Raw genomic sequence first — 63,349 nt, forward strand, 5'->3', positions numbered from 1 at the left:
GTGGGGGCTGCCAGAGGTGGACCTGTTCGCCTCAAAAGAGAATGCCTTAGTTCCGCAATTATTTTCCCTAAACAATCACGACGGGTCACTAGGAACAGATGCCTTGGCGTATCCATGGAGATTCCATCTTTGCTACGCTTTCCCCCCATTCCAGTTAATTCCCTTAGTACTAAGGAAAATTCAAAAGGAAATGGTACCGGTTATCCTAATCACGCCCTTTTGGCCAAGAAGGGCCTGGTTTTCAACCGTTCTGAGAATGGCGGTCAGGACTTATTGGCATCTGCCCCTCAGGCACGATTTACTATTTCAGGGTCCAGTAAATCACCCAGAGGTAGCCACTTTGGCGCTCACAGCCTGGTATCTGAAGAGCAGCTTTTAAGAAGCAAGGGTTTTTCCAACCGATTAATCTCAACACTATTATCAAGTAGGAAAAGGGTGACTAGGAATATCTATTCCAAGGTCTGGAAGATTTATAACACATGGTGTAATTCATCTGCCCAAGACCCAGGGAGTCTTGTTACCATCCTGGAATTTTTACAAGTTGGTGCTGACAAGGGACTAGCAGTTAGTACCTTGAAGGTGCAGGTGGCTGCGCTAGCAGTGTTCCTAGAAAGATCTGTGGCCTCAGATCCATTGGTAACCAGATTTTTCAGATCCCTTACGAGATCCAGACCAGCACCACTTAAGTTGTTTCCCAAATGGCATCTGTCGATAGTCCTTCAGTCTCTAACAAAGAGTCCCTTTGAACCCTTGGAAGAAGCGCCACTCAGATATCTCACTTTTAAGTCTGTGTTTCTGATTGCCATGGTCTCTGCACGCAGGATCAGTGAGCTTAATGCTTTATCAATTAAGGAACCCTATTTGTCTATCTTCCCAGACAGGGTTATACTTAGAACAGATCAGAAATTCTTACCAAAGGTAGCTTCAGTGCAGAATCGTGTTCAGGACATTGTGCTTCCGACCTTCTGCCCCAACCCAGCAGGGGAGAAAGAGACTTGTTTTCACATGTTAGATGTTAGAAGAGCTTTGTTATGTTACTTGGAAAGGACAAAGCTCTTTAGACGTTCAGATTCTCTGTTTGTGCTATTTTCGGGCAACAGGAAAGATTGCCAGGCTTCTAAAATTTCTTTAGCAAGGTGGCTGAAACTAGCCATTTCAGAGGCGTATTCGCATGCAGGTGTGTCTCCTCCAGCAGGAATTTCTGCACACTCAACAAGAGCATTAGCGGCCACTTGGGCAGAGAGAGCTGGTGCTACCCCTGAACAAATCTGCAAGGCGGCAACATGGTCGAGTTTTCACACATTCGTGAAACATTACAGGCTGGACCTCACATCTGCTAATGATCAGGCGTTTGGCAGAAAGGTCCTGCAAGCTGTTGTCCCGCCCTAAGGGGGTAAGTCTCTGTTATCCTCTCAGGTGCTGTCCTGAAAGACGCCTTGGGAAAAACCAAGTTAGACTTACCGGTAACTTGTTTTCCAGAAGTCTTTCAGGACAGCAACATCCCGCCCTATTGTATTGTATATACTATGCTGTGACTAACGTATGTGTTTATGTGTTCCAGCCGGGGCAGGAGGTCTTCTCTATTACAACTGAGGTATGGTAGGGAGGCGCCTCCCTTTAAAGTTTGGAGGAAGAAGGTGTTTCCTGTTTCTGGTGGGTGGAGTCGCTATCTCTCAGGTGCTGTCCTGAAAGACTTCTGGAAAACAAGTTACCGGTAAGTCTAACTTGTTTTTTTTTTATTTTTCTTTAACTTAAATACATTGCTAATAGCACTAGATATGTGTTTATAGTTCAAATATTGATATTCGCACTGTTTAGCACTAAAAACAATCATTTTAGGTATTTTTTTGCAGTGCCAGTAAAGAATGTGGATCCGCCAGTAAATTTCATGAAATTTTTTGCCAGTAAAAAATTGGTGCCGTTTGTAAATGTTGGCGTTGCCAGTAAATTTCACTTCGGGGGGGGGATTGGCAACACTGCTCCACCCCAAACTCGCTCATCCATGTCTTTATGGACCTTGCTTTGTGCACTGGTCCAAATCATTTGGTGGAGGGGGATTATGGTGTGGGGGTTGTTTTTCAGGGGTTGGGCTTGGCCCCTTGATTCCAGTGAAGGGAACTCTTAAGGCGTCAGCATACCAAGACATTTTGGACAATTTCATGCTCTTTGCACTTTGTGGGAACAGTTTGGGGATGGCCCCTTCCTGTTTCAACATAACTGCGCACCAGTGCACAAAGCAAGGTCCATAAAGACATGGATGAGCGAGTTTGGGGTGGAGGAACTTGACTGGCCTGCACAGAGTCCTGACCTCAACCCAATAAAACACCTTTGGGATGAATTAGAACAGAGACTGCGAGCTAGGCCTTCTCATCCAACATCAGTGCCTGACCTCACAAATGCGCTTCTGGAAGAATGGTCTAACATTCCCATAGACACACACTCCTAAACCTTGTGGACAGCCTTCCCAGAACAGGTGAAGCTGTTACAGCTGCAACTCAATATTGAACCCTATGGACTAAGACTGGGATGCCATTAAAGTTCATGTGCGTGTAAAGGCAGACGACCCAATACTTTTGAATATATATATATATATATATATATATATATATATATATATATATATATATATATATATATATACTGTATATTTATATAGTAGAACAGATAAAAGAAACTTAATAAAATTATCCCAAAGCCATTAGTTTCCCTTTTAAGAAAACCTGTACCAAGGATGTAAGAATGCTGCAATTATTAATCGCTATTTCTAAAAAATGTCGGTCCAGGGTCTGCTGATCACTACGTTCTAAATCAATGACTCAGAACAAATATGCAGAGGCTCTGACATCACTCTGAATTTGCTTAATAAATGCTTGTTCTGGGTCAGAGACCCCGAGAATACTGATGCCAGAGAGAGACAGGAGAGACAGAAGGAGATCAACCATTGCAGCCTCTGCAAAGATTTCCTTCGAAGTAACCCTGTCACCTAAACAAAGCCCACTCTACTGTATGAAAGATTGTGTATATTTGTTTCCAGCAGCCCTTTTCTGCAAACTCCAGCATTTCGCTGATTCACAGCCCCTACAGGTATTTAGATGGGCCTAATATATCCCCCCCCCCCCCCCACCGCACACTATGGTTCCTCCTGCCTTTACACGGTGGTACAAGCTGGTGGAAGGTGCCACTGCATGCGGCAGGTGGAACAGAAATACAACACACCTGGAAGTAGGGATAAGTTCACCTTTTGTAACATGTCACACCCATATTCAGGGTGTAGCATGTAACATGTTACTGTAGCACCGGCCCCCACACCCCCCCGATCCCCTGTTGTGACAGCAAGCAGGGGATCTTCTCCCCCCCCGCTCACTGTCACAATTTTAAACAAAAATGCCACCTTGCCAAGTTGTTCATTCACAGAGGTCTGTGAATGTGAAAAGAACAAGTACTGACAGCCTTTGCAGCTGTGGGCTTGTAGTTCTCAATGAACTACCAGGGAACTGTTAAGCGCTCTGGTAGTTCATTAATTCTTCCTGTCAGAGTGAGACTGCCTGCCCGTATGATGTACAATGTACAATGCATGATGTATGATGTACAATGTATGATGTACAATGCATGATGTATGATGTACAATGTATGGGGCAAACAGCTTAAACTGACAGTCTGTAGGAGTCCTGCATGGCACCCTCACTCTGCTGATCGCTGGTGCAATGCTTTCGGGGCTCCTACAAACAAAAATAGTAAATGCACATTTTTTTACCTGCAAAAAAATGTGCATTTATTTTTTAACAAGTGAACTTATCCTTTAAGGATGTGGTATGCCAGAAAGGTAAGTATACATGATCTTCTTTTACCGTATGGGCTTTGTTTACTTTGGGCCTTGTGAAGACAGCACCACTTTATCCTGTTTTCTACCTAGGTAGTGTAGCAATAACTCTCGGTGGAGCTGCTGGTTTATAGCGGGCTGTTACCGTCGCCTTTGTTACCTCAATTTCACCAGAACCAGGTCTAGGGTCCCGTTGAGTTAATCTCAGACAATGTAGGCACCGGACACTTGAGTATCTTTTCCAATGCTTTAATAAACGTGATTAAAGGAAGTAGCAGGAAAGAGGCAGAAGAAGAGTTGCAGGGAAGTTCAAATACTTTTCTTACTGGATTATTAGAAATTGGAATCTTGTAGTCGAATGTACTCTCCTTTTAGAGTTGAATCTTTGCCCGCCCGGATAGGTTTCTCTCACTAACCTAGCAGCCAGTACGTAGCACGAATAGCAAACACAGTACTAGAACCTTTAAGCCGACCCGGCAGTACTATGCGCTAGGTTAACTTTAGGATACGTCCTCCAACTGAGTCACCAGGCCCCTCTCTAGACCAGCACTCTGCATGATCCTTCCATGACGGGTCCTCCCCTGGGATCTTCTCAGTTGTCCAGCTTCTTCCCGTAGGACAGACAGCCCAGGACCATTCCCTTGCCGCTGTGGTAGGCCCCAGACAGGCTTCAGGGCCCACCCACACGCTGCAGCAACGTGGGGCTCCCGGTCAGAGGACCACGAGGCAGTACTCCTAACACATACCTGTCGGCCAGGAGGGCCAGCAGGTGGAACGAAAGACCCCTAAAACATGGCATCTGTCCCATAAATACCCTCTCCCAGAATGCAACTCGGAGGACCACCTCCACCGAGTTATCTCCGGGACAGAGGAGCATCTATACACTTCAACGTGTTGCCTTTCCAACACCGGCCCATAGTGACAACGACACCCACAGGCACAGTGCAAAACTACATGCAACTCAGCTGAGCTGGAAAAGAGGCAAATCTGACTATGTATGAACAGATAACCCACTAAATTTACCTATCAGCAGTAGATTAAAAATCTACCAGCGCTACATACTCCCCCCACTACAATAGACGTTGTCCTCAACGTTTGTCAAAATAACTCCCAAGCCTGAGAGTAGGTATTTGAACTTAAAAAAAACTTGGATGAAGAGGAAGAAAGCACAGTATAGAAATATTACAGTTTTAAAATTTATAGAACAACATATTCACATCCGTGAAAGAAATCACATTTAGAACTGTTACAAGCCCCACTATCTATCTAGCTGAAAAGCCTAACAGCTTGATAGGAGGTCCAGTTGTTCCTGACAAAAAACAAAGTTAGACACATGCTAAATATGTACAATATCCTCACTAAACAGTTTAGGAGCAAAGCCTCATTCCAAAAAAAGAATGACACTCTCTTCCCGTAGATTTTCCTTTTAATAGAAACAAACTAGAGTAACTTGAGAAGTCCATCCCTATCTTTGGAAACGCTAGGATGAATATCATTTCTTGACCACGAAGATCTCTATATACTGACACTCTCTAACTATTTACCCCAAAGTTCTTTTTCATAATCACCAATAAAACCGAGGATCTGGCAATTTCAGTTTCTCTCCCAGTTTATCCACTGTAGTGATAAAGTACACAACATCATCTTTTCCAGGTCTGCAAATGACCACTTTGTCAGCATAGATGTGCCGACCATAGTTCCAATGTAGGAAACATCCACTGAAACGTTCATCCATGGCAACAGAATACCCAATTCTCCGGAAAGGTTTCGGCACAGACAAACAGTCCCAAACAGCCCCACTGTACCACTGCTCCCGGTTGCCCCAATTTCCTGCATAATTTTCTGAGCAACATAGGGAAATTCCAGACCATATTCTGTAGCAACTCGTTTAGTGAGCATTCTCTGCAAACGGGCAAGTTTAGGCAAAGGTCTATTTTTCCCCAAACCAGGAGGCATACAAGAGTTCGGTGATTTACTCACCATGGACCCGACGGGTGTCGGAAACAAACTAGCAACTTTAGGCAATGTCTCTTTGGTAGTACTGTGCGGCTCCACACAAGGTGATGTCTTCCCAGAATCCAGGGCTGTCCACTCTGAGAAAGTTAAGGCAGAAGCAACATCTTCACCCTGGGCCCACAATAGTTCCTGTGACATTGTCTCAAACAAATCATCATCACCAGAGAGATCCGACATGGAATCTATCTCCGAGTCTCTCAACTCTTCTGCTGACAAATATTTACAAAGAGTCCCAGATACGTTTCCCTTTGATCTCTCACCCGTTCCTGACGTGGACTTCTCTGGATTCATATATTTCTCTGGCTCCGGTTTGGGTAGTCTCTGGGGTAGGCCTCGGCCACGGCCGCGGGAAGCCTTCACATATCCCACCTTCCTCTGGACAGGTGCAACGGAGATAGGTGTAGTAGACGTGGAAATCAAGGTAATGTCCGCTGATGAATCGGTAACAGCGACATCTTCCTCGGAAGCACTCACGGTAGCAGGCGAGATCACGGCCTGTTGCTCTCCAGCAGCGATGGCAGTAGTTTCCACTGTGGCAATTCCTGTAGCCCAATCCACACGATAAGCATGGGGCGACATGGTAGGTTGCTCCACTGTGAACAAATATTCTCCGCACTGCAAACTTCGGACAAATGGACGGAGATGTATGGCCAGTCCTTCACACTTGTGGCAAAGCATGCACAGTCCTTCAATATCTCCAACTGTGTATAGCACAAACCGCCCCTGAGGCTTCAAACGAATGCTGGTATCCGTCAGCAGGGTTCCGGTCAGCATAGCACCCACAGCGGTACTTGTAGGGAACATCTTATGTCCCATAATTGGCGGTACCAACAGAAAAGAAGACATGGCTGTACTCTGATCTTCTCAGCACGATCACGAGGCTTCTCACATGCATCCCACGCGGTAACAAGTAGGTTATGCTCCTCCCACTTGTTCCTCTGATCACATAGCTCCCGGGCTTTTACTTCTCACCCGCAGCCTACGCAGTCAGAAATAAAGTCCTGCAATTTAACCCCTTCTTCTCCTGGAAAAATGACAAAGTCCAGAAACTTCTTCTAACGTAAACTCCCGGTGAAATACTTCTCAGGGTTGCGGAAGGTTGACGGTTAACAATCCCGGACGACGCCCCCACATGTAGCAATAACTCTCGGTGGAGCTGCTGGTTTATAGCGGGCTGTTCCCATCACCTTCGTTACCTCAATTTCACCAGAACCGGGTCTAGGGTCCCGTTGAGTTTAATCCCAGACAATGTAGGCACCGGACACTTGAGTATCTTTCCCAATGCTTTAATAAACGTGATTAAAGGAAGTAGCAGGAAAGAGGCAGAAGAAGAGTTGCAGGGAAGTTCAAATACCTTTTCTTAGTGGATTATTAGAAATTGGAATCTTGTAGTCGAATGTACTCTCCTTTTAGAGTTGAATCTTTGCCCGCCCGGATAGGTTTCTCTCACTAACCTAGCAGCCAGTACGCAGCACGAACAAAAGTCTCTGCCACAGACTTGAATGGAATAGAAACCCGTACGATCCTCTGCCACAGGATGTAATGGTTTACGATGAATAGCAAACACAGTACTAAAACCTTTAAGCCGACCCGGCAGTACTATGTGGTAGGTTAACTTTAGGATGCGTCCTCCAACTGAGTCACCAGGCCCCTCTCCAGACCAGCACTCTGCATGATCCTTCCATGATGGGTCCTCCCCTGGGATCTTCTCAGTTGTCCAGCTTCTTCCCGTAGGACAGACAGCCCAGGACCATTCCCTTGCCACTGTGGTAGGCCCCAGACAGGCTTCTGGGCCCACCCACACGCTGCAGCAACGTGGGCCTCCCGGTCGGAGGACCACAAGGTAGTACTCCTAACACATACCTGTCGGCCAGGAGGGCCAGCAGGTGGAACGAAAGACCCCTAAAATATGGCGTCTGTCCCATAAATACCCTCTCCCAGAATGCAACTCGGAGGACCACCTCCACCGAGTTATCTCTGGGACAGAGGAGCACTCATACACTTCAACGTGTTGCCTTTCCAACACCGGGCCCATAGTGACAACGACACCCACAGGCACAGTGCGAAACTACATGCAACTCAGCTGAGCTGGAACAGAGGCAAATCTGACTATGTATGAACAGATAACACACTAAATTTACCTATCAGCAGTAGATGAAAAATCTACCAGCGCTGCAGTAGTCTTTAGTTTTTTCACACACATGTTAACATTTTACCATGCTTTGCTACAAATATACTTTTTTTTTTAAAGGTGCTACAAATATACTTAACCCCCCCCCAAACATGATATATTTTCCCAAAGCAGGGGCTCAGTATAATAAATTAGCAGCGGTTGCAATTTTGTTCATGTTGTACGGTATTTGCGTGACTGTTTATTTTATTGGTATAAAGTTGGAGTTGCATCGGGAAACCCTTGATTTCCCTTGCAAAAGTCACGTGACCTATGACGCAACGTGTCGGGAGGAGCCGGTGATGACACCTCTGGTGTCTCGTTACCCTGGGTGTGTAGTGAGGAGAAGAGCTGTCCCAATGCCAAAATTGGTTGATTGTTCAAATGCGGTTTTATTTCTGCTCAAATGTGAGTGCATATGATGTTATTAATTAAAAGCAAGTATTTTTTAAGAAATCTTGCACAATGATGATGTTTTATTTGCTTTGAGAAATTGAATTTGGAGGAAGATACTTCTTATGGAGAAGTCGTGGTAATCTTGGAGCCATTAGCTGAAAACCCGTGTACGATCAAGCTGATCTTTGTGTGGATTATTGTTGAAAGTGCCAATAGACCCAAGGGGGGGTCTTTATTTGAGGTGAGCAGGCATTGCACACGGAGGTGGTGGTGATTATCTGTCAGCGCTTATTCCTTGCAGAGACTGTCACGGAGCACGGATTGAGTTTATTCACGTCTCTTCAGCATTCAAGAGTTTTATATTTATTTTTTATTATTGTGCATGTGCATTATTATTTTTACATATATTTTTTAAGATCCCGGTGTGTGTCACTTATTCATTGGAGTTTATTATGAAGCATATATTTGAAATCTAGCGCACTACTAGTTGTAAACAAGCAAAAGCTTCCCCTTTTGGGTGGAGCTCCGCTTTAAGCTTTGGCATACCTGCAAAATGGCAAAAAAAAAAAAAAAAAAAGTGGTCCTCAAAATTGTCCAAAAGGGATGCTTCAAAAGCCTTTATGGGTTATCACTTCAGAGTTACCGTGAATGATTGCCCAAAAATTATTGCTCTCACTCCAACGTTCGTGGCAATAACTAACATACAGGCATGATGCAACGTAAATTGTAAAACATGATTGTATGTTTTTCTTCATTTTTTTTTTAAGATGCAAATCATGAACCTAAACTTCTACTGCCGGAGAAAACAACAAGCCTAAGTGGAGACCACAGATGGAACAAAAAAACCCTCCTACGAGGCAGATCTCTGCATGCATTTCCCAAGGCGTCGGTGACAATGGCCCCTTTCAGTGAACTCCGTACACCTTCCTGCTGTCGAGCTTTTGTCTAGGAAAAGTTCTTAGGTTTCAGGCCTGTTAGGAAAACCTGACTTGGCCAGGGCACCGGTATTTGAGATGGACGAGCGAGGCACATGCATGGGAGCACCTGAATAGGGGTGTCAGAACGTCTCTAATCTTACGCAACGAAGGAGACTCCCAGAGATTGCAAGAAGTCTGCGTAATTCTCTCTCCTTCCCTCAAGGAACGATAATTCATTGTTCTTAAAAGTTCACTCGAAACTTACGGAGTCGTTTGGAATGGGGGTTTGAGCACAACGTAACACTGGAACACCCCTCCCCACGAAAAATAAAAAAAAAAAAGGCAGATTTTATTTCTGGTCAAAGACACCAATGAGTGTAGTAAATAGGCACTTGGTGTATTGCAGAAAATAATGAGAGTGATTGTAGAATAAGGCAGATTTACCCTTTTACTGAATTTTTTTTGCACATTTTAGGCCTGAAGTGAAGTTAAAACCTCCAGCATAGGTGTGCGCAGCCTACTGTATTAGGGTGTGCACCCCAAAGCTCAAACACATGCGCGTGTGTGTATAAATATATATATATAGCAGGAGGGCAATGGACAGTGTTGGTAGAGCAATGGACGATGTCAGTAGGGCAGAGGTTGGTGTCAGTATTTTTATTATTACTTTTTTACAATTGTATTTTTTTTTTTGACAATAATTATTATTGTTTTTTACCATTTTTTTTGGAGGCCCATTGGGGGGACTTTGGTGAAACATCAGGGGTCTAAACAGACCCCTGATGTCTCACTTTTCAGACAGAGAAAAGGACTGAGGACAGAGATCCCCCAGTCCCTTTCTCTGCAGCCAAGCAGCAGGGGAAATCTGCGCAGCGCGGGGTGATTAGGGTGTGCGACCTCCAGACATGCATTTTCTGAAAGCAGAGATCCTGTAGAATAAAATGTTGGTAGCTAAAACGTTTTATGCAACATGATATTAGCACGATTGTTTATTAAACACTTACTTTTAGAAAAAAAGACACTAATGGGGCGTACACACGGTCGGACTTTTCGGCTACAAAAGTCCGACAGCCCGTCCGACAAAACTTTCGACGGACTTTTGGCGGACTTGCGCCGGACTTTCTAACGAACGGACTTGCCTACATACGAACACACAAAAGTCCGACGGATTGGTACGTGATGACGTACACCGGACTAAAATAAGGAAGTTGATAGCCAGTAGCCAATAGCTGCCCTAGCGTGGGTTTTTGTCCGTCGGACTAGCATACAGACGAGCGAATTTCTGGGTCCGGCGGAGTTATGATGTAAAGATTTGAAGCATGTTCCAAATCTAAAGTCTGTCAGATTTGCGACTGGAAAAGTCCGCTGAAAGTCTGGGGAAGCCCACACACGATCGGATTGTCCGCCAGATTTGGTCCATCGGCGTCTGTCGGACTTTTGTAGATGAAAAGTCCGACCGTGTGTAAGCGGCATTAGGCTGGGTTCACATCTAAGCCACATGCGGCTCACAGCAGGGGGTCCAGTGCATCCCCGTTTAATGGTTCAGGTCTGATTTCAGCCCAAATTTTTGGCTGAATTCGGACCTGAAACGAACCAAAAGACGCACAGGAACCGGTGCAAATTTGCAGAGGAGATATGTGAACCAGACCCATAGAGAGACAGTCACAATCTCCTGATATGCAAATTGGATGCAGGGAAAACCCTCATCCATTTCGCAATAGTGTGAACCCGGCCTTACTCATTCTTTCCAAATTTTCTTGGTCCTGCTCACGCGGTCGCCACCCGTCTGGGTTATTTGCAGGAGAAGAGCCTCCCCCCAAAGGAGTAGACTTTGGGGACATGACATTTTTACATTTTCTGTGTTTTATTATCATATCCCTATGTTCCAGAATGCCTTTATCTTAATTGACATGATATACTCTTCATTGCTATTTGTAATAATTAACCATGATTTAGCCCCTGCGTGGGCGATTCCTATGCTTGCTAGAATTTTTATGTTCTTTTTCTGAACAATAAACATATTGAAACAGAAAGAACATTTGTTTTGCATTACATTTCTCTGCATTTGTCAGCACCACAAAGAGAAAACTCTCATTAAATCCAGGCCTCTCTTCTGTTGATAACCCTCTGAATTAGATCGTAAGCTCCCGTGAGCAGGGCCCTCCAAACCCTCCTGTCTTGCATTGTAGACACGTGCAATTCGTTTCGTTCCGAATTTGTTTGCGGTCGAAATTCGGCGAAATGCATACGAAAAAACGAATTTTCGGAAAGAACGAAAATCCGAAAGAACGAAAATCCGAAAAGAACTAAAAATGATTCAACGATTCTACGAGAATTGTACGAGAATTGTAGTTAAATTATTAACTATTATTATAGTTTTTATTATTATTATTATTATTATAAACTATCAAATTATAGGTATTGTAATTTCCTTTCAAATTTGCTGTTTAACCGCTTCAAGCCCCGGAAGATTTTACCCCCTTCCTGACCAAAGCACTTTTTGCGATTCGGCACTGCGCCGCTTTGACTGACAATTGCGCGGTCGTGCGACGTTGCACCCAAACAAAATTGATGTCCTTTTTTTCCCCACAAATAGGGCTTTATTTTGGTGGCATTTGATCGTCTCTGTGATTTTTATTTTTTGCGCTATAAAGAAAAAAAGAGCGACAATTTTGAAAAAAAAGCAATATTTTTTACTTTTTGCTATAATAAATATCCCCCAAAAAGATATAAAAAAACTATTTTTTTTTCCTCAGTTTAGGCCGATATGTATTCTTCTACATATTTTTGGTAAAAAAAATTCGCAATAAGCGTATATTGATTGGTTTCCGCAAAAGTTATAGCGTCTACAAAATAGGGGATAGTTTTATGGCATTTTTATTATAATTTTTTTTTTTTTTATTAGTAATGGCGGCGATCTGCGATTTTTATCCTGACTGCAACATTATGGTGGACACATCGGACACTTTTGACACTATTTTGGGACCATTGTCATTTATACAGCGATCGGTGTTATAAAAATGCACTGATTACTGTATAAATGACACTGGCAGGGAAGGAGTTAAACACTAGGGGGGCGATCAAGGGGTTAAGTGTGTCCTAGGGAGTGATTCTAACTGTGGGATGGGATGGGCTACTGACATGACAGTAATCACTGCTTCCGATGACAGGGAGCAGTGATCTCTGTCATATCACTAGGCAGAACTGGGAAATGCCTTGTTTACATAGGTATCTCCCCGTTCTGCGGCTCCGTGACACGATCGCCAGGGGGCAGGCGGACATCGAGTCCGCGAGTCCCGCGGGCACGGTCACGCTATATTGGGCGCGCGCCTGCTAGCCCCGCCAATTACAAGGGACGTACAGGTACACCCATTTGCCCACCGCTGCCATTGTGCTGATGTATACGCATACGAATGCATCCGAATTTGCGAATTATCCAAAGTAACGAATACCGCATTCAAATGAATGGAACGAATATGAATGCATCCGAATTTCTGGATGATCCGAAGTAACGAATGCCGATCACAACGAATAATCGGATAAACAAGAAAAAAAACAATGAAACGAGAACGAAAAAAAAAAAATTTTTTTTTTGGTCGTGCACATGTCTAATGCATTGTATTGTAACTGTACTGAAACCCTTGAGGCTGGGTTCACACTTATGCGAATCAGATGTTCAGCCCAAAATTCGGGCTGAAATCGGAGCTGAAGCGGTGAATGGAGACGCACTGGACTCCTGCTGTGCGCGTTGTAGTGTAGAACCCAGCCTTATATTGTAAAGCTTTGGCAATATATACTGTATAATATTATACATGGGTAATAATAATGGAAAATGTTGTTCAGTTTCCTAGTCTGCAGACAGGGGTGACTGCAGTGTGCAGTGACAGGGGTTTGATTTTCCATTTAATGTGCACTGAGTACAGTCATGCCACTTTACACCACATTGGACGTAGCTGTTGGAGTGAAGCATGCTAGCGATAGGTAACACTTGACAAACTCAACAACTCAATATTACAATTACGTAATCTCTGGGTAATGCACAGTTTTGCAAGTGGTTAGGAAACCACTGAGTCAGTTCATATTTTATTTAGGCCTCGTTCACACAAGAGTACTTAACCACTTCAGCCCTGGAGGGATTTACCCTCCTTCCTGACCAGGCCATGTTTTTTTGCGTCGCTTTAACTGACAATTGCGCCCGACGCTGTACCCAAACAAAATTTCCCCACAAATAGAGCTTTCTTTTGGTGGTATTTGATCACCTCTGCGTTTTTTATTTTTTGCGCTATAAACAAAAAAAAAAGAGCGACAATTTAAAAAAAACAACAACATTACTTTCTGCTACAAAACATTTCCAAAAAAAAAATGTAAAAAATAATAATGTATTCATCAATTTAGGCCGATATGTATTCTGCTACATATTTTGGTAAAAAAAAATAAGAATTTAATTCTTAATGAACGTAATGAAATAATAATAATAAATAACAATAAAAACTTTTTATTATTATTTATTATTAATTAGTTCCGTTCCATTTGTTTAGATGCGGCATTCGTTATTTAATTCGTAACTTCAGGTAAATTCGTATTCGTTACGTTCACTAACAGCCAAATCTGAAAGAAAATTCCAATACCTATAATTTAATAGTTATTATTAGTTAGTTAGTTAATCTTTAGAATTTTCAGATTTTCTTTCTTATTTTCGGATTTTCGGATTTTGGGATTTACAAATTTTCGAATTTACGAATTTACGAATTTAGGAATTTACGCATTTTTGAACTTACGAATTTACGAATTGCGATCATAACGAATGACCCGAAAAACAAAAAAAAACGAATAAAACTAAAACAAAAAATTTTTTGGCAGTGCACATAGCTAACGGAATTCACCCCTTTGCTTCCCTGCTAGGCAGGAATACTACACACACTCTACTTCAGACTCAAGCTATCCAAGTGTCAGAAACCATGAACCAGACCGAGACAGAAGTACAGTAAAATCGCACTTGTTTATTGATAAAAATAAAAAGGTAAATAGAGTAAGCGTAGTCAAAGCATAGCCAGAGTTCAGAAATCAGATCGGTTAATCAGCCAAGCCAGAGTTCAGTAACCAAATCGGGTAATCAGCCAGGCCAGTAGTCAGGGATCCAAGTAGAGGAACAGCAAGCAGGATAAGAAGCCAGGAGGGATGTCAGCAAAGCCAGTCTTTAAGCAGGAACACAGGAGATGGTTTCTGGTGATGTGACCAAGGCAAAGGCAGGAATGAAGTGAGCTGGATGTCTTTAAGTAGGCGGGACTGACGAGCAGATCCACAACAGCTGGTTAACTGTGGAGAGAGAAGAGAGCTGGCAATTAGCCGACAGCTGAGCGACCAGCTCAGAGAAGGAAGGGCTGAGCCAGCCCTGACACCAAGGAGGAAATTAGTCTTTCAAGCGCAGGTTTAAGTTTAAAGGGACAAACTTCAGTCAAATTCTGTCTCAACCCCCCCCCCCCCCTTTCTTCCAAAGCAATATCTGTTACCATCTGATTTACTTAAAGTGACTTTTCACCCTACCAATATTTACTAAAGGTGAACTCAGTTAGCTATGTTACCATCCCTTAGGCAACTCCGTTTTCCTTAAAGAGACTACATCCCTGTTGTGCACCAACATAAGGGCCCCAACTAGATGGCAGAAGAGTTCTTCATGTGTTTGGGGTATCTGTTGGAAAAAATGTATTTGTCTAAATTCCTAAGGGTTAAACCCTGACTCTTCTCACTGAGAGCCCGCAAGTGAGCGCTAGCCCAGTGTTTTTTCTTTTCTTCTCATCTCATTCACTCACTTGGGGAAAGTTTATCAGTTTGGGCGCTCACGTTTAAATCTTCAATCCTGCAGGATGGGTGGGAGTGGCTTACAGTGCTACTGTATTGTGTTGTATTGCCCTTTTCTTTTTGGTGTTCTGCCGTTTGGAAAATTTAGCCAATTGTTTTCTCTTGCCTATTTTGCCATTTCCGTGACATTCATACTAGTTAAACATTTATCTCATCAGTGTGGATGGGTTTATCCTTTGTGTGACAGCCAGGGAGTCACCTGGCCAAGGTATTTTGGTGGTGTCAGCAGGGGCAACACTCAGGGCTTTGTATTGAACAGAGTACCCAGAATACTCAGTAGCTCCTTAAAGGGTAGTACTACAACAGCAAAAGACGAGCTGAGAAATTGTTCCAAGCAAGCAAGGTGTCGGAATTGATATTTCCTGTGGGGGAATAAAAAAAATGGAGCTTTTATAAACAGGCCTTGATATCCGTCCAAACAGCACCGGGCGCTTTATATTATGTAACAGATCAGGACAGAGGTAATAATGCAAAAGAGAAAACAATGTTCCATTGTGTCTGAGAGATCAGCGGCAATACGCAAGATGTTGCGTGCAGAGATTGAGGAAATTAGGAGCTGGCAGTTTATGAGCTTAGCATGCTCTTAGCAGTGAACTGAGAGTTATTAACTGGTGCTGCTGAGTGCTACACACGATTAATTGTATGCTTTTAACAAGATATGTCCTAATCCCGGCTCCTCAACAAATGTCCTTTGAAATGTAATATGTGGTGAAGGACATCATCTAACCTCTTGCGGTCTGGCCACTCTACCTATACAGCCCGTGCGCTCCCCTGTTGTTATGTGAGGACATACTGGTACGCCCTCCGTGAACTGAGCTGTGTAGAGTCTAGGACAGCCTTTCTCAACCTTTCTAACATGAAGAAACCCTTAAATTAACGTTCCAGACTCAGGGAACTCTTGCTAATAATTATAGTGGTACGTTCATGTGATGGTGAGTGGGATCATTCCCCCCTTACAGATAGCTAAAAAGATTATCTACAGTATGGCAGTGGGAACCTATCTGAGAAGAAGAAACTGCTCATTTTTCAAGGAACCTCTAAAAACCTCAGGAGGAACCCTAGGAACCCTAGTTTTGAAGTGTTCTGTTAGAGTCTACGGCCACAGCTTCTGTTAGATAATCTAATTGCCTCTTTGTGCTCCAGAGGGATCTCAAAAGGGGCTTCCTGTATCTCATTCCGGCATTGCTGGGTAATTCAGACCTACTCGGCCAAGGTTTGGTTGCCTCCCTTTCCAGTGATGCCTCATTAACATGGAATGAACCCTTAAAACAATTTTTATGGTCACAAGGAACACCTGCTAATAATTACTATATCAGCAGCTCATGGTACATAAACATAATGGTCAGTGGGAAGAATGCTCCCTACAGTGGTGGTTAGTGGGAAGAATCCCTGCTTACATCAGTGATCAGTGGGAAGAATGCTCCTTAAATTGGTGATCAATGGGAAGAACGCTACTTACATTGGTGTTCATTGGGAAGAATCACCGCTTACATTAGTGATAAGTGGGAAGAATTCCCTTTACATTGGTGGTCAATGGGAAGAATGCCCTTTACATTAGTGGTCAGTAGGAAGAATGCTCCTTACATTGGTGGTCATTGGGGCGAATTCCCCCTTGCAGATAGCTAAAAAGATAATTTACAGTATAGCAGTGGGAACGTATCTGAGAGGCAGTCATTGCTCAAAGAACCCCTAAAAAACTCTGGAGGAACCCTAGGGTTTCATGGAACCCTGAATGAGAAAGGCTGGTCTAGGGTGTGGTGGTTGAATGTGGACCAAAGGATCCTGAAGAGCTGGCCAGGGGTCTCTGATATACCTCAGAGTAAACACCGATATGGAAAAGAGACATAGGAGGGAGGACCCTTAGAGTGTAGTAGACCAGAAACAAACTATAATGTAGAAAAAAGGGATAAAAGCCATAGAGAGTAAATCCAGTCTAAGAGGGGAAAAAAGGTCAAAGTGGACTTACGTACATCTGTTAAGGCTGCGGTCAAATAGCGGGGTGGCAAACATAGAACCTTCCAAGTGAGCTGGTGGAGAAAACCTGTCTCCACACAGGGTTTCACGTACCTGGTAGGAGACTGAATTAATGAGGTTGGCCTCTCTTGTATCTCCAGCCCAGGCCCCACTAAAGGTGCAACAGATGGCGCCAAGGGACAGGAGTAACAGGAGTGCCGGCAGGTGTTGATAGCAGAACTTGCAGCAGGAGATGCAGGCTTGAGAAGTCAGGTAGGACATCAAGTCAGGAGCAGATGTGATGCACTCTGGACCAGCGGAGGTTAAAAGGGCACTCCGCATGCACTGCAGGTTCTGGAAGCGTGGCTTGTCGAAGCTCTGAGCAGGATTTAGGCAGGAACACACTGTAATGACTGGAGCAGTTATGAAGGACAGCTGAGGAAGGCACTGAGAAGTGGTATGAAGCCAAGTCGGAAGCAGGAGCTAGGTCACAGAAGTAGCTGAGGTCAGTAGCAGGCGGACAATGGGGTAGAGAAGCAGACACGTGGTCAGGAACAGAACCAAGGTCAGGAACAGGTGGGCAGAGGTGCAAGCAGAATCCAGGATCAGGTCCGTAACAAGCTGGGTCATCAACAGAAGTCAGATGCAGGATACAGTCAGGACACAGGAAAAGCTGAAGACCAGTCAGCACTGACAGTGAGCAAGATCATTCCTTAAACAGCCAGATGGTGCCAGAAACGATGGGCATGCTCCTTTGAGCAATGCGTCCACCGCTCATTTCTATTAGTGATATGCGCATATCTATGTGCAAGTCGCTGTACTGGAATTCCCTTCCACAGGGTCAGTATGGTTGCTGTCTATGCCTCTCGAGTTCACATCCTGAATACTCTGTGGGGTTCTCAGGCGGGTGCACAAAACGATAAGGGGAATCAACGCAAATAAAAGCTGATCAGTAATCCAATTGGCTGAGGTGCCCAAACCTTGTCCAATTTCTTTGTTTCACCAAATAAAACGCATTTTGTGGCTTTAAATTGCCACTTCCTCAACTCAAGGCAATAAAATTGATGTCTGTAGGTAAAAGTGTCGTAAGGTACATTGGGTATTTGACAGAATTAGAAACCATTATCAGAAAACTTAAAAGATGTTAAGATCAGAAACAATTTTGATTTTAAAGCAACGAAACGCATTTTATTTCGTGAAATAAAGAAATTGGACGTTTTAACAAAAAGCAGACAACTCGGGCCCATCCGTAGAAAAACTACTTTGGGCGCCTCTACAGATTGGATTACCAAATTTCACCAAATAAAATGCGTGACTTACGTAGGAGATCGCTTCTTTTCTTATTTATTTTACTTTTAATTGTTACACTGTCCTTTTAATTTTTTTGATCACTTTTATTCCTATTACAAGGAATGTAGACGGGTAGTATTCAATTTTACTTTATCTTTACATTTATTTTATTTGTGTAAACTTATGTAAACATCCCCTGTAATAGAAATAAAGGAGAAATCTCTTCTTTACCTTTAAAAGCAAAGGATCAAAAAAAAAATTTTGATCTTTTGTGTTAAAAAAATAAAAATTATTTATTTGCAGCCTGGACCGGAAGTACTGTCCAGTCCTCCAAGGCCATAGAGGTGATGAAAGAGTATCTACTCTTTGATTGCCTATAGGAGCAGCCTACCGCACTGTCAGATCGTTTCACGGGCAAACCAGTGGAAATGGTAAGCCCGAGAAACACTGATTCATGAGCCGCTCGGACCACTTCCACGAGAAAGCAGCCACCGGCTGCAAAAAACGATACTGGGGTTATGACAGATATCTTCAGCCATAATCCCGGTAAACCACTTGCAAACCACAATGTATATATACAGTATATCACAAAAGTGATATACTGTATATATATACACTAACAAGTCACATGACACCGGGGAGGAAAAATGGCTAATTGGGCCCAATTTACTCTCTTTTGTTGCCAGCAATTTAGACATTAATGGTTGTGTGTTGAGTTATTTTGAGGGGACAGCAAATTTACACTGTTATACAAGCTGTACACTCACTACTTTACATTGTAACAAAGTGTAATTTCTTCAGTGTTGTCACATGAAAAGATAGAAGAAAATATTTACATAAATGTGAGGGGTGTACTCAGTTTTGCGAGATACTGTATGTTTTGTGGTAAGCCACAAAATGTGTTTTATGTGGTGAAATATAGAATTTGTATGATTTAACAAAGCACACAACTCGTGCCCATCCTTAAAGAAACTTCTTTTGGCACCTCTGCCGATCAGATTACCATTTTTGCTTGGATTCCCCTTATCGATGAGCTCTTGTGTGCACTTGTGCATGCACAGTCCTGTAATCCACCACTCCGCCCCATGTGTGCATGCCACCCACCACTCTTCCCCCCATGTGTGTATGTCACCCACCACTCCGATGTGTGTATGCCATCCACCACTCCGCCCCCATATGTGTATGCCTCCCATCACTCCGCTCTTATGTGTATATGCCACCCACCACTCCTCCTCCATATGTGTATGCCTCCCACCACTCCGCTCTCATGTGTATATGCCACCCAGCACTCCTCCTCCATGTGTGTATGTCACCCACCACTCCGATGTGTGTATGCCACCCACCACTCCACCCCATGTGTGTTTGCCACCCACCACTCCACTCCCATGTGTATATGCCACCCACCACTCCTCCTCCATGTGTGTATGTCACCCACCACTCCGCCCCCATGTGTGTTTGCCACCCACCACTCCTCTCCCATGTGTGTATGCCACCCAGCACTCTGCCCCCCATGTGTGTATGCCACCCACCACTCCGCTCCTATATGTGTATTCCACCCACCACTCCGCCCCCCATGTATGTATGCCACCCACCACTCCGCCCCCATGTGTGTATGTCACCCACCACTCCGATGTGTGTATGCCACCCACCACCCCGCTCCCATGGGTGTATGCCACCCATTACTTCGCCCCCATGTGTGTATGCCACCCACCACTCCACCCCCATGTGTGTATGCCACACACCACTCCGCCCCATGTGTGTATGCCACCCACCACTCCGCTCCCATGTTTGCATGCCATCCACCACTCCACTCCCATGTGTGTATGCCACCCACTACTTCACCCCCATGTGTGTGTATGCCACCCACCACTCCGCCTCCATGTGTGTATGCCACCCACCACTCCACCCCCATGTGTGTATTCCACCCACCACTCCACTCCCATATGTGTATGCCACCCACCACTCCACTCCCATCTGTGTATGCCACCCACCACTCCGCCCCTCATGTGTGTATGCCACCCACCACTCCGCCCCATGTGTGTATGCCTCCCACCACTCCACTCCCATGTGTGTATGCCACCCACCACTCCGCTCCCATGTGGGTATGCCACCCACCACTCTGTCCCCATGTGTGTATGCCCTGTACATTTATTATACCTAGTGCACCATTACCAACCTCCGAGTTTTAACCACCTTAATACTGATATGTTTCTTCATTTCCAAAAAATTGTGGCAAAAATTCAGATCACCTTGGGGTGTTTACTCTGCAAAAAAATAGTGTTTGTACTACCTTGGCATTTTTATCTTAACAGAATGTAAGAGCAGCAGTTATTAAATACCACCAAAACAAGGCTCTATCTGTCTCAAAAAAATTATATAAAATTCATTTGGGTACAGTATTACACGACATGAGTAATTATCAGTCAAACTATCACAGCACTGAAAGATGAAAAATGGCCTGATAATGAAGGAAGTGTACCATACACTGAACGGGTAGTATTAAATAAATACTTCAACTAATCTTCCCCTGACACATCCCAGCTGACTGTGGGGGACTCGTGGGTCTACTGTGCACTGAGGGGAGAGGAGAGTTTGCCGTCCTCGGCGGAGATCGAGGCCCGCCGGACGTCCCCGGCCTACCTCGCGGTACTAGGCCGCAGCCGCGGACTTTCCCAGTGGACCGCGCCGCGGCCTCGTGAACCCTTGGCGCGGTCGGCGCCTCCGGCATATATCACAGCCTGCGGCGGCTGCGGATGGGATCTAAAGGCCGGGCTCGGGCCTGGTCACAGCTGCTGCACGGGGCTTGATCTCCCCATCACCCCCCACGAACAAATAGGCCGCAACCCCGGCCTTTCCTGAGGATCCAGGGCCGCCGGACTGCCTGGGAGAGTGACTGATCCTGAGTGCCTGGAGGAGGGGGCCCTGAAACGGCTGGAGGCCTCCACCTGGACAGCGGAGCAGGCCCTATACCATCCCCATCCCTGACCTCCCTGGTGAGGCCCTCTGTGGACGAATTGCATGTCCCTGTGGAGGCTTGAAGAGGATCCCTCCAGCACTACATAACTTCCAGGGCAAAACAAAAAAAAAAAAAAAAATGCAGTTCTTGGCAAAATATTAACCAGTGGGGGCCTGGCTTAGCAATGCCCGAGTAGAGACGTGTATTGCAGGGGCTCCCGGCCTCAACCGATCCTTTTCGGCCAAACAGACGACCTGCTACGTTTATGGAGACGGAATGAACACCCCTAAAGGATACAGAACCAGAGCGATCACAAAAGAGACGCGAACACCGACCACACAGCTCGGCATCCAGAGATATCTGACAGACAAAAGAGAGCTTTCCCAGGACGCCATTGCAGCCTCTCCACGTGATCTCCGCACTGTGAGTGACTTTAACAACACCGATATGTCACAGGCACCCTCCCCGACAATATCGACAGATCCAGGCCCATTCATGGGGACCCCCGCAGTGCTCAGATCGGCCACCGCTGATCCCACACCAGGCCAATCTCGCCTGGAAGACGATCTCCGCGCCATGCTACAGGCCCTACCCACGAGGGCAGACATTGAGACGCTAATCCAGCGAGTAGAGGAGGCCCATAAAAGAGACATACAAGAAATCAAAACGGACATACAAACAATTGACCACAGGGTGACCACCGGAGAGAGCCTAACATCCGCCCTGGAATCTAGGATTCTATCTCTAGAACAAGCACAGGAGTCCCGGGACAGGGAGCTCCAAGAGGTGCAGCTTCATTTAGAGGAAATGGAGGACCGCAGCCGCCGCAACAACCTGAGGCTACGGGGGATTCCAGAGGCCACAGAATCTGAGGACTTGGCAGTAACGGTCACAGCCATATTCCATCGGCTGCTGGAAACCCCACCACCTACCTTAGAGATTGACAGGGTCCATCGTGCGCTGGGGCCGAAGTCCACGGATCCCGAGAGGCCACGAGATGTCCTGTGTCGCCTGCATCGCTATGCCCAAAAAGAAGTTATCTTACGCGCGGCCTGGGAGAGTGGCGAGGTTGAATTTGATGGCGCCCGTGTCCAGATACTACCGGATATCTCCAGAGCCACATTACAGAGACGAGCTATGCTGCGACCGGCACTGGAGGCCGCCAGACAACAAGGCTGCACTTACAGATGGGGTTATCCCTTGGCAGTGACATTTCGCTCCAACCAAGCCGCCTTCACGTTGAGAACACCTTCGGACCTCCCCGCCTTCTTCACCTTCCTGGGGACAGACCCGGTTCCAGTGCCGAATTGGCTAATGAAAATAACAAGGCCGGCGGGCCGATCGGGCCCAGTGGCAGCGGGCCCAGGCCGGAATACCCGCTCTCAGAGGCGCCGAGGAAGATCTCGACCCACCACAAATAACAGATCGCGTGAGTCATAAACAAACATCAACCCGTGACTCTTCAACAAGCAGGGATGTATGGGGCTTCATCCGTGAAGCAAGTTATGTGTTATCCTCCAGTGGGGTTACTGTTCCTCTTTTGGGTTTTTTCTTTCGTGTTCTTTTTTTTTGTTCTTTGTTTCCCACTGGAGTTTTACCTGTTTTGATTAAAGGACCTGTCACCACGTCAAACCTAGTGCCGATATCCAACGAGCGGCGGTTACACCCCCGACTGGACCCAGGTGGACTGTATTGCTGCCGAGCTGAAACTGACCTGAACTCCCTATTGAACACATGGCTCCACTAGAGGAAACTTCTATACAGTCCGGGGTACAGTTCAGCACCTTCGGTTACACCTCAATGAACTTCTGGAATATAAGTGGGATACTGCTACCGCTGCCTTTATTCGAGCTACCGAGACTTATGCTACCCAGTGGTGTCCTGAGAAGAGATGAGCTGAGTCTGGCGAGGTGCTGTTTGGCGCATCCCCACCCCCTCCCTCTAATGAGCAATACCTTCGGTGGCAACGGGTAATGGGCCCTCCATCCTATACACATGCGACACTCCAGCCACTCTAAGAGCTCCGTTGCAACCAAAAATAAGGACTGGGAACCGGAAAGACTACTCATAGCAAACCCAGACTTACAAGACCAGAACATGAACTTACAGTGTCTGTAATTCAACTCATTACTCACCAACAAAATGGTCGTTTTAACACCTGCATGTTAGATGGTAAGGATGCTCTGCACCGGTTTCACTCTAAATGACTTTTGGCTATGTGGTTTCTACCAGATCTCCTACTCCAGCATTCTTTATACGGAGACCGTAGACTGAAGTATGCTGGGGGGGAGTGTAAGAGCTAAAAGCTTCAGACTAACAATCCCTGCAGGGGAGGTCGGGCAAAACAATAAGCAGCAGAAAGGTGGAAGTCTATGAGGGGTGGGTAGAAACCGGCAGGGCCCAGATACACCAGGGAGGGGGGTGGGTGTGAGATGCCAGGGACACGATATAAGAGTACCCCACCCCTCCTGTTACCGACCTCTCTCTTGGAGGAAGGTCTACGAGGGCACACTGTGAAACTACGCAGTGGGCCTGGGGCCCTTGGTCTGAGAGACACAGGGCGGGAACTGTTGGATTTAGTGGAGATAACACGAATTGCAGACCCTCCCTGCAGAGTTAACATGTTTTAAAGATTACCGTAATAGAAACATTGTTGAAGAATATGGTTTCTGTTTTTTCCTTTTTATTTGAAGAATTTTATCAGTAATTTCTATAAACTTTCACCTGTAGAGCTTATTACGCTCAGAACGGGCTGAGAGGGATCTGGTTGACAACCGGGAGCCCCCCAAGGCCCTTACTGATCAAACCCCCACCTAGGCCTGCGCTCACCACTCAGGTTTTTCCTGAAGAGCGTATAAGCAAAATTTTGCTATTACCTTAGATTTCACTTAGAGGGTCATACACCCTCCTATTTCATTTTTTCTTTCCTTTTGACTTTATATCTTTTTCCAACTACTCCCCTCCCCATCCACCCCACTACACCACCCCCCTCCCCCCACCACGCCCTCCGCAATCATGGACGAAATTACAATCGTCACCTTAAACGCAAAAGGCCTCAATGTCCCAGAAAAACGTAGAATGTTACAAAATGACATGAAGCGCATGAAGGCAGACATCGTCCTGTTACAGGAGACACACTTTAGGGAAAATGCCTTCCCTATTTTGAAAAATAGGCACTACCCAACAGTTTACCACTCGACATACAAGGAGGCCAAATCTAGAGGGGTTTCTGTTCAGATTTCGGCCAGAATCCCATGGACCATGACTGACATAAAGACAGACCCGATGGGCAGATTTCTCTTCCTTAAGGGAAAGATAGGAGAGACTAAAGTGACTATCGCCAACCTGTACGCCCCAAACTGCCATCAAGAAGTCTTCATTAAAAAACACATGAAACTTCTCCAAACCTTCTCTGAAGGTCAACTTATAGTTGGTGGAGACCTCAATATCCCCCTTATTCCTATGGAAGATACCTCGACGGGAACGTCCTCCACATCTCGAGGTGCACACAAAATAATTCACTCCATACTACATGACACACAACTGATAGATGTGTGGCGCCTTTTCCACCCTGGAGAACGAGATTACACGTTCTTCTCCCGCCCACATCACTCGTACTCGCGAATAGACTACCTCATGATACCCCATAGTCAATTACAGGCAATCAGAGATACTAACATAGGATCTATTACATGGTCCGACCATGCCCCGGTCACGATGCGATACGCTTTGACTGATTTTTACAGGGGACAAAGAAAACCTTGGAGACTGAATGAGAGTTTGCTACAAGACCCGGAGATAGTAGCGGACGTGACGAAAGAAATTTCAAATTACTTTCAAGTAAACCGCACCCCAGACTGCGATGCGGGACTAGTATGGGAAGCGCACAAAGCTGTGATTCGGGGCATCCTGATAAAACATGGGGCTAGACTGAAAAAAATACGGACGGAACAAATGACCGCGATGATCAATAAACTACAGACATTAGAACAAGCACACAAACAGGACCCTTCTAGACAACTAGGCGCCCAGCTAGATATGACACGCACGCAAATTATGGAATTACTTCAATTTAAAGCTAAAGCAGCGATGCAAATCTCAAAGAAAAAAATATATGAATCTGGAAACAAATGTGGTAGACTGCTGGCACAATCCCTACAAACACAAAAGGCAGCATCCTATATACCACACGTAACCTCACAAGCGGGCCATAAAATATCCCTACCCCAACAAATCACAAACGAATTTAAATCGTATTACGAGAAACTCTATAATATATCAACTACACAGCCAACGACAGAACAGATGAGGGAATACCTGACTACCTCCCTTATGCCCACCCTGACGACTGATACAAGTGCATTATTAGAGGAACCTATCACATTGACAGAAATACAAGTAGCAATTAAAAACACTAAGCCAGGGAAAGCCCCAGGTCCTGACGGCCTTACGATACAATACTACAAGGCTCTTTTACTGCCTCTGGGAGATCATTTGACCGAACTATTTAACGATCTTACAGAGGGAGGTTTGTTCCATAGATCCACACTACAGGCCCAAATATCGGTCATTCCGAAAGAAGGGAAAGATCCGACCCAATGTGGGAGCTACCGCCCAATCTCCCTACTTAATACTGACCTCAAACTATTTACAAAAATAATAGCGACCAGACTACAACAACACCTTCCCCACTTAATACACTTAGATCAAGTGGGCTTCGTTCCGGGTAGAGAGGCGAGGGACAATACCATCAAAGTCTTAAACCTACTACACGCAGCTAACCTCACCAAAATACCGAGTATATTTATAAGCACCGATGCCGAAAAGGCGTTCGACCGTGTAAATTGGTCCTTCATGTTTGAAACACTCCGACACGCGGGAATAGGCGATAACATGATGCGCTGGATAAAAGCGATCTACACCACACCGACGGCCAGGGTCAGGGCGAATGGCGTGATCTCAGACGAGTTTCCAATCACCAACGGGACGAGGCAAGGGTGCCCTCTATCGCCCCTTCTTTTTGCACTCTCTCTCGAACCCTTTCTGTGCCACATAAGGCTAAACCCAAACATATCGGGAGTTACCATAAACCAGTCACAATATAAGGTGTCTGCATATGCAGACGACCTTATGTTCTCAATCACGAAACCAACGATATCACTCCCAAACCTATTTAGGGAATTTGACTTATATGGGTCCCTCTCAAATCTGAAGATCAATTTCACCAAATCAGAGGCTATGGGGGTGGGAATTCCTAAACCACAACACTCGCTTCTCCAATCTAGCTTCAATTTGAAATGGACTACTACCTCATTAAAATATCTAGGTACACACATACCACAAACCTTGTCCAAACTATACGAGTTGAATTTCCCACCACTTTTAAAAAAAGTCCAAGCTCTCTTAAACCAATGGGACACAGGACTGCACTCATGGCTGGGACGCTGCAACATACTAAAGATGTCTATACTACCTAAATTCCTTTACCTTATGCAGGCACTACCCGTCGCGATACCCGCGGCTTATTTCAGGAAAGTACAATCGCTCTTTACGACATTTGTCTGGGCCAAACAGAGACCACGACTCTCTAACAAAATACTAATCCTCCCCAAACAACATGGCGGACTAGCACTCCCTGATGTGCGCACATACTATCGGGCAATACACCTAGGAAGATTGATAGATTGGTGCCGTCATACCGATACCAAACTTTGGACTCAGATAGAACAGAAACAAAGTATAGTTCCACTCCGGAGAGCCCCTTGGTGCTGCTCAGCAGTTCCGATTGAAATCAAGAAACACCCTCTAATAGGAAACACCATACAGGTCTGTGCTCGTCTTCTGCCCCGTGCATCCCTGTTCTCACCAAATTCTCCCTTATACCCAGTACTGGGAAACCCTTTGTTTGCGCCAGGCCTACAGGACGCAATCTTTGAGAGACTAGCTGGAGAGGGTCTTTATCAAGCCTCCCACTTTAGCGTTGGGGGGAGGTGGAGGACGAGCGCAGAACTTGCTGCACCTACGGGCCTTTACCACCTAGATTTCCTGAGGGCCCTCCAACTGAGCCATTTCCTCAAATCAATTCAGCCCCCCTCAAATGCCCTACCACCTACCACATTTGAGGACCTGTGCTCGACGCCGGGGGTGTTACAGCATACACTCTCTCTGACATATACCTTACTGAACACTCCCACACCAGATTTCGTACCACCAGGCTTACTTAAATGGGAGAAGACACTAAACTGTAATTTTAACAGTACCAAAAGACAGCAAATTATTAGATTCACACACAAATCCTCGATATGCGCCAAAACCCAAGAAACGAATTACAAAATTTTAACACATTGGTATAGAACCCCAACACTCTTACACAAATACTTCCCAATGACACCTGAACTCTGCTGGAGATGCCAAGCAGAAAAAGGGACATTATTACACATATTCTGGTCGTGCCCTAAACTGACGAACTTCTGGCATACAATACAGACAATTATACAGAAATTTACAGACTATAACATTACTAATGACCCGGCATTTTTTCTCTTACATGCATCCAATATACCTACCAAAATATATAAAAAGTCTGTGCTCCGCCACCTTCTGGACGCAGCTAAAGCCTGCATACCGCTCCACTGGAAATCCCAGACACCCCCAACTTTAGGCTTGTGGATCAAAAAAGTAGAAGAAATCAAAAGAATGGAAGACCTTATACACACAGCTCAAAACAGACAGGAAAAATTCTCCAAGACATGGCAGTTGTGGAATATGTTCATTTATTCCAGCGAGGGCCAAACCCTGATGGAGACCTGAATAACCCTCCAATCAACCACATGGTAAATTAACATACGAGACACACATCTGTGTCACAAGTACGGTCATGCCTCGGAGAGTTCTCTAAATACTCCGTGATTGCGGGGCACGTGTCCACTCCCCCCCCCCCCCTCCCCCCCCACATCCTATCCCCACCTCTCTACCCCTACTCTCGCTCTTACTCTTTTTCTAATCTTAAGACTTTAAAGTAATAATGGTAGGAGGGGAGCCTGATGGACTGCACCACTTAATACAAGAATACTTAAAGAATACGTAGAATATTCCTCTTCCGGTTTATATTCTTGTTTTTTCCTATATTCTAATTGTTACCAAAGCGTTGAGACGACAGATGTTAACAGAAAGAAATAACAGGCTTAACTATATATTGGATTATATGTTTGTGCTCAACGTTATGACTGTTAACGTGTTGATGTTTACTATTTGTATGTCGGTCCATGCGGGCCCCCCTTGCCTGATATAAATAAAAAATTTAAAAAAAAAAAAAAAATAAATAAATACTTCAAGCTTTTTATTTTTTGTATTATTGTATTCTAACCTACTAGGGAAACTTTCCCCATTGCAATATTTACTGCAAATACGTGTTTTATATTTAGTGATTCCTGGTGCCCTCGGTGGGGGATCCTAGGAAGATCTGCTGCAAGGTCTGATAAAAACAGTAATGGATGTGGTGGACTAACAATGGACTGTAGTATATCCCTATGGGAGTCCAGATGTAAAAGGATGTGTCCATCTATATCCAGTCAAGTCCCTTCACCATACAGGGAGGAACCTAAGGTAACGAATGACCACCGTCAGCTCCCCTAAATGTCCATGGAGGGACTTGAGGTACTGACTGAAGACCATCAGCCCCCCTAAATGTCCATGGAGGGACCTGAGGTAATGAATGACCACCATCAGCTCCCCTCATTGTCCAAAGAAGTACCTGAGGTAAAGATGGACCACTGTCAGCTCCCCTAAATGTCCATGGAGAGACCTGAGGTAATGAAGGACCGCTGTCAGCTCCCATAAATGTCCATGGAGGGACTTCAGGTAATGACCGACCACCATTAGCTCCCCTCACTGTCCATCATGGAACCTGAGGTAATGACTGACTGCTGTCAACTCCCGTAAATGTCCATGGAGGGACTTGAGGTAATGACTGACCACCATTAGCTCTCCTCACTGTCTATCATGGAACCTGAGATAATGACTGACCACCATCAGCTCCCCTAAATGCCCATGGAAGGACCTGAGAGAATGACTGACCACCATCAGCTTCCCTAAATGTCCATGGAGAGAACTGAGGTGATGACTTCCCACTGTCAGCTCCCCCCACTGTTCATAGAAGGACCTGAGGTAATGACTGACCGTTGTCAGCTCCCCCTGTTGTCCATAAAAGGACCTGAGGTAAAAACGGACCGCTGTCAGCTCCCCTAAATGTCCATGGAAGGACCTGATGTAATGACGGACCGCTGTCAGCTCCCTTCATTGTCCATGGAGGGACCTAAGGTAATGACTGACCGCTGTCAGCTCCCCTCATAGTCCCGGGAAGGACCTGAGGTAATGACAGACCACCATGAGATACTCTCACCATCCATGGAAGGACCTAGGGTAATGACGGACCACCATCAGCTCCCTTCACCGTCCATGGAGAGATCTGAGGTAAAGACAGAACACTGTCAGCTCCCCCAAATGTCCATGGAAGAACCTGAGGTAATGACTGACTACAATCAGCTCCCCTCACTGTCCATAGAAGGACCTGAGGTAATGACTGACCGCTGTCAGCTCCCTCCATTGTCCATGGAAGGACCTGAGGTAAAGACTGACCGCTATCAGCTCCCCTCATTGTCCATGGAAGGACCTGAGGTAATGACTGGGGTGGAGAAAAGGAAGCGCCACCTGAGTGCAGTATTAATATAAAAATTGAATGGCATATAAAAAATGAACACTTACAAGAAAGACAAATTAAAAAGGCTCATCTGTGAGTAGGCAGTGTGTATCTTCCTCTAATTCCAATCCGGAAGTTGTATCAGCGTTGTATCCGGAAGTCCTTGGATGACCCGTGACGTCACGCACCTTCTCCGTGCGTTCCACGCCAGTCTCAGCTTCTCCCTGATGGCCTCAGGAAGAGATACCAGCTACAAGCTTCCATCTGCAGCCCTACAACGCTGATACAACTTCCGGATTGGAACTCGAGGAAGATACACACAGCCTACTCACAGATGAGCCTTTTTAATTTGTCCTTCTTGTAAGTGTTCATTTTTTATATGCCATTAAATTTTTATATTAATACTGCACTCAGGTGGCGCTTCCTTTTCTCCACCCCCTCTTGCAATACCACAGAGCCAGCTCTCTGAGGACAGCAGCCGCCTTTAGGACCAACCACCCCACTAGCCAGCCCTTCATATCTTGAACGAGAGACTATATTAACCCCTGGACTGACACTACTATGGCCATGGACTTTATGCCTGGCTAACTTTATATACCCCCAGGATTGTATGCATCTTTTGTATATGCGCTTACAGTTATTATCACCTTCATGAGGTAATGACTGACTGCTGTCAGCTCCTCTCATTCTCCATGGAAGGACCTGAAGTAATGATGGACCGCTGTCAGCTCCCCTCATGGTCCATGGAAGGACCTGAGGTAATAAGTGACCGCTGTCAGCTCCCCTCATAGTCCATGGAAGGACCTGAGGTAGTAAGTGACCGCTGTCAGCTCCCCTCATAGTCCATGGAAGGACCTGAGGTAATAAGTGACCGCTGTCAGCTCTTTATAACAGATTTTATTTCCTTTCTTTCTTTCTATTATTACATGATATGAGGGAACTTCACACTCTGCCTCAGAAGCGCGCGCACATCTTCCACTGACGGGAGCGCGCTTGGCTCACCAGCCTTCCCACAGTGCAGTGCGAGAGCGGGAAGCGGGATCTGTGACTGAGGAGAAGAGGAGGAGGGGGAGGAGGAAGAGGCGGCGGGACAAGATGGCGGCCGTGTGCGGAGAGTTGTGAGGTAATACTGCGGGACTGGCTGAGAGTGCACAAGGCCGGAGGAGGGAGAAGAGGGCTGTGAGAGGTCCCTCCGTCCATGACAGGGAAGAGGGACGTGTACTGAGGACTAATCCTGAGGGATGATGGAGGCCTTTATTGGGGGGGTCTGGAGGAGGAAAGAGGGGGGGCACTGCAGGACATGGGGGGCCTTATAACTAGAAACACGTCACAGTCATGTGTAAATATAATCTATATAATTTCTAATATAGTAATGGCGCATAATAAATGTTTTTATATAATATAAATATTCTTAAATTATTTTTGACATATAACATGCACCATTACTTTTATATTAAAAATTTACATAAGATAGATTCATAATATATTTTATAAAAATATGAATTTTTAAATTTCTCATATATATGTGTGTGTGTGTGTGTGTGTATATATATATATATATATATATATATATATATATATATATATATATATATATATATATATATATTGTATAGCAGTGGCAATGAAATGGCGGACTGAGTGACGCTCCGGTTTTCACCATTATCCCGCCAGTCTGCAGCACTGGATCTCTGCTGCTCAGCAGTCATTGGTTGCTAGGATCGCCGTTGTACTAGCAACCAATGATGTCACTTGTGTGGGCCCCACCCCTTTGCTTCTTCAGCTCCGCCCCCTCTGGGCTGACTACAGGGACAGAACCATGAGGTGTGGGTACAATGTTTACTTTGATGGGCTCTACCAGTCTATCGGTGAGCTATGATCACAACTCATCTATAAGGATACTCTGAGGGAACCTGATCTATGGGCACACCTGGCATAAAGGGGTGCTCTGATGTGGGCACACCTGGCGTAAAGGGACAAAGTGTTGGGGGACACCTGCCATGAAGGGGGTGCTCTGATGTGGGCGCACCTGGCATAAAGGGGCGATGTTTCGGGGCGCACCTGGCGTAAAGGGGTGGTGTGGGTGCACCTGGCGTAAAGGGGCGCTGTTTCGGGGGACACCTGGCGTAAAGGGGCGCTGTGGTGTGGGCGCACCTGGCATAAAGGGGCGCTGTAGTGTGGGCGCACCTGGCATAAAGGGGCGCTTTTTCGGGGGACATCTGGCGTAAAGGGGTGCTCTGATGTGGGCACACCTGGCATAAAGGGGCGCTGTTTCGGGGGACACCTGGCGTAAAGGGGTGCTGTGGTGTGGGCGCACCTGGCGTAAAGGGGTGCTGTTTCGGGGGACACCTGGCGTAAAGGGGCGCTGTGGTGTGGGCGCACCTGGCGTAAAGGGGCGCTGTTTCGGGGGACACCTGGCGTAAAGGGGTGCTGTGGTGTGGGCGCACCTGGCGTAAAGGGGCGCTGTTTCGGGGGACACCTGGCGTAAAGGGGCGCTGTGGTGTGGGCGCACCTGGCGTAAAGGGGCGCTGTGGTGTGGGCGCACCTGGCGTAAAGGGGCGCTTTTTCAGGGGACATCTGGCGTAAAGGGGTGCTCTGATGTGGGCGCACCTGGCATAAAGGGGCGCTGTGGTGTGGGCGCACCTGGCGTAAAGGGGCGCTGTGGTGTGGGCGCACCTGGCGTAAAGGGGCGCTGTGGTGTGGGCGCACCTGGCGTAAAGGGGCGCTGTGGTGTGGGCGCACCTGGCATAAAGGGACATTGTTTTGGGGGGACAACTGACGTAAAGGGGTGCTCTGGTGTGGGCGCACCTTGCGTAAAGGGGCGCTGTTTCGGGGGACACCTGGCGTAAAGGGGTGCTGTGGTGTGGGCTCACCTGGTGTACAGGTGCTCTGGTGTGGGCGCACCTGGTGTAAAGGGGCGCTTATTCGGGGACACCTGGCGTAAATGGGCGCTGTGGTGTGGGCGCACCTGGTGTAAAGGGGCGCTTTTTCGGGGGACACCTGGTGTAAAGGGGCACTCTGAGTGGGGGGCAGCTGATATTTTTGATAGACATAAGATGACTACAGAGTTTGAGTCGTAGCACAAACTTGAGATTCGGACATCGAATGAATGAAAATTTTAGTGACCATCACCAGACCACCTTGAATTTTTTTGTCATTACCCCTGATGTATAGTAATAATATATTATTTATGTTTTCTAGCTTGTGTATTTAATAAAATATAAATACTTATGTCATAGAAAAAAAATTATATAATTTTAAAATCATATAGTGTGTCTGTGTGTGTATGTGTGTATATATATATATATATATATATATATATATATATATATATATATATATATATATATATATATACACACACACACAGTATCTCACAAAAGTCAGTACACCCCTCACATTTTGTAAATATTTTCTTCTATCTTTTCATGTGACAACACTGAAGAAATGACACTTGTCTACAATGTAAAGTAGTGAGTGTACAGCTTGTATAACAGTGTAAATTTGCTGTCCCCTCAAAATAACTCAACACACGGCCATTAATGTCTAAACTGCTGGCAACAAAAGTAAGTACACCCCTAAGTGAAAATGTCCAAATTGGGCTCAATTAGCCATTTTCCCTCCCCGGTGTCATGTGATTCGTTAGTGTTACAAGGTCGCAGGTGTGAATGGGGAGCAGGTGTGTTAAATTTGGTGTTATCGCTCTCACTCTCTCATACTGGTCACTGGAAGTTCAACATGGCACCTCCTGGTAAAGAACTCTCTGAGGATCTGAAAAAAAGAATTGTTTCTCTACATAAAGATGGCCTAGGCTATAAGAAGATTGCCAAGACCCTGAATCTGAGCTGCAGCACGGTGGCCAAGACCATACAGCGGTATAACAGGACAGGTTCCACTCAGAACAAGCCTCGCCATGGTCCACCAAAGAAGTTGAGGTCACGTGCTCAGCGTCATATCCAGAGGTTGTCTTTGGGAAATAGACGTATGAGTGCTGCCAGCATTGCTGCAGAGGTTGTAGGGGTGGGGGGGTCAGCCTGTCAGTGCTCAGACCATACGCCGCACACTGCATCAATTTGGTCTGCCTGGCTGTCCTCCCAGAAGGAAGTCTCTTCTAAAGATGATGCACAAGAAAGCCCACAAACAGTTTGCTGAAGACAAGCAGACTAAGGACATGGATTACTGGAACCATGTCCTGTGGTCTGATGAGACCAAGATAAACTTATTTGGTTCAGATGGTGACAAGCGTGTGTGGGGGCAACCAGGTGAGGAGGACAAAGACAAGTGTGTCTTGTCTACAGTCAAACATGGTGGTGGGAGTGTCATGGTCTGGGGCTGTATGAGTGCTGCCGGCACTGGGGAGCTACAGATCATTGAGGGAACCATGAATGCCAACATGTACTGTGATATACTGAAGCAGAGCATGATCCCCTCCCTTCAGAGACTGGGCCGCAGGGCAGTATTCCAACATAACGACCCCAAACACACCTCCAAGACGACCACTGCCTTGCTAAAGAAGCTGAGGGTAAAGGTGATGGACTGGCCAAGCATGTCTCCAGACCTAAACCCTATTGATCATCTGTGGGACATCCTCAAACGGAAGGTGGAGGAGCACAAGGTCTCTAACATCCACCAGCTCCGTGATGTCGTCATGGAGGAGTGGAAGAGTACTACAGTGACAACCTGTGAAGCTCTGGTGACCTCCATGCCCAAGAGGGTTAAGGCAGTGCTGGAAAATAATGGTGGCCACACAAAATATTGACACTTTGGACCCAATTTGGACATTTTCACTTAGGTGTGTACTCACTTTTGTTGCCAGCGGTTTAGACATTAATGACTGTGTGTTGAGTTATTTTGAGGGCACAGAAAATTTACAGTTATACAAGCTGTACACTCACTACTTTACATTGTAACAAAGTGTGATTTCTTCAGTGTTGTCACATGAAAAGATACAATAAAATATTTACAAAAATGTGAGGGGTGTACTCAGTTTTATGAGATACTTTGTGTGTATGTGTATATGTATTCACCCCCTTGGCATTTTTTGTGTTTTGTTGCTTCACAGCCTGGAATTAACATGGATTGTTTGAGGATTTGCACCATTTAATTTACAGAACATGCCCACAACTTTGAAGACTTTTTTTTTTTATTTTGTGAAGCAAACAACAAATAGGACAAAATAATAGTATAAGTCAACGTACATAACTATTCACCCCCCTAAAGTCAATACTTTGTAGAGCCACCTTTTGCGGTTATCACAGCTTCAAGTCGCTTTGGATGAGTCTCTATGAGCTTGCCACATCTTATCACTGGGATTTTTGCCCATTCCTCCTTGCAAAACTGCTCCAGCCCCTTCAAGTTGGATGGTTTGCGCTTGTGAACAGCAATTTTTAAGTCTGACCACAGATTTTCTATTGGATTGAGGTCTGGGCTTTGTCTAGGCCATTCCAACACATTTCCATGTTTCCCCTTAAACCACTCAAGTGTTGCTTTAGCAGTGTGTTTGGGGTCATTGTCCTGCTGGAAGGTGAACCTCCGTCCTAGCCTCAAATCACGCACAGAGTGGTACAGGTTTTGCTCAAGCATATCCCTGTATTTAGCACCATCCATCTTTCCCTCAACTCTGACCAGTTTCCCAGTCCAGACTGCTGAAAAACATCCGCACAGCATGATGCTGCCACCACCATGTTTCACGGTGGGGATGGTGTTCTTTGGGTGATGTGATGTGTTGGGTTTGCGCCAGACATAGCGTTTTCTTTGGTGGCCAAAAAATTCAATTTTAGTCTCATCAGATCAGAGCACCTTCCTCCATACATTTTGGAGTCTCCCACATGCCTTTTCGCAAACTCAAAACGTGGCATTTTGTTTTTTGCTGAAAGTAATGTCTTTCTTCTGGCCACTCTGCCATAAAAACCAACTCTATGGAGCGTACGGCTTATTGTCGTCCTATGTACAGATACTCCAGTCTCTGCTGTGGAACTCTGCAGCTCCTCCAGGGTTACCTTAGGTCTCAGTGCTGCCTCTCTGATTAATGCCCTCCTTGCCCGTTCCGTGAGTTTTGGTGTGCGGCCGTCTCTTGGCAGGTTTTCTGTTGTGCCATGTTCTTTCCATTTGGTTATGATAGATTTGATGGTGCTCCTAGGGATCATCAAAGATTTGGATATTTTTTTATAACCTAACCCTGACTTGTACTTCTCAACAACATTGTCCCTTGTTTGGAGAGTTCCTTGGTCTTCATGGCAGTGTTTGGTTAGTGGTGCCTCTTGCTTAGATGTTGCAGCCTCTGGGGCCTTTCAGAAAGGTGTGTCTATGTAATGACAGATCATGTGACACTTAGATTGCACACAGGTGGACATCATTTCACTAATTATGTGACTTCTGAAGGTAATTGGTTGCACCAGAGCTTTTTATGAGCTTCATACCAAAGGAGGTGAATACATACACACATGCCAATTATCAGGTATTTTTTTTTATTTCTGAAAAATAGTTTTATGTATACATTTTTCTAATTTTACTTCACCAATTTAGACTATTGTGTTCTGATCCATCACATATAATTCAGATTAAAAAAAAAACATTGAACTAAAGGCTGTAATGTAACAAAATAGGTAAAAGCCAAGGGGGGTGAATACTTTTGCAATGCACTGTAATGTGTATGTGTGTGTGTGTGTGTGTGTGTGTATATAACAATCTTTGCTCAGCGTCACAGGTAGTGGGTGTCATAAAACACCTGTGCTTTATATCTAATCATAGATACAAACGTGGCGCAAACAACTGCATTACAACCATGTAGGTGTTAGGATAACAAAATCCTACATTTTAAAAAAAAGAACCAAGAAGAGAGAGAGGAAAAGACTACCTATTTTATTATTTATTGATTATTATTACTTATTATCAGGGATGTTCAATTCGTCTGATCCCTGGGGCATGCAGCACCAGGCAAGGAGTTTTTTTTTTTTGTTTTATTTTCCCTTCTTACGTTTTAACCCGGGTCCCGGGCAAAATTTTATATATACCCTGTTTCCCCGAAAATAAGACAGTGTCTTTATATTAATTTTTGCTCCCAAAGATGCGCTAGGTCTTATTTTCAGGTGATGTCTTATTTTTCCATGAAGAAGAATACGGTACGCATTTATTGTGTAATTTTTATTGATCCCCCCCCACCCCTTCTGATCCTCCTGTGCCATTTTGCTTCCCCCCCCTCAAATCCACCCTGTGTCATTTTAAGTGAACCCACCTCTGTGCCAGTGGACATTAGATTATTTAGTCTCTCCCCCCTTTACCAGACATTCCATTCCCCCTTTATCAGACATCGCCCCTCCACCACAGTCACCCCTGTGTATCTGTGCCGGCCAGATTCCACACAATGTGCCAGACTCCTGCCCCGCACGACTCATTTACTGTCTTAATTGTGAGTCAGCCAGACTCCGTCAGGGCAGAGTGAGCAGAAGACGGCAGCTTGTCCTGGCGCCGGCGCAGGCTCTCTGATTTAAAGTGACCTCACACTGCCTGAACAGCTCCGGCTGCGCTGTGGTCAATCAGTGAGCTGCGCGGCGGCGCCCGCCGCTACAGTCCAGAGGAGTCAGTCGCTTTAGGGTAGCTTCGGGGGCCTTATTATTATCGGGGAGGCCTCATCGGGGGGATGCCTTATACTACAGCTAAAAGCAAAACTGGAAGTAGGTCTTATTTTCGGGGGATGTCTTACTTTAGGGGAAACACGCTATATATATCTATATATATATATCTATATATCTATATATATATATCTATATATCTATATATCTATATAGATATATCTATATAGATATATAATATATATATATTTTTTTTTTAAAGCACCACCATCTCCCCCCATGCTCCTTTGCATAGATGAACGCATGTGTTGATCACAAAGGCAAATAGCGATCACCCTGCATTGCATGTGAGGTATCACTGCGAATGTCAGATCATGAGCAGTAATTCTAGCACCAGATCTCCTGTGTTGGGCTCGGTTCACACTGATGCGACTTGGGATCCGATTTGTGAGACCCCAAGTCGGATGACCTGTATAATTCTATGTTGCCCTATAAGAGCCTTCTTAACTGAGACTACACAAGTCCTTCCAACTTTAGAAAATGTTCCTACGCTACTTTGATCCGACTTTGATATGACTTCAATGCCACAGAGTGTAAAAAGTCACATCAAAGTCAGACTCCAAAGTTTTGTACTGAAAGTTGTGCGACTTTAGAATTCGGTTAGTGTGAACCGAGAATGAATCTAAAGTGGTAACCTGTAAAGGCTTTTAAAACATCGCCTCAACATCAATAGTAAAATAAACAACATAGAGAAAGTTTGGGACTTTAGATGAGGCCCACATAGACATGATGTGCCTCCATCCCTGTTCAATAACATGGAGAGGAGAGAGTTTAGGACTTTAGATGAGGCGTTCAACCAACAGTCTATATAGTGAACATAGACATAGTATAAATGCATATACAAAGTAAATGTACATGAAGAACTGTCTTAACCACTTGCTTACTGGGCACCTAAACCCCCTTCCTGCCCAGACAGCTTTTAGCGCTGTCACTCTTTAAACCACAATTGCGCGGTCATACAACACTGTACCCAAATTAAATTTTTATCATCTCCCCCCACACACACACACACACCCACACCTTTCTTTTGGTGGTATTTGATCACTTCTGGGTTTTTTATTTTTTGTTAAAAAAGACCGAAATTTAAAAAAAAACACAAAAACGTTTTATATTTTGTTAATAAATTTTGCAAACAGGTAATTTTTTTTCTCCATTGATTTCCGCTGATGGGGGCAGTGATGGGCACTGATGGGTGGCAGTTAGAGGCACTGATCGGCACTGGTAGGCGACACTGATAGACAGCACTAATTGGCACCACTGGTGGGCATTGATAGGTGGCACTGTTATGCACTGATTCATGGAACTGTGGGCACTGGCAGGCGGTACACGTTGGCACAGATTTGGCGGCTTCGCCTCTTCCTCTTCGGGACTGGAGCCGGTGATCGCCTTTTTTTTTTTTTTTCTCCGCGAGGAGAAAAAACGATTACCGATTTGTGTACATCACGTGATCATTGGTACATAATATAAAACCAGAAGGATTGCAGCAGAAAATTCTCTACGCGTTTCGTGAAAACGTCACTTCCTCAGGAGCTTGCGCAATCCAAATATCTAAGAAAATATAAATACATCAAAAACAATCTTTCCGGATATTAATAAGTTGTTAATCCAGATAAGAATAATGTCCAAACTTAATTGTATTGTTGCTCACAAAACGGCTCCTAGGTCCAACACGGCACCGACAGCCGGGGCTTGCCCCATGGATGTCCGGCACGGGAACTGAGGGGGGCCATACCAATACACAACAAGCTGCAGTGTGCAGATCATAAAGAAAGTCACTAGTGGCTTACTTGATCCTCCAAAGGGATTCTATAAAGATAATAATTTATATATGTATAGATATATAAAAAGGGTATAAAATCAGAATTTTAATGAGTATTTGTGTGTATGTATATGTGTGTGTGTATATATATATATATATATATATATATATATATATATATATACACCTTACCTACTTCCCATCTCCCCTTCTGGGCTGAGATTCCAGCAGTATGTATGTATATACATACATACATACATACATACATACATACATACATATACATACTGCTGGAATCTCAGCCCAGAAGGGGAGATGGGAAGTAGGTAAGGTATAAGATGTAATAAAGTGCCTCTGTGTACACGGTGTAGGAGTGGAGGATTTTCTGATCGCCTGTACGGGGCTTTACCATCCATGATTTAGTTTTGCAGTCAGTACTATTTTTTTGTAAACCCAAAAAATTATTGCAGCTGTTGCATCATTCCTTTTCTGAAAAATGCTTCTGTTTTAAGGCGCATGCAAGTATTTTAATTGCGTACTAGCTGACTAAAAAATTCTGACCAGTAATTTTTTTTTTTTTGTCTAAAATTCCAAGCCATACTATTTCTATTCCCCCCCTCTAATTATAGTCTTTTGCTCAGCCAAGCAGGTAAATGTGACCTTGCTTTTTCCATGGCTCTGTATTTGAAGTGTGCGATAGCATCAGTGGAAGGCGTCCTAAGGACATTTACTATAATTGGCAGAGATTACCGCAAAAGGGTGTGATTTGCAGGTAAAGGTTATGGCCCTGCCTGTGTGCCTCTTTGCATACGCTATTTGTCTTGTAGAAATCCTACACTGTGAGTAGCTGCCTGGCATAATGGCAAGGATAAGCCTTTGAAGGGCCCATGCCAGTTTTTTTATTTTTATGCCCTGTTTATGGTTTGTTTCTATAAACCCAGGTGAGAATGGTTGGCAGGGGTGTGACTTTGATATTTGGCTCCAACTCCATTTACCTGTTCATACATATTTTCAATGGCCTTCTAGAGGAAACACAAGGCGTGATGTTTTTCTGTTTACTTTTTGATTTATTGAGTTGATGTTTTATTGTTTATTCTCTCAGCACCGGCTTCATTATTAATTCAAGATTTTACTCGCCCACATTTGTAAGAAAAGGGACAAAGGTTCAAATAACCTTTTTATGTTCCAGGCCATGGAAGTAATCTTTCAATAGGGATTTATTTGTTACTTTTTTTAAGAGCCTCTGCACGTGACCATATCTACATTTTGCATTGTGTTGTGTTGCTCTTAGTGAATAGTAAGCATAGAACTCTGACACAGTCTAGTCTTGGTTCTGATGGGTGCAACAACTGTATATGCTCCTGATTTTTGCCCTGATCATTCATAAAATAAAGGAATATATGGTATGAATTGTATATAAGGCACTTTTCTCACGGGGCAGATTCTGTTGCGATCAGCAGGTGATCTTAGAGCTGATGCCCTGCTGATTGAAGCAGAGCGGGCGGGTGACATCGCTCAGTATCTGCAGAGCGGACATGGGCAGAGCCCGCTCCCGCTCAGTGAGCGGCCGGGAGTAAACGGTCTTCACTGTCTGTTTGCACCCTGCTCCAATCCTCTTCACCTAAATGGAAGAAACTCTCCCTTTTGTGTGTTTTGTTTGTGATGGGGTTTATTTTATTTATTTTTTATTGCTTTTAACAATAGTATACAAAAACAGTTACATCTGTAACCATAAAACAAACAAGCACTACAATGCACTAGCAGCCAATACATCTCAATAAATCGTAACTGCTTCCCGTCCACGTCGTTTTACAATCACTATTTGTTTTGGGAGGATGTCATATAACGTTCTGCTGAGAATGCGCCTCACGCAGCTGCTCCAACACGATCTGTCGCCTGCTGCGTCCATCGCAGACACGGCGGATGACTGATCGCTATACCGGCCTGCTGCCAGTGTCATGTGATCGCTGTGACCAATCACAGCAGATCGCATGACGGTTGTAAACCATGAATGGCTTCCTTTCATGCCATTCATTGTATACGATTGTGTTGCTAGCTGTGATCGGTCAGTGATCGCATAGTACAGACAGGGCCAATCACAGCCTATTTGTACTGTGTGATTAGCTGTGGCCAATCGCAGCTAATCGCAAAAATACAGTGTCTATACACTCATTCGGTAAAAATATTTTCTAAGACCCCTTTCACACTGGGGCGTTTTTCAGGCGCTTTTTGGCTAAAAATAGCGCCTGAAAAACGTCTCCCCTGCAGCCCCAGTGTGAGAGCCCGAGTGCTTTAACACTGGGGCGGTGCTCTTGCAGGATGTTAGAAAAAGTCCTGCAAGCAGCATCTTTGGGGCGGAGCAGGAGCGCAGTATACACTGCTCCTCCACCGCCCCTGCCCATTGAAATCAATGGGCACTGCTGCCGAAGTGCCTGCAAAGTGCAGCGGATTAAAAGCGCCCCGCTAGCGGCCGAAAAGCGCCCACTATAACTGGGGTAAAGCGCCACTAAAATTAAAATTAAAATTAATGCCCCATTATGGAAGTAGCCTTATAGCAGGGAAATTCAAAAATATGTAATTGAAAAAAAAAGTGACGTCACAACTTCAAAAAACTCGCCGTTCCTCTTACTAAATACATCAGACTGTCTACTTTCCAAAAAGGTAATATGTGGATTTGTACTGTCCTGGCGTTTTCAGGCCTCAAAAAATGATAGGCCATCTGTACATCAGGGTTGATCAATTTTCAGATATATATACCATAGTTTGTGGACTCTATAACTTTCCTACAGACTAAATAATATTCACTGATTTGGGTTATTTTCACCAAAGAATACAATTTTGGTTAAAATTTATGAAAGATTATTTTTTTGCAAAATCTAATAGAAACTAAAACTTCTTTTTCTTTCTTTTTTTTTTTTTCTTTAGCAAAAAATAAACCCCAGTGGTGATTAAGTATCACCAAATGAAAACTCAATTTGTGTGAATAAAATGATAAAAAATTTAATTTGGCTAGTGTTGCGTGACGGCGCAATTGTCATTCAAAGTGTGAGAGAGCTGAAGCCTGAAAATTGGCATGGGCAGGAAGGGGATAAAAGTGCACGGTATTTAAATGGTTAACCACTGCCCGGCCTATAGCAGCATGATGGCCGGGAAGTGGTTCTGTTTTCCTGACTGGGCGTCATTTAACGTCCAGCACGATAAGCCGCGATTACACGCCCGCAGCGATTGGTGGTGTGTCAGTCTGACACACCGCATCTCAGATCTAGTTAAAAAAAAGCCTCTAACTGAGGCTCTTTACCACATGGTCGGCTGTGTCCAATCACAGCTGATCACAGTGTAAGCAGGAAAAGCCATGTATTGGTTCTTCCTCTACTCATGCTGACAGACACGAGTAGAGGAGAGCCGATTGGCTGCTGTCCTGACTGGGGGGGGGGGGATTGTCTCTGCACTAACTAGTAGTGCAGACCACCAGGGATGCCCACCAGGGATGGCAATCATTGCCCATTAGGGATGTCTCTCTGTGCCCATAAGTGATGCCTGCCAGTGCCTCTGATCAGTGCCACCTCATCAGTGCCAGTTAGTACTGCCTAAACAGTGAAGGAGAAAACGTACTTATTTACAACATTTTGTAACAAACGAAGCAAAACACATATATATTTCAAAATTTTCGTTCCTTTTTTATTTTATTTGTAGTGCAAAAAAATAAACACCCCAGAGGTGGTCAAATACCACCAAAAGACAGCTCTATTCGTGGGGAAAAAATTGATAATTTTGTTTGGGTTCAACGTCGCATGACTGCGCAATTGTCACTCAAAATGTTACAGCGCTGAAAATTGGTTTGGGCAGGAAGGTGTATAAGTGCCCTGTATTATTGAAGTGGTTAAAGTACATTTCTATCACGGAGGTGCATATCATCATGGACACAATAAGGTTGATTTACTAAAGGCAAATCCACTTTGCACTACAAGTGGACTTGGAAATGCAGTCGCTGTAGATCTGAGGGGGACATGCAAGGAAAATTAAAAAAACAGCATTTTTGCTTGTACATGATTGGATGATAAAATCAGCAGAGCTTCCCCTCATTTCAGATCTTCCCCTTAGAGCTAAAGTGACTGCACATCCAAGTGCACTTGTAGTGCAAAGTGGATTTGCCTTAAAAACAACCCCAATATGTACACATCAAAGTAATGACCAGTCCCCATAATGGAGCAATTTGGATTATAAAAACGGAACAGCTGCATTTTCAAAATAGTCAATACAAGCGCTTCCCTCAGGAGGGGAAGTTGGGGCTCAAAAAGGCACAACAATCCCAAGTAATGCTCAGGAGGAGAAACATAGAAAACACGTGTTTAATAAGATACCGTAGACCTATTTACCCAGCCCCCTCCCACGCCTTATTAAATGTAGGTGGGGGGCACCTCTCCTGGCATATGTAGCTTTTATATAAAGGAAACATTTTTATTAACGCTTTCCAGGCCAGGATAGTTGGAGCGGCAGGCCTTTTCCATGAGAGAATAATATGCTTCCTGGCCATAGTACAACAATAAAAAAGCAGGGGTACGTATCACCTTGGTGGGAGCTATGGAGTCTACCAGGCCCAGGAGAAAATTTCAACGGAGGGGGTTGAACATGTATTGACGTGACCGACTGAACTCATTGCATGACCTCCGGACAAAGTTTCTGGATGGCCACGCAGTCCCAGAATGTGAATAAAATCTGAATGCAATGAGGAGCAGCGCCAACAGTTGGAGGTCTGAGCAGGGAAAATCTTGGCTTGTCGAGCTCGAGTCAAATATATCTTATAGTGAATAGGCTGGTCTCTTGCTGACACAAGTCTAGCAGAGAGAACATCCCCCCGCACTGTAATGCCCCGTACACACGGTCGGACATTGATCGGACATTCCGACAAAAAATCCATGGATTTTTTCCGACGGATGTTGGCTCAAACTTGTCTTGCATACACACGGTCACACAAAGTTGTCGGAAAATCCGATCGTTCTGAACGTGGTGATGTAAAACACGTACGTCGGGACTATAAACGGGGCAGTAGCCAATAGCTTTCGTCTCTTAATTTATTCTGAGCATGCGTGGCACTTTGTGCGTCGGATTTGTGCACACACGATCGGAATTTTCGACAACGGATATTGTTGTCGGAAAATTTTATAGCAAGCTCTCAAACTTTGTGTGTCGGAAATTCCGATGGAAAATGTGTGATGAAGCCCACACACGGTCGGAATTTCAGACAACAAGGTCCTATCACACATTTTCCGTTGGAAAATCCGACCGTGTGTACGGGGCATAAGGGTTAAATCCTTGTTCTGTCCAGGGGTGCTCAGTAAACGCTTGCTTTACTCCTGGCTCCAGTGCTGTCCCTCCAGCACTGCGTCTCATCTTCCGCAGCCTGCCCTGTAAGCCACAATCGACTGTGGTTGCATCCCAGCCTCCTCAACATACAACACGGTGGTATTTGACCTGTATTTTATGTGATGATGCTGAGACTATGCCCACAGACCAGAGCTTTGGGGAGAGGAGGGTGCTAACATGGGGGTATAATGTAAGTTTGCAGTGTGCACACCTCCGACATAATGAACATCTATCCATTGTGGTCGCACCGCAAGGGTGCATTTTTCGAAATGCCTGGAGTTTGGGTGTAATTTACATTTTTAACATTTCACTACCTCCACTCCACCCAGAATCAAATAATTCATTTTGCAAGAAATTCTTTACATATTTTTATAATTGCGATTTGTAGTTATTGTGACCTTAACATTTTATTTTGCAGCATTCCTGAGTTCATCTTGGTGACAGAGTGAGTGAACGTTACAGATTTGGCCTGTTGCTGTATCTTTTCCAGAACACATCAAGACTCGCACAGTAAGTAAATGGCTGTTATGCTGACAGATGGTGGTTTATCTGATTTATTAGGCACACATACAGTCAATAAATCACATTTTGCTGGTATGTCACTCACGGGGGGGGGGGGGGGGCAGGTAAATAATTGCCTCTACTTCAATAGTATAATGCTCGTGAACGCCTTCGCTGGGACTTTTAGACTTTTACCCGGCTTCTTGTTAGTGCTGGATTTTGGCCGTCTTGATTGGCCATTGTGGGAAGGTGTCACTCTTGCACAGAAGTGCAGTCATCCCTGCACACAGAAAGTGTTCCGGAATGTAAATTGGGCTGCCCGTTTGTAGCTTAGTATACTTTTCTAGAGGGGCTCTAGAACAGACAGGTAAGTGTATTTTATTGCAGAAGATACATAGTGACAGGGAAATTCGAAGGAGCAAGATGGAAAAATGTCTCTTCAATGAACAAATTTTTTGTAGTGTAGACAATTTTTAATGTAGACTATTTTACTTCTGGAAAATCCCATTCATATACTTTTTTGAAGGGGGGGTGCTATATCAGTCTGATGGCCAATATCATTCAAGTCCCTTTCTTTGAGTGCAGACTGTCCTGGACCAACCCCAGCTTGTAACTAGACTATGAAAGGAGAAATGGCTTAGTGTGACCTCATCTCTTGGTCACCCTGTTTTTATTTTGCTATCTATGTAGGTGAATGGTGTTGCACCCCAATCCACTGGTCACGGGTTCAGTGCTTTCCAGGCTTCTTCAAAAATATGTGCATTTATTTTTTTCCAAAAGTTGAACTTTTTATCATCTTCACCTGATGCAATGTAATAGTTTGATAATCCCAAAGTCTGAGGTGTGTGTGTGTGTATATATAATATTAATATTTATATATATATATATAATATATATATGTGTGTGTGTGTGTGTGTGTGTGTGTATATATATATATATATATATATATATACACACACTACTTATTTTTTATTTTTTTCCCCTGTATCTGTAGTTGTCCTCAATCCAATGCCCCACAGCACCCAACTTGGGTCGTTGCGTCAGTACCATATTTTAAGCCAAGTTGTCGGCTGCGGGTTGTCATCTTGTCTGAAGTATATATTCAGGATGAGATCAAGCATTATGGGACAAGTTTCAACAGTATTTGATAAAGTTATCAAAGAGGGTGTGGTGTTTTTTTATTTTTTATATAAAATATATATTATTATTCTTCAGGTTTTATATAGCACCAAGAGTTTGTGCAGTGCTACAGGAGGAATCGGGGGGGCCCTGCTTGTTAGATCTTACAATCTAGAAGGGAGGGTCAAAAGGTAATAACTCGGGGGGGGTGCGGCGGTGGAGAGAATGAGCTGATGGAGAAAAGACATACATTTGTTAGCTGTGGGTAGGATAGGCTTCTCTGAAGAGGAGGGTTTTTAGGGATTGTTTAAAAGCTAATAGAGTAGGAGATAATCGGACAGATTGGGGTAACGAGTTCCATAGGATTGGAGAGGCTCGGGAAAAGTCCTGGAGGCGAGCAAAGCAGAAGGTGACGAGGGAGCTAGAGAGCAGGAGGTCTTGAGATGAGAGGAACGAAGAGAACAATTGGGTCGGTATTTTGAGACCAGGTTAGTGATGTAGCTGGGGGCTAAGTTGTTGATGACTTTGTAAGTAGTTGTTAGTATTTTGATTATTTAATTTGTATTTTGTATTTAATTTGTTGGGTGAGCGGAAGCCAATGGAGGGATTGACGGAGGAGTAGCAGACACAGAGCGATTGGTAAGGTGGATGAGTCTGGCAGCAGCATTCATGATGAATTGAAGGGGGGTGGGGGGGATAGCCTATGTAAAGGTAATCCAATGAGAAGGGAGTTGCAGTAGTCGAGGCGAGAGATGACCAGCGAGTGAATTAAGCGCTTTGTTGTGTTATTGGTAAGAAAGGGGCGTATTTTGGAGATGTTGAGGTGGCAAGATATGGACAGCGATTGGACGTGGGGCTTAAAGGAGAGTCTAGGACTACACCTAGGACCTTGACATGTAGGGATGGGCTTATAGTTGTGCCATTGATTTTGACAGAGAGATCAAGGGAAGGGGCATGTAGGGGAGGGAAAATGATAAGTTTGGTTTTTGATTGAGTTTGAGGAAGTGGTGTGACATCCAGACTGATATCTGTTGGTAAATTAGTGATACGTGAGGAGACAGAGGGAGTGAGCTGAGAAATGGATTTGGGTGTCTTCAGCGTAGAGATGGTATTGGAAGCCATGGGAGGGTATCAGCTAACCCCCCCCAGGGAGGAGGTGTAGATTGAAAATAGGAGAGGTCCAAGAACAGAACCTTGGGGGACACCAACGGAGAAGGGAAGAGGAGAGGTGAAAGTAGAATTGTAAGGAACGCTAAAGATGCGGTTGGATAAGTAGGAAGAGAACCAGAGAAGAGTACAGTCAAGCAGACCAAAGGCATGGAGTTTTTTGTGGATGAGGGGGTGGTCCACTGTATCAAAGGCAGCAGAAAGGTCTATGAGTAGGAGCACAGAATACTGTCCATGGGTCTTGGCTGTTAGTAGATCGTTTATGACTTTAACTAATTTGTTTATTACATTGTGGGTGTTTTTAAGTAAGCATCAACGTGATCAATATTAAACGTGTCACTCGATGTAATAATGAATGCGTTGAAAAGACCTGCACTTCTGGATGTACATGTGCACATTATGCACTGTAAACTCCACCTTATTTTTGTGTGGCACGTGATATAAATGTCCTTTTATGAAGTGTATCCGAAGACTGAGTTATGTAATAATTTAGAAACAGCTGAGTAACCTGAATATTAAAGGGTTCACCTTACAGCCCAAAGCCTGGATCTAATCTGACTTCTATTAAATGAACCAGAGACTATAGTCTAACTTCAATAAAGTGACGACTCTGCAGAACAGTCAACTATCCCTGTTGTCACCTTTACGTCAAGTGCATTTTACCTGCTTTCAGCAAACCTGTCCACACAAGCTTTAATAGTGGGATAAGAAGTCGGTGAAATACAAGAGCAACCCCAAATAACTGCTTCTCACATCCCTACTAGTCATTGCTGAATATACATACAGGTGTGCTCATAAGTTTACATACCCTGGCAGAATTTGATTTCTTGGCCATTTTTCAGAGAATATGAATGATAACACAAAAACTTTTCTTTCACTCATGGTTAGTGTTTGGCAGAAGCCATTTATTATCAATCAACGGTGTTTACTCTTTTTAAATCATAATCACAACAGAAACTACCCAAATGACCCTGATCAAAAGTTTACATACCCTGGTGATTTTGGCCTGATAACATGGAGAGAAGTTGACACAAAGGAGTGAATGGCTATTAAAGGGTAACCATCCTCACCTGTGATCTGTTTGCTTGTAATTAGTGTGTGTATATAAAATGTCAATGAGTTTCTGGACTCCTGACAGATCCTTGCATCTTTCATCCGGTGCTGCACTGACGTTTCTGGATTCTGAGTCATGAGGAAAGCAAAAGAATTGTCAAAGGATCTGCGGGAAAAGGTAGTTGAACTGTATAAAACAGGAAAGGGATATAACAAGATATCCAAGGAATTGAGAATGCCAATCAGCAGTGTTCAAACTCTAATCAAGAAGTGGAAAATGAGGGGTTCTGTTGAAACCAAACCACGGTCAGGTAGACCAACTAAAATTTCAGCCAGGAAAATTGTTCGGGATTCAAAGAAAAACCCACAAATAACTTCAGGTGAAATACAGGACTCTGAAAACATGTGGTGGCTGTTTCAAGATGCACAATAAGGAGGCACTTGAAGAAAGATGGGCTGCATGGTCGAGTCTCCAGAAAAAAGCCATTACTACGCAAATGCCACAAAGTATCCTGCTTACAATATGCCAAACAGCACAGAGACAAGCCTCAAGCCTTCTGGCACAAAGTCATTTGGAGTGATGCAACCAAAATTGAGCTTTTTGGCCACAACCATAAACACTACATTTGGAGAGGAGTCAACATGGCCTATGATGAAAGGTACACCATTCCTACTGTGAAACACGGAGGTGGATCTCTTATGTTTTGGGGATGTGTAAGCTACAAAGTCACAGGAAATTTGGTCAACATTGTGGGCAAGATAAATGGAGCATGTTATCAAAAAATACTGGTGGAACATTTTGAATTCATCAGCCAGGAAGCTGCGCATGGGACGTACTTGGACATTCCAACATGACAATGATCCAAAACACAAGGCCAAGTCAACCTGTCATTGGCTACAGCAGAATAAAGTGAAGGTTCTGGAGTGGCCATCTCAGTCTCCTGACCTCAATATCATTGAGCCACTCTGGGGAGATCTCAAACAAGAGACGGCCCGAGAATTTACAGGAACCGGAGGCTTTTTGCCAAGAGGAATGTGCAGCTTTACCATCTGAGAAGATAAAGAGCCTCATCGACAAATACCACAAAAGACTTCAAGCTGTCGTTGATGTTAAAAGGGGGCAGTACACGGTATTAAGAACTGGGGTATGTAAACTTTTGATCAGAGTCATTTGGGTAGTTTGTGTTGTGATTATGATTTAAAAAGAGTAAAACGCAGTTTATTGATTAATAAATGGCTTCAGCCAAACAGTAACCATGAGTGAAAGAAACGTTTTTGTTATCATTCATAGTCTCTGAATAATGGCCAAGAAATCATTAATTCTGCCAGAGTATGTAAACTTATGAGCAAAATTTTGTTTGTGTGTGTGTATATATATATATATCTCTCATTAATTTTTAGAGTGACCTTACTTGTATCCTAAGCGTGTACAGACAGCTAAAGGTTAATAATCTTTACAGGCCATAGATATGTAATAATTGACAGAGTGATGAATGATTTCATTGACAAATGCCATGTTACTGCATAACACAGAGGTCACCAAACCTCGTAAATAGTAAAGGTGCTGTAGAAAGCTTTTTAACTATTTTATATACAGAAGTGTAAATGTATTTATGTAAAAGGATTATATCAATGGCTTTTGGGAGTCTCTGCAAGAATTTTACTTGGGGGGGGGGGGGGGGGGGGGGGGGGGGGGGGCGCTAAATCAAGTTTGGAATCTGTATTGATTTATTTTTTTATTTTAAATATATAAATAATTAAATATTTAAATAAATCTTAACAAACGTATTTAAGTTGGCTCACTGTTTTTCTACAGGGAAGATGTAGTTTTAGTAAACTCCCTATATTAGACAACAGATCTTTGCAAAACAGATGTATTGTATTCTATGTACACATATAATGGTTCTTTGTTAAGACACACATTCACTGTTTCAGGAACCTTTTCAATCACATTTGAATATGGGGGCCATTAACCTAAGATGAATCTCGTTAGCAAATCATATTACATTGACTGTGCTGTGTGTATATAATAGATTCCTCTCGGTCAGAGCTGGCATAACGCCCCATTTAGGTTAAGTATTGAAACAAATGCCTTTCATACCAAGTACTGACCTGCCATTGCAAACTAGTGTTTAGAACTGAACTCCAAGACAAAATTTAAGGTGTGTGTGTGTGAGCCTCATTAGCAATACAGTAATCTATTTTATTGAAAGAAAAATATAACACACAGTTAAAATTTTTGAATATTAGCATAGATGTTAGGAAACGCAAAGGTGGATACAAAGCAATGTTATGTGCAGGATACGGCATCTCCAGATCCCCTCGTTTACATCACAGGGACCCGCTCCTCTGACAGCTGTCTAAACAGTATTGCTAGGCTGTGTGGATGAGATGCAAAGGTCTTTGAAGACACTAGCGCCTGTTGCTGCCGACATAAAGTATTAAAGTCATTGTCCGTAGTGCGCAAAAAATTGAGTAAATGCCCTCAAGTAATAAAACAAATATGCATGTATTAAACATGTTTGCATTGAAGCCTGCAGTAGCAATGGGTGCATTGCAGGGGCAGCACACCGGGTCCTGCTTTGTTTACCATTCAGCCTCCGGCCTGTATGTGGCTGGGTTCACACCATTGTGGTTCTCCACATCCAATTTGCAATAGCAGGAGATTTTGACGCTCTATGGAGCCGGTTCATGTCTGAATTCAGCACAGAATTCGGGCTAAAAGTGGACCTGAAACGGTGGAACCAGGACGCACCGGACCCTTGCTGTGAGACGGATGCAGTGTTGGCGTGAACCCAACCTGAAGGTACAGCCTTCTACTGTTATAGGATTGGACGAAGTAAATCATAAACTGCTAGTGTGGGCACCACTTATAAATGTGGTGCTACATTCACATTGTTTCCTGGTGGCGGAGGAGGATGAAGAGCGTTTTTATGGTAGCTGTTTTGTAATAAGAATAAAAAAATATAATTTTTTTATTTTTAATAATACTTTATTAGTCAGGATATACCGCCAAACATTTGCTCAGTGCTTTACAAAATGAGGGCAGGCAGTACAGTTGCAATACAATTCAATACATGAGGATTCTGATGGCCCTGCTCATTAGCGCTTACAATCTGAAATACTTCTTTAAAGATACCTAAGATTGTGAATATTGATCAGACTTTGTTATTTTAGGCTCATGGTTATCTGTTTCATGTAGGCATTGCAGACGGCTGCACTCTCCAGATCCAATTAACCACTTGAGGGCTGCCCTGCCGCAGTAAATGTATGTGGGGCAGTCCTTAAGCGCAAAATTACGTACCTGTGGGTGATTCTCGTTGTGTGCTCTGGGGTGCCCACGCTGCCGGAGCCGCGCTCCCGCTGTGTCCAATCAGATCCAGCGGCCGCGACACGACGATCGTTCCTAGGAGAGAAAACGGTTGTCTGCCTATGTAAACATGGCAGACCGCTGTTCTGTCACAGAGGGGGAGAGAGATCTTGTGTTCCTGCTAATGTCTCTCTTCCTCCAGTCAGTCCACCCGGCCTACACCACACACACACCACACACACACACCACACACAGAAAGCACACCCAGGGAACATTGTTAACCTTTTGATTGCCCCTGATGTTAACCCCTTGCCTGCCAGTGTCATTTATACTGTGACAGTGATTATTATTATAATAATTTACTGATCACTGTATTGGTGTCACTTAGTGTCAGATTTGTCCGCCGCTATGTCGCCGTCCCGCTAAAAAATCGTTGATTTGCTCCTATTACTATTAAAAACGATATAAAAAAAACAAAGTCCATAAATCTACCCCCATAGCTTGTAGACGCTATAACTTTTGTGCAAACCAATTAATATACGCTTATTGGGATTTTTATTTTTTTTTTTACCAAAAATCAAGTCAAGTCAAGCTTTATTGTCATTCTACTACACGTGAGGACATACAGTAGAACGAAATGTGATATCCCACAGGGCCACGGTGCTACATACAAATTAAACATAATTATAAATATACAAAGAATAAAAACACAGCGGAGAACTTAAAAAAACCAAAAAAAAATATATAGCAGAATACATATTGATGAAGAAAGAAAGTAATTGTGTATGTGTGTGTGTGTGTATGTATGTATGTATATATATATATATATATATATATATATATAATATACTTTTAATTATTTTTTGAAAACTGTTGGTCTTTTTGTTTTTATATAAAAAAATAAAAACCGTGGAGGTGATCAAATACCACCAAATGAAAGCTCTATTTGTCAGTTAAAGCAGCGCAGTGCCGTATCGCAAAAAATGCCCTGGTCACGAAGGGGGTAAAACTTTCCGCAGCTGAAGTGGTTAAAGGCCATCTTTATTTCACATAAACGTATCAAAAGCAGCAACATCAAAGTGGGGGGGGGGGGGTTGGGAGGGAAGACATGGTAACGTGTTTCATGCACAGGTTACCATGTCTTGCCCCCCACCAACTGTGATTTCACTGCTTTTATGGGAAATAAAGATGGCCTTTTGTTGGATCCGAATAGTGCAGAATTCCGGAATGCCTTTGTTCCTACCTGGAACAGTTATGAGCTGTGCTAGCACCTTCCTAATCCAAGTTTAACAAGTCCTGTAATGCAGGCAGACCAGGAGCAGTGGCCTGTTTATTACTCACTTATATCATTTTACTTTATGATTTTATTGGCTCCTACCTTTCTATGGAGGCCGCTGTACCTGAATCATTCATGGGACCGCAAGCTCTGCTCTATGACCCCACACTGTAATTGCCGTTTTTTAGCAGCCTTTAATTAGCAGCCATGATTGAGCCATTTTCATGGGTTAGTGGTAAACATAATGTTCAAATACCTGTAATAACATGAACTGCGTTTTGCACACCTACTTATATTGGACCTTGCCTGCTTTGTAGCAGACATCATTATTATAGCTGTTTAAAAACCATAATTACAGAGATTGGTAGCAACCCCTTATGTGGGAAACTATTGTCTTATATTGCATTTTAGAAAAATGAGTAACATTTTTCACCAAGGCACTTCATAAAACTGCAATGGAAAGAGCAAAAACTGCAGATAACTCAGTTGCGAATTGGTGACATTTTTGCAGATATACCCCCCCCCAATTTGGTTTTGTATTGGTTGTTAGGCAGAAATCAAGAAATAGAGAGTAGGATGTTTGCTCATTTTACTCCTTCTTGGTTTTCCTAATCATTGTTCTAATTTGATGAATGTTGCTGTAGAGATGCAGTGTATCCCTTGGATATTCCCTTGGAGAAAGTGTATCCCTTGGATATTCCCCAAGAGTGAATTGCTTGTTTATGTCTAGGGCAACAATAAAGGATGTACTTACCTGACCTGCTCCTCCCCATAGCTATGCTACGGTCCCTGCAGCTTCTTCACCCCCATGAGTCCTGGCATCCTCAAGACCAGAGCAGGGTCCATAGCCCTGCTCTGGATGTGAGGATACCAAGGGACAGTCCATTGCAGGATCCTGGGGGAGCACCTTCTGCTGGCAGGGGGGGCTCGGGGGTTAGTGGAGGATCAGGTAAACAAAATGGTTTCTTCTCCTCCCCTGGACAGAACGATCTATTGACCCTTGCAGTGTGGGTATATCCCCAAAGCAAGGGATTATTAAAATAAATAATAAAAAAAAGTGTGTGTGTGTATATACACATTTTTAGGTGATTTGATATTGTGTGTAAACTTTTTTTTTTTTTTTATTTAAGTTGTGTTTTGTTGTGTGGGTTTATTTTTAATTTTTTTTTTTTTTTTTTTTGGCAGCTTCTATTTGATGGCTCTCTCCACATTTTTTTCTCTTTTGCTTTGAATATATTTTTCTGTGGTGACACCCATCCTAATTGTTGTGCGTATTGTAATGCACAGAGTTAGCTCCCACAACCAACTGTTTTTAGAGAACAATATTCAATTTGTTTTTATTTTTATTTATTTTTTTTCCATCTGCCTGGAGTTGTGCTTTTAAGAATTGTTTGTTATCTAAAAGTGAAAAATGTAGTACAAGTAGCTGAAGGTTTTGTGTTTTCTTTCTCTGGTGCTCTGTACTTTGAATGAAAAGTCATCTTGAGACCCTTTGATGAATAGCCTTCTGAGAATGCTATTTACTTGGGTTTTCTATTGATCTTTTGGCTTCAATACTTTATAAATGCCTGGGACAAGTATGCAAAACAGGAAGAGTCTGAGAGAACCTAGTGGTGTGTGTGTGTGTGTGTGTGTGTGTGTGTGTGTGTGTTTTGTGGTTTTTTTTTTTTTTTTTGGGTGTTTTTTTTTCCCCCCTTCATAATTTTGTCATGTATGACTTAAAAAAAGAAAACAAAAAAAAGACCAAAAAGAAAAAAAAAACAGTACGGCAGTCCGTATTTTCAGGAGAGAACTATATTGGCAGCATCTTCTCATGATGGGTTTCTTAATGAACAAAACACGTCCTAGGTGCTGCTTGTTAGAAGACTCACAATGAACCTTACAGTGCAGACACAGTGGTATGTGCTTTATTTCAGTTTAAACTAAATACAGATACAGTTAAAGTCTAAAGTTAATAGTTTTGGTTGCCACATGATTTGTAATTCTATTCAGACCACCTTGTGACACAGGCACCTGTCAGACACCATAGCCAGGTCCTGGAGACTACACTGCAGTTGGATAATACAGCCTGTTCCAGGACAGTGATTGAGCAGCAGAGAATATTGGTTATTTCATCCATCTACCTAAATTCTTGTGCCGTGCAAAGCATTAGAGCCCTGATTGGTGCAGAGTACTGACCCTCCCGGTCTTCGGCTGTGTGCTGCTTTACAGGGGATAACAGGAGGGCGATATAAAGACAGCATAAGGTACTTAGTGCTAGTTCTGTTTTTTATGTACATATAGTGTGTTTGTTTTTTTTTTTTTTTAATGCATACATAACTGGCCTATATTGTATTATAATTTCATAGGGTGAAATTTAGGCTATGGCTTGGTGTTTGTGTGAGTGGGAAAACTTGTGGTTAGCCTAAGGCCCCTTTCACACTTATACGACCTGTCCCACGATTTTGTATTGCAAAATCATATGACAAGTCATTCTCCATGATTTTCAATGACTACCATTCATTTTGGCATGACTTTAAGTCGTGCCGACTTCCAAGTAGTCCCTGCACTACTTTGGTCCAACTTCCATGCCAGTTGTACTCCATAGACCTCAATGTTAAACCCTCAAGTAGCATGCAAATCGTACCTGAATAATATAGACACAATTTCAGTACGACTTTGTAAGCACAAGCTGTAAGCACAAGCCTCACACCATGTATGTTTTCATTTGTTAATGCCAAAGTTGTGGCAAAGTCGTACAAAGTAGTACTGCTCCAAAATCGCGGCCATAAAATCGCGTGACTTTGTAGTCGTATAAGTGTGAAAGGGGCCTTAGGGTCAACTAAAAGTCAGGCTAGTTTAGGATATGTATGGGAACTGGGTTATTGTTCAATTTTACTGAAGTGGAAACTAAGTGCCGGTTCATACAGGGGCAACCCGATTTACAGCGCAACTCTGCAAGGCGATCTACACACCACTTCAGCGGCGGCTTGCAAAATGACTTCTGTAGTCAATGCAAGTCGCCCTGAAGTCGTCCCAAAGTAGTACAGGAACCTTTTTCTAAGTTGGAAGGGACTTGCGTCGCTCCTATTAGAACGGTTCCATAGTACAGAACGGAGCACGACTTGTCAGGCGGCTAAGTCGCCTGACAAGTCGCCTATGTGTGAACCAGCACTAAAAGTTGGTACATTTAAAAACAAATAAAAATACAAAGGATCCCTAAAGCACTATAAGTTAGCTAAACACACTACTGGTTTCTTTGCTGATTCCTTTGTCTAATTTTTTGCGATCGGATTAGTCATCCACTTCCATTGCTGTATGGAAATTACAGAGCCTGTAAACCAACTTTAATCCCTATAAAGTAAATAGTGCAAGCTACAGATGTAAAAAGGAGCTGCTTTTGAAGTATAATATACATATTTACTGTACCTGTATAAATAAAACCTGTTCCAACCATCATACATTCTCAGGTGACTGTCGGACAGTGCAACATCATTCCCATAAATGAGAACATATGACATGTTGCGGGACATAATAGAGCAGTGATGGCGAACCTTGGCACCCCTGATGTTTTGGAACTACATTTCCCATGATGCTCATGCACTCTGCAGTGCAGTTGAGCATCATGGGAAATGTAGTTCCGAAGCATCTGGAGTGCCAAGGTTCGCCATCACTGTAATAGAGCATAAATAGGGAAGTGTTGCTGCTACTGGGAGTCTGAGAGATGTCCCCTAACCTGGTGACAACGAATTCACCAGGAAGCGGGGGGTGGTGGTGCTCAACGGGTTACAATAAAATGCTGAAGGGCGTTCGTCGTCCTCTTTGCTTATAGAAAAAAACGCATTTTATTTCTGTACGTTTCCTGTCCCTAGGACATGTAGGCTAGGGGCAATCTAATACCATAGCAGTAAAGCCTGATGTTTGTTGTAATCCCTTCCCCACCCTCTGCAAGCCATTTAGAAATAAGGTACATTGAAAACAATCAAGAACTGCTGACATAGCAATTTGCTAGAAAACGACATCTCCCATGAGTCAAATAGCCTGTATATCTTCTAGGATGGGACAGGGGTGGTGCTATGGGCTTCAATGGCTGTTTATTGCAGCATTTTCTTTCCCATTGCAATACTAAGCACTGTCAGATTAATTTGTGTGTTAACTGGGTAGGAGGGGAGTGGCATACCCATATTAAAGAGGAGCTCCAGGCCACCCCCCAAAAAAATGTAATCAGCAGCATCAAATACTGTAGCTGCTGATTTTCTTTTTTTTAATATAATGATGCTTGCCTGTCCAGGGATACAGCATGTCCTCGCCTGAGCCGATTTTTCAGTTGGCTTTGGGTGCAAGTGCCGGCTTCACAGCCAGTTTCCTATTGCACATGCACGAGCCGTGCTGCGCATTGTGAATGGTCCTGCAGAAGATTGCGAGGGAGGAGGGGGGGGTGGGGGTTAAACACTCACAGCTCAGATCTCCGTGGCGCATCTGACCGTAAGTGGGAGCAGGTATCTGTCGAAACCAGGTACCTGCTCCCCCTCCCCACCAAAAATTGCTTGATTGGGGGGGGGGGGAAGAGATAAACGAGCGGAACTTCCCCTTTTAGGTGACGTTCATCTTTAAGCAATGCAGTGCGTGTCCACACCACATCCCCTTGTAGTCTTAAAACTAGAAAGATGGAACCAAGTATATAGAATGGTTAGCTGGCATTGAAATTGGGGGAAACTCGCTTTGATATACGAGTGCTTTGGATTACAAGCATGCTTCTGTTCGTAATCCAAGGTACTACTGTATGTTATTTTTACAAAAATTTACAAGTTATGCGCTGCGCTTGGGTGACCCCAAAAACAAAATTAATATTAACCAACTCTGTGCTTACTAGTGCGATAGTATTAAATACAAATAATATGAATGTTGAATAAATAAACAAGGTGTGAAAAAACAAGTGCTGGTTACACCTTAAATTAGTGCTTGTTACACCATACATAGTGTCTTAATCAACATAAAAAGTGCTTAGTGCTCAATATAAAGTAACCTGCTTGTCTGAATAAATTAATAAATATATATTTATATATTGTTATATTTACTGTATATTTATAATAATATAATATACAGTAATATAATATATACAGTCATATAATATATTATTTACTATATATTTGCTGTATATTATTTAGTCTGTAGGAATGTTAGAGTCCACAAACTATGGGATATATCTGAAAATCAAACCTGATGTACCGACGGCCGATCTCCTCATTTTTTGAGGCCCTAAAATGTCAGGACAGTAAGAATTCCCTTCAAATGACCCCACAGTCTGAGATATTTAGTAAGAGGCATGGCAAGTTTTTTTTTTTTTTTTTTGTAGTTGTAATTTTTGTCCCTTTTTTGGAACATGAATTTATTTTTATTCCTCATTCTGTCATCGGAGTAGTTCAGTGTCAACATAGTGACACTGTACTACTCTGGGGGAGTGGATCAGGGATTTCCTAACAGTTATTGTTTATAACCCTGTTCATCATTGTTGTAAGCAATAGTTTATGCTTTAATTCATGACAGATTGCTAACTATTGTGATCTGTGGTTGGCTAAATCAAATGGTACAGGGTGCTGTGATTGGCCCAGGTACCATGTGATAGCTGTGGGCTAATCACAGCATCACAGTAGTAAGCAAAACAGTCATGAATGGCTTCCATTCATGACTGTTTTGTTTACATTTGGTACAATTCTAGCGATGGCATGATACCCCGCTACTCACAGCAGCTGTGAGTCACTGTGATCTGGTGGTAACTTTATGTTGGTGGGTGGCAAGTGATTAATGTTAGCGTACTACTACGCTTTTCTTTTTTTTTTTTTTTTTATGACAGTTATGCTATTCTATTTGTCTACATTAAATTTTTCCATTTTTCTTTCCTTTTGGAAGATGGAGGAGGAGACAGCCACCGAACCTACAGTTCGTAAGCAAAGACGCCGGAGACGGAGAAAAGGTCAAGTTGAAGATTTGAACGGCCAACACTTTCTTACCCAAGTTACAGAGCTGCTCAACACCAAGGAAGATGAGTTGGATATGCTGGGTCAGACCGTGGCCTGCAAATTGCGAAAAATGAGAGAAGACCAGAGATTGGTTGCAGAATACCTTATTAATTATACTTTGTATTTGGGTCTCATGAACCGCCTTGAAAATGATGAAAAATCAAGACCTAATTATAATATTGGCGAGTATTCTGCTTCTGGACAAGGACATGAAAATGAGGCCCAAAATTCTGATTCTTCATTTGGAATTTTGGACAGGTCTGGTGGATTTAAAGATGAGACCTAAAAAATTGTTTAAAGTTCCAAGGTAAATAAAATGATTGGGACATGAGTTCTCATTGGTTGTATGTTGCCAACTTTTTCTGCTTACTTTTGTTTCATAGCTGTAATGTTTTCTTAAAACTTTCATGAGGAATTGCACTCAATGCTGACTTTTCTAATAAAGTATTGTGATTTATTTCCTGACCAACGTGTGCCATGGATCTCTGTGTCGTGGTTTATTCTGGGAGATTCTTTATATGTACTGGGCACACCAGGCAACAATTTTCCTAAAATTTTTATTGGCCAACCATTTATTTTTACAGCATCAAGTTACTAGTTTTGCAACCAACTGTCATCGTTGTTTAGAACCGTTTTGAACCCTTGTGGAGTAAAATATTTAGTGCTTGTGTCAGCGGGCTTCTGTTCACATCAGGATCGCCTCTCCTCGCATATAATGTATTAAGAATGTAGATGCTGCTTAGAGGAAGGTTTTTAATGCATATCAGGAGGAGGTAAAATGCCCTTGCCTACAAATTGTAGGCTCTTTTAATATCTTCACAGTGTGGTACCATGCAGTTAAATGCACATTACATTTCTCGAAGCTTTAACCACTTCACGCAAAGCGACGTACCCGTCCGTCTGTACTTTGACGCTAAATACCGGGGTTATGGCAGTAGCTAGCTGCCTTAACCCTGGTATTTTCGGGAACGCCAGGCATTTCTCTTTAAGATGAAAGTGGTCTCCGTGGCGGATTTGCTGCAAGATCACTTTCATTGGCGGTGGGAGAGGTGAACACCGCCCTCCCGCCGTGCTCCGGTCGTCTCCGCCGGTAGCAGCGGAGACTATCGCGTCCTCTCCCGTGGATGCCTGGCTGCCGACTGAAGGGAAGATGGCCCCCGCTCGTCTCCATGGCATTGCATTTTAGTGTAAATATGAGATCTTTTTGATCTCATATTTAAGAGGTCCTGTCATGCTTTTTTCTATTACAAAGAATGTTTACATTCCTTGTAATAGGAATAAAAGTGACCCCCAAAAAAAACTTTTTTAAAATAAGAAAAACATTTTTTTTATTTTTTAAAGCGCCCGGTCCTGACTAGCTCGCACGCAAAAGCGAACGCATTAGTGAGTAGCGCCCGCATATGAAAACGGTGTTCTGACCACACGTGAGGTATCGCCACGATCGTTAGAGCGAGAGCAATAATTCTAGACCTAGACCCCCTCTGTAACTCAAAACTGGTAACCTGTAGACATTTTTAAACATTGCCTATGGAGATTGGCATTCAGAGCACTTTAACCACTTCAGCCCCGGAAGAATTTACCCCCTTACTGAAAAGAGCGTTTTTTGCGATTTGGCACTGCGTCACTTTAACTGACAATTGTGTGGTCGTGCGACGTTGTACCCAAACAAAATTTACGTCCTTTTTTTCCTACAAATAGAGCTTTCTTTTGGTGGTATTTGATTGCCTCTGCGTTTTTTATTTTTTGAGCTATAAACAAAAAAAGCGTGACAATTTAAAAAAATAAATAAATTTTGAGCTTTTTGCTATAATGTATATCCCCATTATATATATATATATATATATATATATATATATATATATATATATATATATATATATATATATATATATATATATATATATATATATATATATATATATACCCTTTTTTTTTTTTTTTTTTTTTTTTTTTTTTTTTAAAGCAAACTTTCTCTCAGTTTAGGCCAATATGTATTCTTTTACATATTTTTGGTAAAAAAAAATTGCAATAAGTGTATATTGATTGGTTTGCGCAAAAGTTATAGCGTCTACAAAATAGGGGATAGATTTATGGCATTTTTATTATTATTATTTTTTTTACTGGTAATGGTGGCGATCTGTGATTTTTATTGGGACTGCGACATTTATGGCGGACACATCGGACACTTTTGACACGTTTTTGGGACCACTGACATTTATACAGCACTGATTACTGTAAAATATCACTGGCAGGGAAGGGGTTAACACTAGGGGGCGATCAAGGGGTTAAGTGTGTTCCCTAGTGTGTTCTAACTGAAGGGGAGATGGGACTGTCTAGGGGAGATGACAGATCGTAGTTCATACTTTGTATATTGATTGGTTTGCGCAAAAGTTATAACGTCTACAAAATAGGGGATATATTTATAGCATTTTTATTTTATTTTTTACTAGTAATGGCGGCGATCTGCGTGTTTTTTTTCTTTTTTTTTTGTTTTTTTTGTTTTTTTTTTATCGTGACTGCGCCATTATGGTGGACACATTAGACAATTTTGACACATTTTTGGAACCAGTGGCATTAATACAGTGATCAGTGCGATTAAAAATGCATTGATTACTGTAAAAATGTAACTGGCAGTGAAGGGGCTAACTATGTTCCCTGGGAGGTGATTCTAACTGAAGGGGGAGGGCACTAACTAGTGGAAGTGACGGATCGTGGTTCCTAGCTTTTAGGAACACACGATCTGTCAGGACAGAACAGGGAAGTGTGTGTTTACACACACTCGTCCCTGTACTGTCTCTCCTGGTCACGAGATCGCTCGTGGCAGGCGGTCATCGCGACCGTCAGCCACGAGCATCGACACTCCCGCCGTGCAGCTGGCGCGTGCGACTGCTATCCGGACCCCGCGAGCCAACATACAGCTTCGTGGTTTCGCGCAGGGGAGCCAACCTGCCGCAGTATAACTGCGGCGGTTGGTCCAGAAGCGGTTAAAAAAAAAAGCGTGTTCAATGCCACATTTTGAAGCAAGTGTAAACCAGCCCATACAGTTGTCAATGTACCTTCCGTGCAGAACACCCATGTTGTAAATGGTAACTATATACAATTCTTTCCTGCCATACGATGTGCTACCAGCTCAATCAAAATCATTTCGCTGCCTTGATGCAGCACATCTTAATGACACACTGATGCAATTACAGAATGCGTAATAATGTGAAAAAAGCTAAATGATCTCTGAAGCATCTTTACCTGATTTCAAATGCTAGTGGAATGCACCTGAAAGCAAGCTGATGGTTTCCCTCGACACCAGCCCAAAGCTCATTAACATTTTATTTTGAGTTAATTTACCCACTTTGGTTAACTTGACCGTAGGTTTTTGGGCTGTGAGAAGAAAGAGTTGGAGTTAAAAAGCATGAAGAGAACATACAAACCCCATACATGTGGAGCTCGCACCATGCAATAACCAAAAGTGAATGATGAGTCAAAATCAAAAAACCTGTAGTGCAATGTGCCAGTATCTCCTGTGATAAAAGTGATGATCCTCTTCCATAGATAACATATACACTTCACCCAGTGTTTTATGTGGGTCTGCTTAACTCTGCATTGGACCTCCAAAAATTACTCTTCCAGCAGACTTCGTCAACAGCTCACGATCAAAGGAATGGAATAAAATTAAAAGGGAAGACTAATAGTGCTCTCCTTATGTAATTTATTACAATAAAAAGGGGTTTTGAAATACTCACCTAAAAGATATATAAAAATCACATATAACTCCCACTTCAGCTCACTGCCAGTTCCCAGATATAAAACGTCATGACAGCACCGACAGGTTCCACTCCTATACACATTACGCCCCCCAAAACGACTTCTTCAGGAGATTTCGTTTTTTTGTTTCTAATAAAGCACTTCATCTGTAAGTTTTCCAAATGATGATGGTGGTAGATAACTGAAAATAAGGACCTAATAATAAAGGAAATGCAATATCTCCCAAAATTTGAAGCAGACTTGTATAGACATTGATTAGTTCAATTATATTCAAGTTGTAATATGTATACAGCACTGTCCTTGATTAAAACTGAATAGTGGAACAGTATATAGATG

At 43.5% G+C, this 63,349-nt stretch overlaps 1 long non-coding RNA gene across 1 annotated transcript; it reads left to right on the forward strand.

The window, feature by feature from the left end:
• Positions 1-31,064: 31,064 nt before the first annotated feature.
• Positions 31,065-59,719, forward strand: LOC141111870 (uncharacterized). The gene is made up of 3 exons (XR_012236481.1): positions 31,065-31,198; positions 45,248-45,339; positions 59,145-59,719. It is a non-coding gene; the product is annotated as an uncharacterized lncRNA (long non-coding RNA).
• Positions 59,720-63,349: the final 3,630 nt, after the last annotated feature.

Source organism: Aquarana catesbeiana, linkage group LG11, assembly GCF_042186555.1.
Source record: "Aquarana catesbeiana isolate 2022-GZ linkage group LG11, ASM4218655v1, whole genome shotgun sequence".
Taxonomy (NCBI): Eukaryota; Metazoa; Chordata; class Amphibia; order Anura; family Ranidae; genus Aquarana; species Aquarana catesbeiana.